The following is a 70,753-nucleotide window of genomic DNA, read 5'->3' on the forward strand; positions in this document are numbered from 1 at the left end:
GTCCTGACATCTCCTTTGCGGTGCAAACTGTTGCTCAATTTATGGGACGTCCTACCACTAACCATATGGATGCTGTTAAACGTATCTTGCGATATCTTAAAGGGACTTTGGGCATGGGAATTACGTTCACACCCTCTGCTCAACCATTTCAGCTTGCTGCCTATTCGGATGCGGATTGGGCAGGGTGTCCAGACACCCGCCGTTCTACAACTGGTTTTTGTGTTTACTTGGGGAATAATTTAATTTCTTGGTGTGCCAAGAAGCAACGGACAGTGTCTCGCTCTAGTGCTGAAGCGGAGTATAGGGCTCTTGCCTTTGCTTGTGCCGATACCATTTGAATCCTCAGTTTACTACATGAACTACGGGTGCCTGTTCGTCTTCCTGTTTTGATGCATTGTGACAACTTAAGTGCAACGTACATGGCTGCTAACCCCGTGTTTCATGCTCGCACTAAGCATATTGCCCTTGACTATCATTTCGTTCGTGAACAAGTTGCTTCTGGTACTCATCGAGTTCAGTTTCTGCCTTCCACATTGCAACTTGCAGATGTCTTTACGAAGGGGCTGTCTACGGCGCGTTTTCGATCTCTGTGTTCAAACTTTGTCTCCTCCCCGAAGTCAAGTTTGCGGGGGGATGTTGATAAGGTTGTTAGTAGTCATAAGCCGTCCTACCTACAAAGTACAAGCCGTCCTATAAGCCGTCCTACCTACAAAGTATAAGCCGTCATATAAGCCGTCCTACCCACAAAGTATAAGCCGTCCTATAAGCCGTCCTACCTACAAAGTATAAGCCGTCCTACCTACACACTTGTATCCCTTAATTTAGGGTGATTTGATCTTGATACTTGAAGTCATGTATATAAATCCTTGTAACCTTGTAGAGAAAGATAATGAGAATCCAAAAGTTTACAATCTCCTTTTGGGGAAGTAGGTGAACATCTTTGTGTAGCGGCAACTTTTATTAATAGAAGGAAGAAGTACCGATAAAAACAAGTCAAAGATGAATTAAGTTTTTTTTTTTTTTTTTTTTTTAATTTTTTTTTTTTTTTTTTTATAACTGAGAAGAGCTGTGATCAATGTTCTTTATTTTCTGTTCTCTTCAAAAGTATCTACACCTTATTTTTTTTCATGGAAAAAAAATAATTTTTAATTCAGTACTGTACCAAATACTAGACTAAAGAGTCAATACCATGAGTAAATAGTTAGTATTCCTGACTAAATAGTTAATACGCCCGACTAAAAAGTCTATACTATACGATTACATATTATTTTGTTCGACTGGGTAATCAGTATAGCCCAAGCTAACAACCGGGAGCTCTATTCTCTATCGTCAGTTGTCCCACTAAACAAGTGCTGTGATCTGGTGATCGTAGGCTGCAACCAATAGCCCAAATATTTCACCTCTTCCTTTCTTACTCACCTCAACGACAGCACCGCATTCTCCTGTCCACTTTCCTCATCAGGACAGCTTCAAAGAAGTTCCAAATCAAAAGATTATTGTAAACGCCACTCAAGAATGATATGTCGAAGCCACTATGAATTATTGCGCCAACCATGCACTTGCATTTCTCAAAAATATAATTACGAAAATATTCATTTGATTAGTTGATCAGAGCAGCTTACTCTATTTTGATCATAACCCTTCCCTGTAGACCAGATGTGGTAGCAAAAATTCGTCGTCTTCAGTCTTCACGAATTTGTACCTACAAAACAGTCAACATCTTTTGATCAAAGACCAAAGCCTCATGTACTCATGAGGTAGTTGGGGGGAGGCGGGGTGCTTGGCCAATGGATTTATGATGTTTAAGTTAGTTCTCTGTAAACAGTAAGTGTTTAGGGCTTGTATATGTAGCAAAAAACTTACCAAAATTTGGTAGAAATTGAGGTATTTATAGGAGGTGGCCGACCATAGGGTAAAGCTTTTACCTTACACATGGCAGTATCATTTGGCCAAGGTGTGTCATCCATTGGATGACTGAGGAAAAAATATTCCCAAGATTTTAATTAGGGGATAATATCTTGGAACTATAATGGAAGCATCCATGATTGATTGTGATAGAGATTCCTTGCTTGATGGGATTGATCTCCAATTATGAATGTATTAAAGATAAAATTTAGTAATTAATCATATATTTAATGTCTTTGACTTTTCCACGCCATGCTGAGCTGCACGTGGGAGTATTTGATAGCCCTGACCATTTAATGAGGGCAATCTTGTCTTTCTTGAAAAAAAAATTCACATGCTCTTCTACATTTTGGGATTAATTTTGGCTCCACACCAAAGTTAAACTATAGTCTTGAGAAAGAAAAACAAAAAACAACGCTTATTTTATAGAAAATTAAATTAAATTGACAATAAAATGAGTAGTCTTGGCCTCTCGTAGATTATGGTTTAACTTTGGCCTTCTGAGTTAAAAAAAGAAGTAATATTTAGTAATTCTAATATTCTATGGAACCTTAAGAGCATCCCACATCATAGAGCACGTTAGGCCGTTGGACTTTCACATGGGCTACATCCTTATTATGGACCATTTATGGTCGTTAAACTTGGCCACATATCATGAAGTACGTTGGAATTCTACTATAAAATCAATTGGTAATAGAAGAATAACCCAATTTCTTATAAAACATTCCCCATCCTCACAATAAGTCAAAACAATGGAGTTAGTTAAACTGATTTGTTTGATTCTAAGAGCAGATCAAACTTGTCCTCCCTATTTTCTCTCCATTTCCAGAGAGAATGGCTCTTTATTGAGACCATCAATGGTCAGACTAATTTTTTGGGTTTTGGGAAGCAAAGAACATTGGATTGTTAATTTAATATTCTGATTGAAATCTTGGCATTAGATTAATTTATCAATTGAAATCTTAATAAAGAACGCGACAAAAACATTATTAATAAAGAGTAAGTCATGTAGATCCTATAAAGACATATACAATTTTTTTTTTTTTTTATTCAAGCGATTTTATTCTTCTAAGTTACGTTAAAAAGAGAAAGAGAATTTGATTCTACGAGGCAGTGAGTTGAAAAAGAGTGCATGCCAAAGTTTTAAAGAGACAAGCAAAATAGTCTAATACCAATGTTGCTTTCTACTCAATCATATGCTAGCCCGACAAAAATGAAGTTTTATTTTAACAATCATTGGTAATATCATAAATAGAATCATATAATTATAAGTTGTAAATTATTTTTGTCAAACTCTCAATGTGTGCAAATGGTGATTACTGTATTAACAAAAAGTAATCATGTATATGTATTTTGATGCGAATTCGATCCCTACTAATTTTCTTCTTTCCTATTTAATCCACTAACAATGTCATTCTACAAACAGGGCTCAAGAGAAAACCGTCAAATGTAAACAAAGAAAATCCAAGAGAAGTTTGGTGAGTTGGTGCACATCATCTTCCAACGGCAGACCACATGGAAATATGGGTGCTCAAGAAGCAAGTGGGTCCACTTCTTGGATTTTATTTGATGGGCCTTGCCGCCTCACTCAAAGACTGTCACAAAAATGGGTCTTGACTCTTGGATGGCCTAAAAATTAGGGGATAGAGACAAGGCATGGTTTCTATGATTGCATCATAGGCTTAATGTTGAACAGTAATGTAGGATCCAAAAGTTTCGATCATATTGACTAAAAAATGGTTTTAACCGTAATGTAGGTCCTAGTTCACCGTCCAATTAGCGCCTAGTATTTTTTAAAATCTTGAATGTGTGTGAGCTAAGTGAAAACCACCTCCTATCTTTGTTTTGTTTTATGTGTGATTCTAGGGTTTTTATCATAAATGGTCATTGAAATAGACCATCACCATCAAGATGGTCCCTGAAATTGACAATCAATCAATGTAGTTCCTAAAAATAGATGTCGCAAATCAATTTGGTCATTCCGTCACAATTCTGTTAAAAAAATCTATTAAGTGCTGATGTGGCACATAAACGGGCCTCATAAGTCATTTTTTTGTACAAATGGTCCTTGAAACTAACCCGAGACATCAAAATGGTTCCCGAAATTGACCCACGACATCAAAATGGTCCATAAAATTAAAAATTGATCAATGTAGTCCCGCAAATGTCTCAAATCGACGTAGTCCTTCTGTCACAATTTTGTCAAAAATTCTGTATATACTAATGTGACACATAAATGGGTCATACAAGTCTAATTAAATTTAAAAAATTACAAATATGCTTAATAATTTAATAGTTAATAAAAAAGTTGTCAACCCAAAAACCCAATTATGCAATCACCTTTGATTCCAGTCCACATTTCTCTACCTCATTCGCTCTCTATTCTCTAAAAAAGTCTCAATGTGCCCATCTTTACACACTTCGACACTCTTCACGGAATTGAACCTGAATTGAGATCACCTTTGGTGATGGCTTGGCCGATTGACAACGACTTATGGGACATCACCGTTAACATTTAGGCAATCAACATCCTCACAACCTTAATCTTGGAGAGGTTTTTGGGCGCTTCCCTGGTGGTCTGGTGATGCAAATAACAGCGAGGTCTGCCTTGAGATAGTGAGGTTATACCTAAGGTGCATCTATTGTTGGTTGAAAACTATTTCCACACCTCCTCTTACCCTTGAGAATTTATGAAAAGGATCTCTCTTCAAAGTAGGCCCTACTATAAGAAAAAAAAAATTCCATTGTGTAGAAAGGTATTTAGACAACTATTTTAATTAATTATTAAACCCACATCAGCACATAACAAATTTTTTTACAGAATTGTAGCGGAAGGATCATATTGATTTGCGACATTTATTTTCAAGGACTACATTGATCGATTTTCAATTTCAGGAACCATCTTGATAGTGTGGCTCAATTTCAAGGACCATCTTGATGATGTGACTCAATTTCAGGGACCATTTGTGATAAAAGCCCATAAATCTTGTGGGGCCCATTTATGTGACACATTAGCACTTAACTGAATTTTTAACAAAATTGTGACGAAATGACCACGTTGATTTGTGACACGCATTTTCAAGGACTGCATTGATTGATTTTCAATTTCAGGGATTATCTTGACGGTAAGGGTTAATTTCAAAGACTATTTTTAGGCATAGTTTCTATGATTGCATCATAGGCTTAATGTTGAACAGTAATTTAAGGACCCAAAAGTTTCAACCATATTGACAAAAAAATGGTTTTAACCGTAATGTAGGTCCCAACCCACTGCCCAACTAATGTCTAGCGTCTTTTAAAACCTTGGATGTGTGTGAGAAGCTAAGTGAAAACCACCTCCAATTTTTGTTTTCTTTATGTGTGATTGTATCACTATCATGATCTGATGCTATTAATTAACATGTTATAAGGCATGTTTGCACTTTAAGGAGTGATATCCATTGTGCCATTGTTTTTCTAACATCAGTGTTTCGTTACAAAATTCTCAACATTTTCATGAAAGATTATGTTAATGAGAGTATAATTTTTTATTTTCTCACATGGTCCCCAAAATTTCAAAGATGATCATATTTTAAGTTCCCACATTACTAATTAGAAAATGATCTTCGAACCCTACTTTTAATGTTCGACGCTCTCCTTTTTAACTTTGTGCATTGATTATCCTACAACAACAACAACAACAAAGCTTTATTCCACTAATTAGGGTTGGCTAAAATGTCAATGCGCTCAATTTTGCACAAAGTCTTCTATTAGCTCCAAGTACTTCATGTCTTTTCTTAGAGTCTATTTCCAAGTCTTCCTCTACTAGTTTTGCCTAAGTCTCTGTCTTCTAATCGGAGTATCTATAGGTCTTCAGTTCACATGTCCAAACAACCTTAGTCGATTTTCACTCATCTTATCTTCAATTGCAGCCACTCCTACTTTACCTCGAATATCTTGTTCTTAATCATGTCCTTTCTTGTGTGCCCACACAGCCAACCAAGCATTTACATCTTCACTACACTCATCTTTTGCACGTGTTGATGATTGACTGCTCAACATTATGTGCCATAAAGCATTGATGGCTTTGTTGCCATCCTATAAAATTTTCTCTTGAGTTTGAACACCGGCATAATACACATGATGCACTCTTCCACTTCATCCATCCATCTTGTATTCTATTGTTGAGATCTCCATTCAATTCTTCATTCTTTTGCAAGAGTATTAAGGTATTAAATGAAGTATAAAAATCATTCTCCTATTAAGTATATATTTGTAACCAGATATGAGTCGAATGATAACACCATGAGACCACCTTCGTTAAAGCCAAACACGGAAAACTTTATTTTGAATATTCATAGCATACATTGGATTGTTGGATTGACCAAGATATCATCCCAAATTCTCCACCTTAATGCTCAATCTAAACCAACAGTAAGTGATTTGAGTATTTATCATAAATGATCAAAATTTAATACTCAATTTCATAAATGTCAATTTTTGTAAATAATTTCAAATTTAATCGAAATTACACTCGAAAAGGCTCAAATACCTTGAAAAAAAAAAAGCAGTATAAACCTAAGTCTAAACCCTCTGAGACAAAAGTATGCACTTTTGCCGATTCATTTACCAACAACAAAATATGCAACTTTTGTAAGCTGATGAATGGATATGGATTCACTGAGTAAAAATTATTATCGGTGTGTATATAAACGGTGAACCTATTAATTCTAATCATAGTTTTCCTTAATTCTAGCAAAGAAATAAAGTTTCCCTTGATCCAATACCTACCTATACCACATACAAAGCGACTGAATTTTATGGCTTATCACCGGAAAAATTGTCGGCAACTAGATTCCATGAAGATGATTCAATTTTGGTGGAAAGAAAATTAAGAAAACCCACATCAATGACAACTCATATAGCAGTTAGAATAATTAAATGAAATCATCCGTAAAACAAGCCAAAGAGCTCCAATCAAAATCCTATGGGAGTTTCTTTAGAATTCAAGGGTTTTAGTCAAATTACCCCAACCAAGTTGGGGGAATTAGAACCCATGAAATAGGCCGTGGCTATTGTTAGTATTTTAAGATATTTTCATGGTGTTGAAGCTTACTTTCCAGTATCAAGTTAGTGTTTCCTGGTGACAACCAAATAGTATGAGAACTTCAAGGATTTTTGTTGTAGTGTAATTTGATTTTAAAGTTTTGGGCATTTAAGTCTATTCAAGCACATTTTCTGTTATAATTGATAGTTTTTATAAAAATGGACATTTTTGAAATTGAAGGATAAGTTTTGGCTATATATGATAAAATCCCAAGTGATTTTGTAAGATTAAGATACGAGACAGCCCCATTGGGTTTGTTTTGGCAGAAAAGGCAACTGGTTCTGACCAGAGTCATTTCTGTTGGGGATTCCACATAGAGGCCAGACAAACGTGACCTAGCAACCCCGTGATATAAGATCACAGTTGAGAAATTCTAGGGCTTTATATTTGGCAGCAAATATCCCAGCACAACCTATCCTTCAATATATATGCTGATGTTTTGATCTAAATAAAAATTTTCATTAGCATAATTGAAAATAATTAAATTCAGTTTGTTTATTTATATGCTTGTCAAGTGGGCCACCTTCACAACTGATGTCGATTACAAGTTTTTCCTATCCTGTTTATCAAGTTTTTAACCCTAGCATTGCTGTGATGTTTATCATATATTCACTCATGTTAACAATGCATATTACTGGTTGCTTTTGTTCATCAAGCCAAATAAATGATAGCTGCGATCACTGGAGCGTCCTTCCCATGTACGATCCCAAGCCAATACAATTGCTTATCGCTTAGCATGGTACGCTCTTCATACTGGTTGCTTTTGTTGTTGGTTTAAAATCCTCCGGACCTCATCTCTGACTCGTTATTAGAGGATTGTTATAATTAAGTTGCTGCTGTTTTTTTTTTGTACGGATTCAATCTTCTACGAAAGCTATCGTTTCTCTTCTAAAACAATGCATATTACTGATCCTATAATTTAGCATAAAAGTTTTGCTATCCCGTTTTTAAGTTTTTTGGATGACTACATCATCACGTGATGTTTGTCATATTATCTTAACGGTGCATGTTACTGATCCTATATCTTAAAGTATGAGTTCGTTACCCTTATTCTTAATTAAAATTTAATCTCTTAGAGCAGCTCCAGTGGGAGCTCCTGCTCGAGGGATAGGCTTCGGAACAGGGCTGGATTGCCTGAGGGAGGAAGCCCAGCGTTGGTTGGCGAGGGAGCCTGAGCAAGCTCGAGCGCCAAGCCCGTCGATTCGTGCTGGCCCGAGCGCCCGAAGTCAGTCTGACGTGGGCTGACGTCAGGACGACATCTCCACACTTTTTGAGGGCCACGGAGACGTGGGTTCTGACGAAACCGACTGTGCCGGTGACGAGAACAGACATGCAGACGCCATATCTTGTAAAATTTCTGACCTTTTTTTCTTCTAGGTTCCTCTCTGATGTCTCTTTTTCTTTGTTTCTCCAAAACCCATAATTGACAAAATTTGGAACCCGTTTTTCAGTTGGATTGGATTTGAAAATTTGGGTTTTTGATTTTGATATGCAAAAAGAAAGAGATCGAAGAAGACAGGTAAACAAGTGCAGATTTTATTTGATTTGGGATATTAAAATATCTACCCCTTCACTCCCCTGCAAACTCATCTCCGCCGCTTCCTCCTCCTGCGACCACCATCTCCTGCTGCTACTGCAACTTCAAATTCTGGGCTTTCAAACAACCCCTCTTCCATTTCAGCAAGACCCATTGCCAGAATCTCAGGGCTTGGTTCTCCGTCAGCATCGGATTCGGTTTAACCTTGCTCTTCTTTGTCTCCCTCCTCCTCATATGGGAGCTCGGCAGAGCTCTCAATCTTTTTGTATTATTTTATAAATAAATAAAAACTATTATTTTATTGCCTATTGCCAAGGTTATTCAAGTGCAACGGTGGAGATGCAAAAGGAAGTTACTGTTCATTAAGGGCAGTTACTGTTCACTGGGTGGATTGAATAGTGAATAGCCTGGGGAGAGGGCTCCCACGCTGGAGTTGCTCTTAAGCTTAAAAGTCGGGTGGAAAAGCCTGAAAAACTCTTGTCCATGGTTCTTCGATACTAGATGCTCCGGAACCAAAAGAATCCTTAAGTAGAATGGGATCGATCTCAACTCAACACCTTTTTCTTGTTGGGACTTCAAGCTATTGGGTGAGCACAACATGATGGAATTCTATAATTAACCTAAATTTGGGGTGAAAGTTTTTGTCTATCGTTGTCAGTTATAGTAAAATTAGTTATGATTCAGAGAAATGGTTGTTTCACTTGTGACGGACGTCAGCAATTCGAGTTCACTTTAAAAATATGTAAATCAAATACACCGCATATCAATGTTACATGTAGAAACGTTGCCTACGAGTTTGCTCCATATTTCCTAGGTATAAAGAATTTAATTCGTGGGCGGCTTTTTTTTCTTTCACTATTTAAATTTCTTTCGAGCAACCACTTAGTACTATAATCTAATAATATTTTTCTTCATTTGTAAGTGAGAGGTTTTAGATTTGATTCTCGCTAAAAGCGAATTTGAACCGCATTATTACTAGTTCATTGTGAAATTAAACTCATCCCCGTCTCTTTCAGTGTTGATAATATTGTTTGTAAAAAAAATTCTTTCGAACAAACCCACTTTCTTGCTCATTGGTACAGTTACGATGTTTAATAAATAGAAACTTTTTAAGTATGGTCTTCTTATTTACTATTTATCAAGTGCAAACCGACACGAATTGCTCATGTGCATTAGATCCTCCATTTTCATTTGGATCCACCAAATAGTTTCTGCAAGTGTCTTCATATTTTACACCAATATCTTATGTAACATGTGTGATCTTAGGTAACAAGAAATATTCATAAATAAGGTTATCTTAGACGAGTGGAAAATGTTGGTGGTCTGATTATTTTATCAGAGAGTGATGCTATGTCTGTAAAATATATGTGTATGTTGGCCAAAGAAAGTGAAAGTACGTGGGAGGAGGGTGAATTGGTAAATAAAAATGAGAAAACGAAAATTGAAATTTATCTTCATGGTTAGGAAATAGTGCTGAAGACATATGTTTGACACAAACATGATGCTTCTGGAAAGTGTCAGCAACAAATATTTAGTATGAACAAGAGAAACAGGAATGACATGTATTTGACATGAATATGATACTTTTGTAAAATGCTAATAACTAGTGTTTGCTGCGAACATGATAGCTATGAAGTGTTAATTGCACGTGTTTTTTGCAACAAAACATGAGGGTTTCGTAAAATGGTAATGACACGTATTCTAAAGTAGTGGCAATGGCACATATTCAACACGAATAGACAATTCTGAAAAATGTTGACGGTACGTATTAATATAAAAGAAAACTAATGAAAATGATTTGAAAATTTTGAGTTTTAATGATAAGGTCAAAATAAATGATAAAGTAAATAGTACCAGGATTGACTTTTTAGTGTAAAAATATAATTTTTCGTTAAAGTGAACAGTACTGTGGGTTTTTCGTTAAAACTTCCTTAATATAAACCTGCTATTAAACCACGGTGAATAAGTATGATACGGCAATGTCAGATTATTATTATCTGATACAAACTTGACAGTTCTAAAAATGTGCTAATGACTAGCGTTGGACACAAACCAGACAGATCTAGAAGCATTAATCCATCATAGATCCCCACACAAACAGCTAAACAATTCAAATAAAGAACTCAAAGGATCACAAATTGAACACTTTTTACAAATTATATATAAAGAACTCAAGTGATTTCGATAGTCAAACCCCAACTCTCCCCACTTGTTCAAGTATGTATCCGACATAGCAGCGGTCTGTAATCCTGGTCTGACGGCAACACAGTAACTACATACACCCAATACAGCCAGGATGCGGTAAACCAAAAGATATCCAGCATTAAAATATAGTTAAACTCAGGTAACTAGTTCGAGTACTTTGAATGGGAGTCTACTCAAAAACTGTAAAAATGACTGCGACACCCACGTTCTTTCATCGTCACCATCCTCACACTCACAGCTCTAACTTCAGCAACCCAACGACACGAGCAGCACAGACAGGCAAGCTCACCATCGAATCACTCCATGCCACCATCACTGATTCAATTCTAAACCCAGCAAAACCATGCAAACCCAGCAAACCATTTCTGGGTTCTCTCGATCCGTACCTTCTCTGCTCCTCCTCCTGCTCTTATGTTCCACCACCGCATCTGGGTTCGGATTAATGGGACCCATCTCGGCCTCTTTCGGCAAAGACGGCTTCTTTTGCGCCATAGACGCCAGTGGCAAGCAGGACGTGGTTTGCTGGGGAAAGAACAGCTCTTCGTCGACGCTGTCTTCGGCGTCTTCATCGTCCTCAGCCTCCTTCGGAAATATTCCGGCGATGGCTGCCCTCTCCGGCGGTGAAGATTTTCTTTGTGGCATTTTAGCTAACACCTCGCTGGCGTATTGTTGGAGCCCCGTTTCTCCGGGTATAGATCTTGTTCCTCCCGTATTCAAGTCCGCTGCTTACTCTCATATTGCTGCTGGGAAGAGCCATGTCTGTGCTATTAGAGGGTCGTATTACTCTGATCACGAATTTGGAACAGTAGATTGTTGGGAAATTTTTGAAACATCGAATAAAAGTTTGAGTTCAAAACAGAGCAATCTGTTTTCTGACCAGGCAATTGCCAATCTTGTGTTCAAAACGGTTGTTTCTGGCGAAGGGTTTAGCTGTGGGGGTGTTAGAGATGGAGGGCTGATTTGTTGGGGACCGAATTCTTCGAATTTAGGCGTTTCGGGTTCGCTACAGAATTTCACAGCTTTAGCTTCAGGGAGGGCCTCAATCTGTGGAGTTTCAGATTTTGGTGAATTGAAATGTTGGGGTGACGCTGATTTGTTGGATGGTCGTCCAAATGGAACTCAGTATGTGTCTTTGGCAGCTGGTGATCACCATTTTTGTGGGATTCGACACGACAATCATAGAGTTGAGTGTTGGGGCATGTTTAACTCCTCCTTGATTCCAAAGACTTCCGGGTTTTTGGCGATTGCCTCATCGGATTATACCACTTGTGGGATCAGGGAAGATGATTTGGTGATTGATTGTTGGGATACCAATGCAACTTCATCCCCGCCGGAGTATGATCCTCCATTGGAATTGTGCAGTCCAGGTCTTTGCACTCGTGGTTCTTGTGGCCAAGGGGAGTTTGCTTTCAATGCTAGCATACTCAATGAGGTGGATTTGACAAGCTTGTGTGTTCGAAAAGATCTCACGATTTGTTCCTCGTGCGGGTCAAATTGTTCCGAAGGATTCTTCTTGTCTAGTTCATGTAGTGAACATGCTGATCGAGTGTGCACAGCTTGCTCTCTTTGCCAAAACAGCTCTTGTTGGAATGTTTGTGGGCTTCAAACTCCTCCAGAAATGAGGAAGAAGCTTTGGAATCATGTGCGTAGGTTGGTGATCGTATTCGGGTCTTCTGCTTTGGGGTTTTTGTTGATATTAACTTGTTGGTGCCTTCTTCCCCATTTAACAACTGCTCGAAAAAAAGAAGGGACAAAAAAGCAGTTTAAATCTTGCATTGGGAAAGCAGAGTTGGAAGCTGACAATAATAAGGATTCAAATCCTCCTCTATCTGTGGTTCCCTGTCCTGGGATGGCTCAAGTGTTCCGGCTCTCAGAACTAAGAGACGCCACCAACGGATTCAAGGAGTTTAATGAGCTTGGCAGGGGAAATTATGGCTTTGTTTACAAAGCTGTGCTAGCAGATGAACAGCAAGTTGCAGTCAAGAGAGCAAATGCTGCTACTATAATTCACACAAATAGTCGGGACTTTGAAATGGAATTAGAGGTCCTTTGCAAAATCCGCCACTGTAACATTGTGAACTTGTTGGGTTACTGCTCGGAGATGGGAGAAAGGTTGCTTGTGTACGAGTATATGGCCCATGGGACGCTTTATGACCATCTCCATGGTGGCCTTTCTTCCCCGAATTGGAGCCTCCGGTTGAAAATTTCAATGCAGGCGGCTAAGGGGCTTGAGCACCTTCACAAGGAATCCGTGCCTCCCATTGTTCATCGCAGTGTCAAGACCTCAAACATTCTTTTAGACGCTGAATGGAATGCGCGAATTGCAGATTTCGGACTCCTTACATCTAATGACAAGGATGTCAACGGAGATTTGGCCAGCGATGTTTACAACTTTGGAATAGTACTGCTGGAGATCCTCAGTGGAAGGAAAGCTTATGACAGAGATTACACTCTGCCAAGTATAGTCGAATGGGCACCGCCTCTAATCAAACAGAACAAGGCAGCTGCCATAATTGATCGTTATATAGCTCTTCCGAGAAATGTTGAGCCTTTGCTTAAGCTTGCTGATATAGCAGGACTGGCTGTAAAGGAAAATCCAATCGAGCGTCCTACAATGTCGGATATTGCATCTTGGTTGGAGCACATTGTGAAAGATGGTTTGACCTTGTAATTTCTGAACCAGGTCGCCGGCAATTCATCAAAGATCAATTGAGCAAAGATTGTTACACTTGTTTCAGTAAGTACTGCTCTAATCTTCCTCAATTGTACATCTATTTATGAGCTGCTTGTAAATGAAGTGATTAATCTTCTTTCTTCGTTTCTGATTATTTCCCTTAATCCACACAAAGTGAAGGGAAGACTACTTTCGTACTTTCAGTTTTCCACATGAAACTTGACTAAATAATTTGCCTTCTCAAGTAAAACATTGGAGAGCCATAAGGACCCCATTTCCCATCGTTGCGTTTTGTATTAACATCTCCCATTTCTTTTGTGTATTTTATCAAGACGATAACAATGTTCTGATTTAAATTTGTTAACTATCGTCATCATTGTACTTCGATGTTTTCGTTCATATTATTCATTGATTGCACAATATGTAGTAATTAAACCAGATGTAGTTACTAAAATCAAGCAATGTCAGCTCCATAGGTTCTACTTATGATACAATTGCACAAAAGATTTCTCTGATTTGAGGAGTATTCAGTCATTCACTGCATTATCTATTATCTCTTTCAACCGCAATATTTCGATCATCTGATATCCGCACAAAAGTTTTTACCAGGATACCTTGTGGCTTGTGCAACTCAGAAATGTGAAAACTACAGCATCTTCTGAACTGAAGCACTCATACGACGATGGGTTTCAGAAGAGAAAAACAACCTTATCTTTGTGATGCACAAAAGAATGAAAGATCTCAGAAACCTTATGGGAAAAGATTTGCAACCTCATCTGTCACTTTTGCATTGCAGCTTCTCTCAAGGCCCCGCAGCAGTGGCCGTGCAAACCATAACCAAGTTGAAGACAAAAAATAGAAGAGGTAATTGGCCTTTTAGATGAATAGTGCTTTGTTGACAAGATGAGCTTGTTTTGTGCAATTTGCCAACTCAAAAGCTTGGCATTTGACTTGATTGGTTCCTGAGCTGAGGAAATAGTGGGGAAAAAAGACACCTCCACTGCTAGTGCTTCACAGTTCTCACTTCTCATACTCTAAAAGGGCATGTTCTAGTGACTTGAGGCTCTATCTTGGCTTCGGAATTGGGGGGTCATCAAGGGGTAATGCTAGATAGACCAAATTTGTAAATCAAATAATGTGTCACCAATAAGAAATGAGTACATTAATCAACACTTAAATAATACTCCACATTATTTGGTTTATAAAATTTGGTCTACCTAGCATTACCTAGTAATGTAGACGTATATCTACCTTCCTAGTATATCCACGTATGGTGCCCCAACGCAGATATACTAAGCAGGACCACATCCTAACTCTAGGTAGTGATCACCCAAGGCGGATATACCAAGCATGATCACTTCTAGAATGCATATGGTCTCCCAACGCGGATATACCAAGCAGAACCATATGCATAGTCTAATAACGTAGGCAATGATCACCCAACGCGGATATACCAAGCATGATCACCCCTAACAGTCTCCCAATGTGGATATACCAAGTAGGACTGTTTCCTATAACTCTAGGTAGTGATCACCCAATGCGGATATACCAACCATGATCACTCTTATAATGCGTATGGTCCCCCAATGCGGATATACCAAGCAAAACCATAACATAATCATATTGTACAGGTAGTGATCACCCAACACGGATATACCAAGCAGGACCATCCATGTACCGCTACTATATGGTGCAGTAAATTCAACTCATAACCTACTCACAACTCAACCCTTATGAGTTACAACGTAGTCACCTACACCATCAACTTCTCATGGCCACCAACTAATATGTCACACAAGCATATAAGTTCTACCGAATACATCTAATAGGATTCTAGGATCACATTGTCATAACATTTATCATACTTATCATTCACATTATTAAGAAGATAACTAAACACATGTGTATATATATCACAATATGTTGTCCTATACACGTAAACCAATGTATAAATCATTTGGGATAACCACTAACCCATATAGGCCCACTAAGCCCTAGATAGACTTTAGAATTATACATTTTAATATTTAAAATCATTTCGTAGCCTATTGACCAAAAGTCAAGTCTCTATCAAGGGTGGGGTCCACAACCTTATACAAATCAATCTGGAACATCCACCCATGGATTTCCGATGCGTAACATCCCAAGGTTCTTATTAGTCTTCTAGAATAATATTCTAAAATTTCAAAATGATTTAACGGTCGGATCTCCTCCAATTGCTAGAATTAGGTTGCTATCAACTTTTGGTTTTACAAACTTAGAAATTCAATTTGGGAAGATCCGTTCTTCGGATTCCCAATCCATTAGTTCCTATTGTCCTCAAATACTATGTACTATAACGTATTAAGGTTTAGTGACTATCCAACGGTCGAATCGTCTAATCATAAAATGGTCAGATGGCCTAATATTCCATACTAGGTTCAAACTATCAAACTACGTTAAATGGTTATCAAATTTGAAATCAGAACATCGAATTTAACTTAAAAGGGCAGCGTCGACCCACTAGCCACGATCCGTTGAGGGTGGCAGTTTCCGGCGAACGAAAACCCAATTTTCCGACTAACTCTAAAAATTACTAAATTTTACAGAAGTATAGAACAAGTCAAGGAGAACAATTTTCATACTTGGGCCGAGGCCTAGTTTGGCCGGCAAGTCACCTGATTCGCTTTGATCCGTCAAAAACCCTAAAATGGGTGAACTTCGATTCAACATCAAAACGACCTCCAATGCCCTAAATTTGGCTTGGGTTTTGTTCCTGGTCTCAAGAAGGTTTAAATGATGGTGTTGGCCTCAGAAATAGCGGCTTGCCGTTGTGGGTGCCCTCAAAGTCGTCAGCTTCGATCCTTGCCAAATTGAGGCCAAGGACCCTCGGTTTTTTGGTGGAAAAGAGAGAATAGAGGTCAGGTTTGTGTACGCAGGTAAGGGTTGGGTAGAATTCGTTAGAAAAACCGACGAAAATCACTGGAATTGGCTACCCAGTACCGGGTATGCCATCCAGTCAACAAAACAGGTCATTTGGGATCCGGGTTGGCTGCTGCTCATCTTCTCTCTTTTCCCTCCTTTTTCTCCCTCATCTCTCATTTTCCCCCTCTCTTGCTGCCACCTGGCAGCTTCTAATTATTTTTTTTTATTTTTTTTTTCAACAACTAAAACGTCTCTAATTTCTTTGTTTCAACTTCGATTCGTGAACGGTTTTCGACTATACGCTCGTAGAATTGAACTCTATCCAATTATACTTAGTGTGACCCTATAAAGTCCACGAATTTTAATGATTACTGACCAAAATTCAAACTTCGTGATTAGTTCAATTAAAAGTCTAAATTCAAATAAATTAATATAAATTCTCTAAAAATAATATAGAAAATCTCAATAATACAAATACATAGATTATAACAGTGAAATCGAAGAACGGGATTTCATAGGTAGAGCCAGTTCAGATGCCGACACCTGTCACCGCTCCATTTTCTGGTCGGTTTAGATGGCCGACACATGATTTTCGCTTGAATTTTAGATTAATCACTTACATTAATGACTCAATAAGAGAATTTCTATGTTAGAGATCATTTGGATGCCGTCACTAGTGTGCCAATAGTACAACTTTTGCTAAGCTTGGTCGACCAACACATGTTTCTCGCTTAGATTTTAGTTAAATCTCACATTAATGTTCTAATAAGAGAAATTATACATGGCATACATATAATGAGACTTCTGTAAACCATTTATTCAAGTAAATAATGGGGCGTTACATTATAGGGAATGATTTATGTACACAATTTTTCACATTTTACACACCATCTTATCATTGGATTAAGCAAACAAATGAGAATCAATAGTCAGCGTACAAAGGTAAAAAAAGGTGTGCATAAATCATTTGTCAAGTTAATTTTTTTTCCTACAACAATTTATTTACACCTAAAATGAGGGAATAGATTTACCCTTTTCTATATTTAAACTTTTGTCTGGGGTGAAAATTTCTATATTTAACTTAAAATTCTTATTGGTTAAATTTATGGTAAATTACATAATACCCCTTCAGGCTTGAGGTCTATTATAACCCTATACAGCATCTTTAAAACATTTCACTTTCATACCTCACGTACTATTTTATTTCAAAATAATACCTCTATTACATTTTTCATTCATTGATCTGTTAAGCGCTGATGTGGCTACCAAATATGTGCCATGTGGCAAAAAAAGTTTGAAAAAAAACATGAATCTTCTAAATAAATAAATAAAGAGTACTTAGAAAACGCAGACGCCCCCCTGCAACCTCTCCCCACCCTTCTTCTCCCTCCCAAGCCTCCCAACCACCTCCCTCTCCTCCACTTTCTTCACCTCCCCTCCCATCCAAAAACCCACCCCACCCCCACCCCCACCTTCCCCGAGCCCTTTCTCCTCTTCACCCCCACCCCTTTCCCCCCGCACCCACCCTCCCTCCTCTACACAGCATACTCCTTAAATCCACACCCATTCCTCCCATTTTCACCTCACGAATTCGGTGATGGCAGCGTAGACGGGATCTAGGTTTTTTTTTCTTTTTCTTTTTTTTTTTTTTTTTTTTTTCCTGGGTTGAAGGTAAGGGGTTGGGTGAAGAAGATGAAGATGGGGGAGAAGAGAGGGGAGGAGGAGGGGGGATGACGAACTTAAGGGGTTTTTTTTTTTTTTTTTTTTGTTATTTTTCTGGTTTGCAGGGGAAAGAAGATGAAGATGGGGGAGAAGAGATGAGGAGGAGGAGGGGGGAAGACGAACTGAAGGGCTTTTTTTTTTTTTTTTTTTTTTGTTTCCTGGGTTGCAAGGGGAAGAAGATGAAGATGGGGGTAGAAGAGAGGAGGTGGAGGAGGGGGGGAGGGAGGTGCATCTGCGTGGGTCGTGGGGAATAAGGTTTCTTGGTTTGGGGGTTGCTGGGAGGTGTGTTTCAGCTTTTGTTTTGTTTTGTTTTTTTAAATGTTTTAGGTTTTTTTTTTTTTTTTTTTTTTTTTTATCGTGCGACACACATTTGGCAGCTACGTTAGCGTTTAACGAATCAATGGATGGAAAATGTAATGGAGGTATTATTTTGAAATAAAATAGTACGTGAGGTATGAAAGTGAAATGTTTTAAAGATGTTATATGGGGTTGTAATAGACTTCAAACCTGAGAAGATATTATGTAATTTACCCTTAAATTACTGTTATAATGTATTTTGCCTCAAGTTGGACATGCTTCATTAGTTACCACTGTCTCTGCTGCAGTTTATGTAACTGCAGTTTATGTAACTTTAGACACTGTAAATAACAGAAAAAAGCTCAACATCTATGCTGGTTTTTCACATTAATTTACTGGGAGGTAACTTTGTACACGTTTTTTGCAAAAGTACTATCAACAACAGCAAGAAGCAAAGAAAAACCACCACCCCCAAAATCCCACAAACAATTAAACAACGTAAACCCCAGAGAGAAAAAAATTGGTTGTCTGAGTACCATATACTAAAAAGACATCCAACAAAAATCAATGGCTCTGCAGGCTTCACTCACATGGTTAATAGGGCAGCATATAGTCTTCAGATTTACAATGGTTTTATGTGCTGCTAGCTGTGGAGGCCTTGGAGACTGTGGAGACTGTGGAGACTGTGGAGGCCTTGGAGAAAGTGCTCAGATCATTTGAGTTCTCTTGCCTCATTTTGATATCCATGAAATCCGAAACAAGCCCGGGTTGCGAAATATGAGAGTCCTTGATGACTTCATCTCCGGACAACATCTCAACCGCCTTTGACATCCGTGGCCGGTGGTTGGCCTTTTCTTGCACGCAAAGAAGTCCTACCTTCAAGAACCGAATGGCTTCATCCGTAGGAAAGTTCATCTGAAGCGTAGGATCAACTAGTTGTGCAAGGTTTCCATCCTTGTGCGCTTCCCATACCTGCAAGTTCACAAACAACATTGCTTCAGTTCTGAAGTTTAAATAGAAAGTGTGTTCAAGGCTACTAACTAGCTGTTTTGCTTTGCTTCAGTCTAACATTGACTGTTACTGAGGAAGTGGTCTCGCCTAATCCTCTTATATTTATATCAGAAAAATATGTCCAACTATGCCAGCAGTAATTCGATGCTCTAATTTAATTTGTTTACCTTCTGAACCAGGTACTGCTCCCCAAGTTGCAAGTCAAAATCCACAACTGCTCGGCCGCTGACAATTTCCAACAACAGCACTCCGAAGCTATAGGTATCTGATTTTCGCGTCAAACGCCCGCTAATAGCGTATTCTGGAGCAAGATAGCCTCTTTTGGATTATCGCGAGACACCCCATTAGCAATGCAGTAGCATTTCAAAGAGTAATCCAATCACAATGCCAGCATATTCAGTGATTCAAAAACAACTTACATTGTCCCGGCTACACGAGTACTAATGTGAGTATGGTTGTCCCGCAACAGCTTCGATAAACCAAAATCACCAACTTTCGGTGTCAAATTCTCATCAAGAAGAATGTTGCTGGATTTAATGTCTCTATGCAGAATGTGAGGATCAACTTCCTCGTGCAGATAGGCGAGTCCTCGAGCAACTCCTATTGAAATACCCCGCCTCGCCTCCCAACTAAATCTCATCCTGTTTTGCTCTCCACCTATTAATCAATATCACATTCTTCATTACTTCATAATTTCAATAACAATCCAGCGAAAATGTGGATTATTCAGTTAGAAATTGAAGAACTAGAAGCAGATGAATGATTATTTACCAAGTAAAGTGTGTGTGAGGCTATTGTTTTTCATGTAATCATAGACCAAATATCTTGCAGCTCCATCAACACAACACCCTTGAAGCCTAACAAGATTCTCATGTCTGATTACAGACAGAGCAGCTAATTCTGCGATGAACTCCCTCTCTCCTCTCATCGATTCGAGTTCAACGGAAAGCACTTTCACAGCCACAAGGTTCCCATCTCTAAGCTGACCCTTTAGAACTCAATCACAATTAACCCCATATCAGCAAACACGATATATATTACATACACACACACACACACATATGCAATTGTATCAACAATATGCAGAATTTGATGTTGCAGGGTGAGATAAAAACCTTATAAACGGAGCCAAAGCCGCCTTCTCCAAGCTTGTTGGAGGAATGGAAACCATTGGTGGCAGACTTCAATTCCTTGCAGGAGAAAATTCTCAAGTTGTCTGGAATTCGACCATCTGGGTTATATAAAAAAAGTACAAAAAAAGCAATTAAGACCACAGTAAATAGCTGCAAAACCCAAGAACAACAAACCCTAATAATACCTTGCATCCTTCTTTCAATGGCCTTTGTAGGTGAGGAGACGAAGCAATCTTTGCAAGGAAGTGGGAACTTCATGTTCCAGCAGCTGGATGCACTCTTTTTTGTTTGTTGGATTATTGCTATTGAATGTGCTTAATCTTAAGCCTTGGGGATAATTACAATGGATTAAAGAGAGAGCACTCCATGAAAGAAGAAGCTTTGGAGAAAGAAAATAAATGGAGACGCAACAATATATTATTGCCGCCGGCGTTTGACCTGATTTTGGCTGCGGACTTCGTAGTTTGAGCTTTTCCATTGGGATATTTTCTTGTTGGAGACTTTGCAACGTACTCAATTATATATAGTTGAACCAGCACACCAATGCTTAAGATAAATTCCAGACTCGTATTTCATACGATACGTATTGAGTTCGATTCTTAATTTTGATAAATCGCATGATGGTAGTCAAGAAAATGCGGGAAGACTCACAGCACCCGGAATGGTGGACTACCGTGGTAAAACTACCAGCTGGTCCATTGTTTAAAAAAAAATATATATATATATATATATATATATATATAGTTGAAGTTAATTTGCTTGCACGTGTTAAAAGCGGCAACAAGTCATGTTTTAACTTGTTCGCATTGTGTTATTTTAAGTTTAAACTCGACTTATTAGCTTGTTGTGCCGAATATTGCTAATCAAATTATGTTCACCCGTCAACAAATTACGAATAAATTACTTGATAATATCATATCTCTACTAATTAATAATACACTTATTATCAATCAAAATCCTATGAAATTACCAGTTTAACTTTCTAATTAAAACAGAACATTAATAAGAAATATGAGGCAAAAATGTAATTTCACACAACCAAATTTTGTTTTTTTTTTCAAAATCTCACATACATGTAATCCTAACATATCTCTAATTAAAAAAAATAAAAATAAAAAAATAAAATTTCTCACTCCCACATTCTCTATCAGTCTCTTCCTCTCACATTCTATTTCAAAAACAAAAATAAAAAAAAATTCTCACACACTTTGTGTGCGCTCATATGCTAGTATTAACATAAAGAAAACACCTTGTGGCACCGAAAAACTTAGGCCATACACATACACAACAAATGTATAAGCAAATTACCAAAAGTCGTACACAAATAAATAAGTTATAAGTTTAAAGTTAACATTCGCAAAGTAAACAAAAACATACTTCACAAAGATACCGTGTTAGTAGTTTAGTACTATGTTTTTTGAAAAAACCAATGATTGTACCATTTTCTGTATGTGACGAACCATTTTGAACCCGTCCAAATATGGCTCGACTCGAACACTTAAATTTTCACAAATGTTCGTATCATGTTATTTGTACAATTTTATCCAAATATGGCCTAACTCGATCACTTAAATTTTCACACGTGTTCGTATCATGTTGTTGTGTACAATTTTATCGAATCTAATATTTATCATGGGTTAGAAAGTTGTTGAATTTAAAAATTACAAAGCCTACGTGGTGCGCAGGCCAAGCAACTAATAAGCTAACTATGTCATTTGGTTGAATGCAGGGCGTGCCAACTTGTCGGCCAAGCTTGGCCGAGGAGTAAAATTTGTTGATGTTGCATTAAGCGCGTTGCTGACTTCTTTATCTTGTGACTGCGTCTGAGGAAGGAACAAATCTCGGCTTTTGGATTCTCGAGCCTGAAGACAAGGCTACTAGTTTTGCGAAGTTCACAAATCGTCGGCGCCGAATTCGGTCACAGTGATTATATTCGTGAGAGTATAAGCACGTCGAATCGACACCAGACTGTACAGACACAAGTATTCAAAGGTGATGTATGTCTTGATGGTAAATGTGGTTTGGCCGTCAGAATGCCAAACTCTGAAACTCACTTGTGAGTATCCAATCATAAAATCACTCATAACTCGTAACACTTTACTTCGCCGAGAAGGCTAATAAGATGACCTCTGTCAATAAGGATTCGGAAACCCTTCTCGACCAAAACTTGGATAGGTAACCAGTCAGCCTCGACGCAGTGCTATTTATCCAAACTGAAGGTGCTCCTCGGTCGACTGATTCTACGGCGACTGTGCTGTTTATCCAAACTGAAGGTGTTCGCCGGTTGCCTTCACAGTGCTGTTTATCCAAACTGAAGATGTGTCGGCGGGAAAAAGAAAATAAAAAATCTCAAGATGTTTGAGAGGTTTTGCGCAGGGCAGTTGTGTGTTGAATTGGAGCCCCTTCAATTGTTGCATGATGTCTTGTATTTATAGCACCAAATCCTTTGAGATCGAGTCAAAATCATATCTAGATTGGGACTTCTTGTTCTGTTCCAACTCTACTTTGACCAATCCTACCCCTATTAGGACTTTGAACTCACCCCCTTCTTGAGGCTATATTCATTGTTGGTCGAGAATCCAAATTGCACTAGGACTTCTTCGACCCCTTTGCTTATCCGAACTACTCCTTCTTGCGATAGGACTCGATCATCCTTGTTGAATGGCTCGGGATCACCAAGCAACCCATAGTATATTTGAAACAGCTTTGAGCCGAGCATAAACCTACACTCGGCCTAACAATATTATTTTGGGCCCAAACAAAAGCAAAAGGCATTATTAGTTTGATCAAACAAAAAATTTCCTTTTCATTCATTTTAATGTCTTATGGATGCCATTACAAATTAATTCATCAATATATAGGAAATCTTTAAGAGAAGGAATTTCCTTTATTTATTTATTTATTTTTTTAATAAAAATAAGGATTAGTTGTGGGATCCACACTACATCGAACTTTAACGATCCGAACCGTCTATTTTTTAAGTTGCACCTAATAGATTATCATTGCAAAATATTAGCCAAATCGGAAATGTTTAAGACATCTAATTGGGTTCAAAGAAATTATAGAATACTTTGTTATATCATAAACAACGAAATTTTATCTTCATAATTAAATAGGTAAATGATTTTGGATTGAATTGAATTTTTGACAATTCGGATCGTTGAAGTTCGATGTGGAGTGAGCCCCACACCAAATCCCCATTTTTTGAAAAAAAATTAGAATCTCTTTGCACAAAGGGCCCATATATATATTTTAACAAACGATATTATCTATTTTAAGGGGAGGGAGGTGAGCTTAGCATCATAATAGGCTAGCAATAATGTGGTTCAGATTCATCTTTGGTGAGAATCAAACACAAGACCTTTCACAAGTAGAGATAAATATCACTAGACCGTAATACTAAGTAACATTTATCAATATATATTGACTTGAATAAGAATTTTGTTTTTCTTATGCAAAAAAGCAATTTCATATGTACTTACGTAGGTGCAAATGAAAACACATTTGATAACTATACAAGTTTTCAAAGTGCGATTCAACACGCCTAAAAGAAGCAAAAAGGTACTTAAAACGTGCAAAGAACGGGACACGACATACCTCCCCACCCCCCCCCCCCCCCCGGGGGGGACTGCTTGGAAGCCAATTGAATTGTTCATACAGATTTATTCTTTCGAAGGTCTTTGGAGAAGACTACTCAAATAATGCCAAGGACTTGGATTGTCTACCCTCTTCATTCCATATCCTTTCTATCTCCTCTTATATTCTGTGGTTACAGTTAAGTCACATCAATATTTTATATTAATTTTTTATAGAAATAATAAGACAAAAAGCAATGAGAATATAAAATATTAATGTAGCTTAACCGTGATTATAGAAATAGAAGAGGATGAGAAGGGTATTGGATGGGGAGGGCAGACAATCTAGATCCATTTTCCAAGCCCTTTACCCTTTCTACCTACTACTCTACGAGCTTTCTACCTATTACTCTACTAGTAATTAACAATTTTTTTTCCACCTATGACATCCCATTAACAACCTTTAGAATGTATTAAGAAAAATATTCAACTCCTCATGTCATTCCTCCGTCTTAAAGAGCGATATGCGTTTGCGTAAACTTTTAATTTTTTGTTGTGTTCTAATAAGTTGTTTATGTTCATGTCTCAAACTAAAATTTACATTGCAGATAAAAAAGAATTGTTTTTCATAGCTAAGGAGCCAAGCCATGCTCATATATGAATGATATAGTTTAGATGATCATGCAGCCTGAGCCACCTGACGATCAATACTTACCACAAATGATCAAATCGTTAATTAAGAGAAAAATTTTCACTTGACGTGAATTTGTGATTAATTAAGCGCACTCATACGTAAAATGGGCTTATTGCCGCGGCAACGGGAGGTCATGGCGCCATAGGGTGAGTCTATCAATTTAATATGACAAAAACACCCTTGGTGTTGTGTTTAGACATTTGAAATTTTGAATGAATCAAAGTTTGAAAACGAGGATTGGAGTGTGGAGGATCCTAGTGCATATTCGTCCGTACTCATGAGCAGTCCAAAAGATATATGTCTGGGAGTTGTGACCAGATGGAACTTGTTTGAATTGAAATTAAGAAAAAAGTTGATTAATGATATAGTTAATTTTGTTAGGTGCTTTAGGAATCAACGAATCTGAAACACCACAAAACCTCAAAGAAGCAAGTTTATTGTGTCAAGACTCCAACTATTCCCAAGGAAAGTTTAAGAAATTATATGCGGATGCATAAATGTGCATTTTTGCGCACCCACATTAACTTGGGTGTATGCTCACCACACATCTTCAAGCTTGCCAAATGTACCATTGCCTTAACCCTGGTTAACTGTGATTTAATTACTCTTTATTAATTTAATAAAGAAATAAAAATAAACTAAAAATAGACAAATAAAAAACCGAGTCTGCAACTCACTTCCCGAAGCGTTTATTCAGTTTCAAAGAAATTGTCCTACTCACCAAATCATTCATGGCGTTTCGAATCACAGAAATTATCTCCTAATTGTAATTTTATTTATGTATAATTTTCTACTGGAAATTGCTCGAGCATTTGAAGCAGCAATGACGACCCTTTATTCATCTCACTTGTTATCTGCTTCCTCCCACCACCCCACGCCAACCACCCACAATTTGGAACAGTCTTCTGGGTACAAATTTTCTTCACTTATCTGTGCATCTTTGCTTCGGGTGAATGGAGGCAACCTGTGCTCCTTTCTTAAGATGTCGATGGACTTCACCCCGTCAAATCAATTCACCCATTCCCCTTTAGTATTAGAATTTGAGATTTTAGAATTGGGATATTCGCCCAAATAACAGAAAAGGGGGGAAAGTGACAGAGGAGAGAGATGGGAGGAGGTAGGAAGATGGGAGATGGACGGTTGGAGGAGGGAGGAAGAGGGGAGATGGACGGTTGAGATACAAATATTAATTAAAAAGTTAAAAGATGAATGTTAAGATGGTTATTAATGTATTATTATAGTAAAATTTAATAACAAATGAAAATGTTAACTAGGATTAAAGCAAGGAAACACTTGGCAAGTTTGGAGATGTGTGGTGAGCATACACCCAAGTTAACGTGGGTGAGCAAAAATGCACCCATGGATATGAATGTCACGTGGATTATCCCTTTTAATATATTTAAAATCATTGTTCTAAAAATTGGCGCTAGGTGGCTGGCTACCGCCCCAATTAATGTTTAGGTGTTTGAAAATTAAGAAGGACGCATAAACCTACTAAGGCGCTCGCCTAGATTGCCTAGCCCGTCCAGACTCACCTAGGTCATGATTTATTTAGACAGAAAATAGATAACTTTCATTTTGTATTTTATTTTTTTAATAAATTGCACGACACTTGTTGCATACTTAAATGAACAAATATTATATCCTTGTTCCTATTTATATTATGTTCCAATACTTCATAATATATATGTCATTCTATTTTGCAGTTTATGATGATATTTTATATATTTTAAGTATAAGCAGATACTTATTTACACGAAATATAATAGATTTATTTAAATTCGCCTAGTCCGCCTAGGCACTAGGCCCAACTTGCCGCTCGACTAGTGTGTAGCTTCTTTTAGAATCTTGTTGAAAATTGCATTATGTGCGTTTTAGGTGAAATTAGGTGCCTATATGTAACATGCTGGCTTGGAGTTGGACTGGATTCTTAATTATATGATTTACATTAGAATATTGTGTGTGTGTGTGTATTTTTTTTTTTTTCAAATTCAACGGTATGAGAGAAATTTTATTGATGATAAAAAAAGAAGTTATACCCCCCTTATCAAAAAAGAACAGAAAAACTACATGAAAGATAGGGGGATATAAACATTACCCTTTTAGAAACTAAAACAATAAAGATACAAAGAAATGATGGGGGACATGAAACCTAACAATTGTAAAGCCAAACCTAGCTAAAAGGTCTAAACCTACAAAAACAAGTTGAAGAATATTGTATAAGTTAAACTAACACTAAATAATTAGTATGACGTTTCTGGTATGGGTGGAGTTTGGTGAAATGGTGATGCTCATGTCTTGGATCATATATTTGATTTAGTTATGTTTTTCGAGAAGTTAATATTCTGAGATCATAAGGCTTGTATGCGTTGTATGTGACCACTAATACATGATATTTTTAACAAACGAGAATTATTTATGCATGATACAAATTGTGTATGCATAAGCAATTTCTTATTTGGACCCCCCAAAGAAAGAAATCCTCAATCATGCAATGGTCACAGGAGAATATATAGACTTTTTGGAAGTCTAAGATTCTCAGACACCAAATCAGCATTTGGATTATTAGTTTGTCTGGCTTTATATTAGCAGTTGAATTTGCCCTTTCCTAATCCTTGGACCTTAGCTGAATAGCATCGTCACAGGAGAATATATATTAATAATGCATAAATAAATAGCAATAAAAATGCATTAATTCACTTTGTCCATTATAAGCAACTTGAGCAACTTAGAAAATCAAAATCATATATGAATTGTTTACTTAGTTCTTAAGAGATTAAGTTGTTCTTGACAAATGCTCCTTGTTATTTGTTAAACCAACTCAAAACACAACACTGATCATCTCATATATTTTGTATTTGTGAATTAGCCATGAAGGAAGAACATCATCGCTTAAATTTGCTTGTAATTATTTTGCCTTATGATTGTCATGAGGATTGCTACCACTTCAGGAAGACCAGAGGAACAAGTTAGCTTGAAGATTAATGAAAATACGTTTGTTATATGATTGGAAAAATTATATCTATACAATCGGCTAAATATTTGAAGGTGGTGACTTTCAAGCTGTTAAAAAGATATTAAGATTTCTTAAGGGAATTGCTACTCATGTTTTGTGGATAACCAAAGATTCTTTACATCTTAATGCCTATTACGATGCATGACTGGTTGGAGCCCTTTTAATAGGAAATCAACTAGTGGCTATTGGGTATCTTTTAGGCCAAATCTTATTAGTTGGATTGTCAAGAAATATTCTACAGTGGCTTGATCTTCTACCGAAGCTGAATATCAACCTCTTGCCTTAACTGCAGTTGAGTTACTTGGATTGGCAAGATCTTTACTGAAATTGGGTTTTCCTTTGTCACAAAGACCTATTGTGTGTTTAGCCTCTAATCTTATTTTCCATGCTAGAACAAAGCATGTTGAAATTCATTACCACTACAGTAGAGAAGAAAGTTCTAAATCAGAATGTGCAAATTAAATTTGTTTGTAGGGCAGATCAAATTGCCGATATACATACCAAGTCTCTTTCTAAAGCTCGATTTTTGTACTTGCAATCCAAGATTTCTTTGTGTTCTCCTTTGTTCAGCTTGAGAGGGTGTGAAGAGCAACTTCATACTAGTATAGAGCAATCTCCATGTGAACAAACTTAACGAAACAGAGTTTGTTAGAATTAGTTCCTTTATTACTGTTTTACCTTTTCACTCTAGTTGTAATTAGTTTGTTAATTTGAATTTCTAACAGTTGTCTCTTTGTTGCTTCGTAACTGAATATCAAGCCCGGCCCTAGCCTAGGGCAGCAAGGACGACCGCACAGGGTCTCAAAAAATTTAATTTCTATTATTATAATGTTATGTTCAGTAAGCGTATAAAAATATAATATTGGATATTTGTCATAAGATGTAATTTTGCAGCGGTGTTTCACTGCTTTCCTGCAATGGAAAGGAACACGGGTTCGAAACTCAAATATGTTTTTTTTTTTTTTTTTTTTTTTTTTATGTATTTATTTCATCTTTGGTTTAAATAAGTAGCTATATTTCTATATGTGCCTTTGACGAAAGTGGTTTTTACAAACTCATTTTCAATTAATTACCACCATTTGGCAAATAATAATAATAATAATAATAGTCACCTAAGTTCTTTTTTCTTTTGAGAATTTTAACTAAAAACTCTCAGTACTGTTCACTTTAACGAAAAACCATATTTTTATACTAAACAATCAATCTTAGTACTATTCACTTTATTATTTTGTTAAAACTCAAAGTTTTTGAAACTCTTTTCGTTAATTTTCCTTTTTTTTTTTAGCAATGATGTTCTGTTTCAATATAATGTTAGGGCTTAGGGTTACTTTTCTTTCTTATCCAAGAAAAATGAGTTAACCCAAAATGGGAAACAGCGGAAGCAGAACAAACGGCGGCCGCCGGAGACATGGGTCCCGCCAAAACCACCCTGTTCCGCCTCCTCCGGCGCCATCTCAGCCCGAAATCTCTCAAAACCGCTACGTATTCGCAGCGGCGACTCCGTACCCCTCTCAGTACCCGAACCCCAACCCGCCCCAGTACTACCAGTACCAAGGTCACTACCCGCCACAGCCCATGCCCTTGCCTCTGCCCGCTCCGTACGATCAGCACCACCGCGTCCCCTATCCCCACATGGACCCGGCCCATCCGAATTGGGCTGGCGGGCGGTACCGGTGCGGCCCGGTAATGCAGGCTCCGACGCCATACGTGGAGCACCAGAAGGCGGTAACTATGAGGAACGATGTGAATCTGAAGAAGGAGACTCTGAAGGTCGAGCCCGATGTGGAAAACCCTGGAAGCTTCCTCCTGTCCTTTGCTTTTGATGCCACTGTTGCTGGGAGGTAAAATTTCAAGCTTAAAGCTTTTATGTTGAACTTTTTTTTCCTAACTTCTGATTTGTTACTGTATAAACTGCCTAATTGTGGTTGATATTTGCTTTTATGTGGGATTAGCTTAAATGGGCTTGCTGTCTTTGGTTTGGTTGATTCAATTTTGTTGTGTTAGGTTGAACTGGTGGACTGGTGGGATGTGGAAATTGAATTTGTGAGAGTTAGATTGTTGCAAAAGAAAGGGTTCCTTGCTAAATTGGTAATCAATTTGATAGTGGGTTGTAGATACTGAAAGAATGAGAAACAATTTTACCAGAGTCAAAGTTTTATTGAAAAATATTATGCGGTACTTGCCATTCCGAAGTATGGAATTGTGGGACTACAATAGGTTAACATGATCGATAGATGATCTGCGGTTTACCGTAGATAACTTTGTCTTTTTTTTTATGGATTATTGTTAAATCTGAAAATTTGAGCCCTTAGGATGTTACCAAATGTCTGTTCTAATACTCTCTCTAACATGTGACCGGTAAAGAGCCAAATATTTGAGATTCTAACTGTTGTTACTTGTTAATCGGATTTGAACTTATCTTATCTTATGACAAGATACATCTACTTGGTATAAGTAACTCTTTGAAACTGTGGAAAACCATGATTTCTTTCTTTTTTTTTGTCTGTGCTCTGTACTGTTTGATACAAAATCAGTCATGTTGTACAAGGATTTTCTTACTGCTAGAGAGGACTCAGAAAGAGGAAACGAGAAGCTGCTTGGGAACCTTACAAAAGTGAAAGGGCACACGTTTTGAGATGATAGAGAGGGGTTAAGAGCATAGATAGTGCACATTGAGCAGCGAGGGGTGTATCCTAAAAATGACCTTAGACTCTTTATGTCCATTTGATCATTCGGATTCGTATGTTCTTTTGTAGTTAAATTCGGCAGTACAAAGTATTTCCCTTGGCTGAGATGCACACAGAATGATATTTTATGCATCACATATCATACTCAATCAGCATGCTGTGATGGCATTTTTCATGTAGAATTATAGGAGGGCATGGCTGTAAATGCTAAAATTGTCTCTCGAAGGCACAAGGTTCCTCACATTTTCATATTTTAGTATTATTCGATTATCAGATTTTTTTTATTTTTTATGTTTTTTTAAGTTTTAATATATGGCTTTGTGAAACAGCATCACCATTATCTTCTTTGCGAAAGAAGGCGAGGCCTGTAATCTAACACCAATGAAATTTAACCTTCATCCACCTCTGACAGTACATTTTGAACAAGGTCTGGGCCAGAAGTTCAGGCAGCCCCCTGGAACTGGAATTAACTTCTCAAAGTTTGAGGATACAGAGTTACTGAAAGTAGCTGACTTGGATATCTATCCTTTAGCTGTGAAGGCTGAGGCATCACCTCCTGCCCATGATGGATCCGAGGGAAGCCCTTTGTCTGTAACAACAAACTCCCAGATAACTCAAGCTGTATTTGAAAGGGAGAAAGGTGAATTCCAAGTTAGGGTTGCCAAGCAGATTCTTTGGGTGAAGGGGATGAGGTATGAACTACAGGAGATATATGGCATTGGTAATTCAGTTGAAGGTGACGTGGACGGGAATGACCCAGGGAAAGAATGTGTAATTTGCCTATCTGAACCACAGGATACAACTGTTCTTCCATGCAGACACATGGTAATCATACTTTGTTCTTTTGCTTTTCAAATTTTGTCATAGTTGCTAGTGGAAAAAGCTGAGCTTAATCTTGAGAAAATTTTCTGATTGGTGAGACGTAGTTTGTTGCCAAAAAAAAGAAGATGCTAACCGAAATTTATGAAATGACAAAAGGAAAAACGGAAGTCTTATAAAGAGAAGCTGCTTTATTTGGATTCGAAGTTCCTTCCAATTATTTTGTAGATTTTATAGGGTTACATTAACTTGCGTCTGTCCAGTTATCACTTTTGCAAACTAATCTACTTTCGAATCAACCCGAGTGTAATTTATATTGGATTTTCGTCTTGACTGATTTTTGGTTGGATTTCTTTTCTTGCTGCAGTGCATGTGCAATGGGTGTGCCAAGGTCTTGAGATTCCAAACAAACCGCTGCCCCATTTGCAGACAACCAGTTGAGAGGCTTTTGGAGATAAAGGTCAACGATGGCCCTGAGGAATGAGTGGATGTGTTCTGCCACTAGCATTCTGTAAGTTAAAGGCACCCCACACCCACCGCGCCCGGCCCTGCCTTTTTTCTCCTCTTTCCTTCTGCCCTTCCGTTTTCCATCCTGTTTTCATTTAATCAAAAAGGCAAATTATATGTTGTATGATGTGTAACATGCTGTGTTGCACCAGAGATGCGTAACAATGCTCTTTACACGCAATAGTGTTATACATCTTCTACATTTGGCTTGGTTGTAGGGTATATACAATTTGCTTCTACACTGCTGTAATTATTTGTTTCAAGAAAGATTAATGTAGATAATGAGGTATTTTGCCATGAATTTTATGTATTTGGGCTGAGAGATTTAAGTACGTATATGCTATAGTTTTTCCTCTGTTTCTCTCGGGGCAGATGGTAAGTGAAGTTTGTGCCTTGAGGAGTTATTTTTGCATACGGGCTGGTGGCCCTCTCACAGGAGTCAGACCAACACGAGGCCACATGTAGGCCTCACCCCTGTGAGAAGACTGTCATGCAGCACCCGTACACTAGAATATCACCTCTCTACGGGATTATTAGATGGACTTGGTCACTTGTGCTTTCTTTGTAGAAGAATGGGAGCAATGGTCCTTGACTAAAATCCATGAGTATTAGTCAACTTGTCACAATGTGGGGTAATAGTCATTTAGGTAACTCCGTTATAACTTTTGTTCCTTATTTGCGTCCTCCTTTATTTTGGATGGAAGTTCTTATACTCTTGCCTAGGAAGACCATTGTTAATATTCTGACACATTCTTTAACCAACAGCCTAACTAAATGAGGTTGTTTGGCTACTCTAACACCCTAGTTAAATGAGACTTAACAAAAAAATTTGGAGAAAAATCAAGCTCCAAAATGCTAGCTAAACGATTAGTCTTAATTTTGTGAATACTAAACTAGCTTTTGTTTAATTTTTTTTTTTAACAAAAACGATATTATCTACACTTAAGGGGAGAGGGTAGGCTTAGCCTCATAATGAGTTAGCAATGATGTGGTTCAAATTCGCTTTTTGGCAAGAATCGAAACTAAGACCTCTCACTTACAAGTGAAGAGGAATATCATTAAACTGTAGTACTAAGTTGCGTAAACTAGCTAAATTTAGATAGGAGAGTCAAACTTTTGCTAAACGTAAAAATTATATCACGTTGTTTATGAGCTTTAAAAGAAAAAAAAGGGCTTGGACTGTAAAGTTTAGGAAAAAAAATAATACTAAAATATTTTTACTAAAACTAAAATAACTAGTATTGTTAGAAGCGGTGACTACCTAAATTAGCATTTGAATTATTTGGCTAGCTACTAATAATAAGAATTTAAGTAACATTGTTGGAGATGCTTAACAAACTAAAGTTTAGGACAGACAAATGCTCATTTTTCTTGTGTTTGCGATGTAGATGAAATGTTCACTTTGTTGAAATTACTTGTTTGCCGCAAGTGAAAAGATAGTTGAAAGAAACACCTTGAATAGTTGGATGTCAATTCAGCTAGACTATTATTCAATTAGACAAAAAACTCCAATAAAGTTTCACAATTAACTATTTTTGTGGGGCAAAGGCAAAGCTAAATAATTGCAAGTAATAAAACAATTTCGCGATGCCCCATCACTTACATTATTTTATTTCAATCACAATAATGTTTTTAATCAAGAGATGTAGGGCCTGTTTGGGATTGAGGTGATTAAAAAAAAAGCTACTATGAAAAAAAGCTATGAAAATTTTTGCTGTTTGGTAAACTTTGAAAAACAGCTTTTTTTCAAAGTTGAGGGTGAAAAAAAGCCCAAAATCAGGAGATGACAAGAAGCTGCAATTTGCAGCTTCCAAAAGCAGCTTATTTTCACCCACACACGGGTGAACAGTCCGATCTCGAGCGTGAAATCCTTGATTGGATTCGGACACTCGACCCCGCCGTGCTCAATAGGATTAGGAATCGTGACCCTGCCCTCCTCCATGAGATTCAGCAATTCGACCCCTCCGTTGAGATTCGCAACTTTGATCCTTCCATCGTTGATGAGATTCGGAACTTGGACCCTGCTTTCCCTGCGGAATTTTCTGAAAGCGTAGACGTTCCTCAAAATCCCCCGTCTGTTCCGTCTCCTGAGCCGTCCGTTGTTGAAATCCTTGATTGGATTGGGACACTCGGCCCCGCCGTGCTCGATGAGATTCAGCAATTCGACCCCGCCTTCCTCGATGAGGATCGGAGCTTCGATCCTTCCATTGTTGATGGGATTCGGAAATTGAGTTTGAAGGAAAAGGAGGAAAAAGAAGAAGAGAAGGAGAGAGAGACTGAAAAAGAAAAGGAAAATGAGAAGGAGAGAGAGAGCGAAAAGAGCGAAAGCAGCAGCGGCAGCGGCAGCAGAGGAGGGAATGAGAATGGTGGTGAGGTGGAGGAGGAGGTTGTTGAGGAGAGTAGCAGAAGGGATCAGTACCCATTGAGGCATGGAGACTGTTGGTACTATCTGAGGACTGGCAATTGTAAGTTCGGATCGAATTGCAAGTATAATCACCCTCGGATAACGAAAAACAAGCAGGTATATCTCCCTTGTTCCGCATTTATTTGTTAAAGATGATGTTATTCTTTCACGTGCATCTTTGTGGTGAAATGTATCCGAAACAAATCGGGACTTTGGGCCTGCATTTAGTATTTGAGACATTAATGCATCTGGCCTCGTATGATTGCAGGAAATAATTGTGTCGTTGGTGCTCACTTTGTGTTTCTTCGTGTTTTGAACTTTATCATATTGATTTGAAGGTGTCTAAGGACAAGGCAAAGCTGAGGGAAGAGTTGGAAGAGAAGCAAGACCAGACCGAAAGCAAGGTTATTATCTATCCGAAGTTCTGGTTTTTACTGCAACTGGTTGGTTTTCATGTTTTACATCATTAAGTTTTGTTTTACTTCGCATATTTGATTTCAAGTACTATGTTGTGTTTTGACGATGGGGTTTCTCGATATGGTTATCTGAAAGCTAGTAGGTTAGAATGCACTAGTGAATATACAAGCTTAAACCTTTTTCATCTTGTAGCTAACTATAGAATGATGAGGGTCTTGAACGTGATCAACTCATAGTCGATGTGTTTCGACAGTTGTATGCTGTTACATTACAATTACATTTTCCTTTTTATACAGGATTACAATTTTGTTTTTAAATGTCAATGACATTTCTTTCCCTTTGTACCCGTGTATTCAAATCTGTGCAACGTACATGGTGGCCTAGTAACAGATTCACAATCTTAATATAACAGTTAAGCTTGTGATACAAGTAGGTTGGTTTTTAAGTTCTAAGTTATTCTCTTTTGGGCCAATGAGTTGACCGTTTGCCAATGTGCATATTTTTTCACCCTTGACAGCATTAATAACTAACCACTACTTGTTATTCAAACATTTTTTTATATTTAGTAATGGAATAATATTGGAATTGAAATCTTTTTGCAAGTTTTAGTGTACATTGGATAATTAGCAATGTACCACGAAAATGTATATTACTGAGACTCATTTGACCTTGCGAAAGATAATTTGTAATGAAAGTTATGGATGTCTCTTTCAACATAGAAGGATTCTTAACTCACAGTTCCTCTCTTGCCTCTCCTATATGAAATACTCGGTTTGATCAGTTATTGTGCTTCGTTATTGCATGCCATCAATTGCACAAACTTTCATCCTAAATTTGTTTCCAATCCAGGGTCAGAAGATTTGCACAGACTACAGCCACTTTGGCGTTTGCAGTTCTGGGCCAACCTGTAGATTTGACCATCCGTCATTATCAGATTCCTTTCTGTGACTCGGAAACTGCAAATAGGGTACGATCATCTGGAAGTAGAAGTGGAACTGATGCTACAATTCCGCAACGGCCTGAGTAATGCGTTTTGCACGAAATGCCAACTAGAGCAGTGAATTCTTGTCGCCAAGGACATGAAATCGCTTTGTTATTGAGTCTTGGAAATGTATCAAACCTTCTCCCCTAACTGCCACCGGCTTTTCAGATGTGAGAACTTAATGGAAGCCGGAAATGTAAATGTTTCGTGTTTGATGTAAATTTACTGGAAAATAAACGTTGAATTCAGTGAGTATCCTCTCAACTCTGCTTTTGTGGTTATGGTCACGTCCCAATTATCTTCGATTTCCTTGTTGGATAATCCTTACCTAACAAAAGTGATTATGTTTTAACTTTTGACCTCCAAAAACAAACCCCAATTATGTTTAACTTTCTCTCAAGGGAAAACTGTTGGATGAACTTGGAACATTTTTTTAAACAAATGAGAACACACCAAGAATTAACAAGGTTTGACTGCACATGATACAAGGGTTTTTCTATCCGTGCTACGAACTTTTGGGGTATGGAAGAAAAGATGGGCAATTTTAAGGGATATGCCTAATTACCCGTTCAATAAGCAAGTGAAGATTGTCATTGCTACAATGGCTCTTCATAACTACATACGGAGGTATTCTGAACGTGATCGTCATTTTGATGACCCCAGGGACTTTTGTGAAGAAAGCGATAGTAGTGATGATGATGATGATGAATATCAAAATTATCAAGCTGAAGGATCACATGAGATAGAGGCATTAAGAAATAGAATAGCAACAAGTTTGATGAATGCATCTAATTAGACTACTTTCAAGTACATTAACAATATTGTACTAATGAATCCTAGCTATTCACTCTAAAATATTTCTATTAAAGTAGTTTGTCATACTATTTAAGATGAAGTTTATAAATATTTTTCTTCTAAAAATAAAATATATTTAGTAATTCACTTTTATTTGTTAAGAAAATTAAATTAATAGCACATCTAGTAATATAGTCTTTTTGGTCATTTCACACAGTCACAGCTGTTTTACAAAAAAGTTTACCAAACACTATGATACTGTTTTTTTTTTCCAAAAGCACTTTTACAAAAAAGTTTACCAAACACTTTGCTGGCTTTATTTCACAGCCGCTTATTCTCACAGCACAGCCGCTTATTCTCACAGCAGCTTTTTTTCAAAGCACAGCAATACCAAACCAAGCCCTAATATCTACACACCTCTTTTTACTTATCACACATCCTTTGTTAACTTGTCATTTGTTCTTCTTCAATTCATTTGATCTGACGTCAAAAATTGATAGGGATTTGTGAGAAGTAAAAATAAGTGTGGAGATAGCACATCCCTTAATCAAAGGCGTCGTTGTCTTCTCCAGTTCGCCTCAATGTCTGCATCTCCACTACTGTCTGTGATTGGCTTCCAAAAGCTCTCAAGCCGCTCGTATCTTCAATTATTCGGTGGTTGTGAGCTCATGTTCATTCATTTCCTTACCCATGATTCGGACGTTCCATCCTTTTCGGTTCAAACAAACCGAACCAAATCCTATTTCAGGCATAAGAAAATGGAGCATCCTGAAATAGATTTAACATGCGTATATTTATTATAACTTTATAAAATTGGATAAATTACACAAAATTACCTTAATTATAGGTCAAACCACAATCTCATACCTCATGTTTTAAAAATTACACTATCATACCTCATCTTACGAATTTGTTGCAATGTTGGATCTCTGTTAGTTTTTCTATTAATTTCTTTGTTAAATACTAACGTGGCTATAGGCGAGGCCCACTTCCTATTAGATTAAAAAATAATTAAATATTAAAAAAATAAAAAATAAAATTATTTAAATATTTTTATATAAAATTGTGGGATCCACCCCTACAAACCCTTCCCCACCCGTCTCCCCAACCTTCCTCCACCACCCTCTCTCTCCTCTCCCTCTCTCTCTCTGGGCAATGTAAAATGATAGAACAAGAAGCCTAACCCATGTAGATATTTCTCCTCCTACCACAATTTCTTCCCCCATCCCCATCTCTCTCTCTCTCTCTCTCTCTCTCTCTAAAATCCCTCTATGCAACCTGCAATCTGCCATGTCTTCCTGGAATCCTACTCCTTCATTGACAACGACCACTACAATCGCCTCCCCGACCCCTTCCTCCTCTTCATCCTCAATAGATTGACGACATCAAGGCCCTCTCAGTCGATGATCCGGATTCCTCCGCCTCTAACAACAATAGCCTTGACCAATCTGGCGTCACCCATCCACCACTTGCAGGATCGAGCTTCCCAGCGACGAGCTTGGCATCGACAATGAAATTTTGCTTAGGTGGAAGGCCGATTTCAGCTCCACCTTAGACAACTGTGTCATCCTCGACGCCTCATTCGTCATCCACCCGGGACCCACCTAAGCATCGCTCTTTCCAAAAATCGGGTCCGATGGGTTGTGCACCACCAACAACGCCGTCGTGACGAATGACGCTGCACATGAACAGGGACCAACTTGGTTTTGATGGATGCGGACGGGTAGGGCGTTGTACATGAACAGGACCACCTCGAGGAGCTGCAGGTGAAGCCATCGTCGGCCTCCTCGGCATCAAAGAGGGTGATTGGCAAGTGAGGGCGGCGATGGGGAAGTGTGTTCTGGTTTTGGTGGTGAAGAAAGGTTGGGGGAGATTGGTTTTGGTGATGAAGGAAGGTTGGGGAAGACTGGTTGTGGTGATGAAGGAAGGGTAAAATATTTTAATGATTTTATTTTTATTTTTTTATATTTAATTATTAAAAAATATTTAATTATTTTTTAATTCAGTTGGGGTAGGGAGTGGGTCTACCTCAAGCCACGTCAGCATTTAACAGAGAAATTAACAGAAAAAACTGACGGAGATATGACATTGTAACAAATTCGTAGATGAGATATGAAATTGTAATCTTTAAAAGATGATGTATGAAATTGTGGTTTGAGTCTTAGATGAGGTAGTTTTGTGTAATTTACCCATTAAAATTTAAAATATAAACTCGTCATTCATGATAATTTAAATGAATCAATAACATTACCTGACTGATGCAACAGGCACAAAAGTCTCGCTCGTCTCGTACCCACCAAAACCTCTAAGAGGCCTTGACGTGAGGGAAGCAATAAACCATTCATCCGTGGGGTTAAAAGATGCTGCACAAGAGATCGATGTGTAAAGCAGGGTCATCAATCTTCCATAGTCAAGTTTAATAAAAGATTAAGCTTCATTGGACCACTCTAATAAGCATAATTAAACGAGTTTCAACGAAAAGGAACCGAAAGCAAACAGAGAAACACAAATCAAACATAAGATTAATAAGTTACTAAGCTGGAAAGCTCAAGTGTCCAACCAGCCATAAAGCAACAGTTTGGATGTTTATCATCATCCTACATAACATAAACGCACCACACAAGATAATTATGGTTGTTTTATTTAGCCTAAGTGCCCAACCATAAAAGCAACATGATAGAAACAAGATGATCACAACATCACATCATGATCAACCAACAGATAGGAGAACATCACCGGGGTTGCCGTCTCCCCACCACTGATGGACAAACACACCACTGCTGCGGAGGCTTCCGAAGATGTCCATGCAGTCCACCGGCATTGCACCTCCAGCATCTACTTGGCCTGAGCAGTGAAGAAACAGCTCGTCCACAAAGCATATGGCTCCACTTTCAAACAGTTCCGTGAGGAACTTCAGTTCTACACTGCCTGCATTCATCTTGAGCACCACGAAATCTGCAAACCCCACTGTTTCTTTGAACCAAACGAGGAAATCAAACCCTTCATCTCCAACATATGGATCTGTGTCTCCATCGATTGTAACATTGACTTTTGGCTTGATTCCGGCCAGCCCTGGATGATAAACAAAGGTAATTCCCGGCTTTTTGACATAGGATAATAGAACAGAAGTGTTATGGTCAACAAAATAAACATTGAAATCTTTGTGTTCGATGGGATAAGAAGGCAGGAACCAATTTGTAACATTTGAGTTCAGATGCTGTGCTGCCCCAATATCAATATAGACCAAACGCCTCTTTGAGGAAAGATCAACAAAATTAGGCAAATAGGCGAACCTCTTTCCGTACTCCACTGGTTTTTCCTTCACCAGAGGCTCCATTTTCCCAATGAGAGGTCGATTGTTTGTGAGGGATCGGCAGTCAGCTGGAAGGCGATACTGCTCAAAGAGACCAGCATTGTCATAATTTTTCTTGAACACAACCAGTGTGAAGTTATTGACGTAATTAACGTGCACAACACTGGAACTTTTCAGCAGTGAAGAAATTGGAGTAGCAGACCTAATCAAGCTATTCGGGGAGGAAACACTGCTACCCACAAGCATAGCCCCAATTCCACCGGGGCTAAGAACACGCTCGATCTCAAGCACTAGTAGCGCAGGGACAGAAACCTTATCGAGATCCCTGGAAAGCACAAAATCGAAAGACTTGTCCACATAGTCAATTTCGTACACAAACTGTTTGTGCTTGAGCGAGAAGAACCGGTGTTTGTAAACACCACGAGCATTGGGAAATCCCAAAGCTTGCAATGCCAGCACGGCTGAGGCGGAATCCTCTCCTACGGAGAGAGCTTTTGTACCGTATTTCAACAGCTTCTGACCCATGAGCTCTCTGACCACACTGACAGTCAAATTCACATCCCGCACGCACTGCTCCGAATCGTAAGACCCCCAGAAGGGGTTCAGGAACCGACTCTGGAAATTGAACTTCTCCGTGGTCAATTCGACAGGGACGACGCGGCCCAGTTCGGCGGCGCAGTCGCCAGAGTTCACAAAAGTGAACATTGTCATGTAGGTCCCGGACAAAATGTGGATCAATGGTATGATCGACATAGCCGCGGCGATCAAGAATGCCCAGAGAAACACGCGCCGGGCCATAGACCCATGAAGGATCTGCATTCTTACGCCCTTCAAATCCATGATTTTCTTCTTTTCGACGATTCGGGCCTGAATCATATCGCGTTTAAGCAATTGGGTTTCGTTGTTTCCGATCAAAGCCGAGTTGTTTAATCAAAAAAGTTGCGAGCCTTGTAACTTTGTAAAATCAATTACAGATTTCGAGAGAGGGAAAGAGCCAAAGGGAGAAAGAGAGAGTAGATTAGCGAGTGCAAAACCTGGAGGAGGTGTGATTCCCACCCACGAGGAGCACTATCGATTTTTGAATTACTAGCAACACCCTATTCCAAATTTTCGCCGGCTTCGCTTCGAACCAGACGACCCGACCCATGTTTACGCTCCGATTGCGAATCTACATTACATGTCGGACGGGAGCGGCACCAATTTTGATTCGTTTGGGGTGGATCCGCGGAACAGAAACCCTAATTTGAAAATTGGGGAAATCAAAATTGGGGATCAGGGATTTCTGAGAGCTTTTTCAGAATGAAGGGATTCAGCAGAGGGTGTGGACTGCGGATCTTGTTTTAGTATATAAAACACCCCTAGGCTCCTACTGCTAGTGTAGTGGCAGGGATTTGATTAGGCCACCAACGGTGTAGGTAACACGTGCCGACACCCGAAGCCTCTCAGCTCGAACTCAGTTTTACCGCGAGTCCCAAATGTAAAAAGCGCCAAGGGTTTGTAATTGTGGGGACGGCTAGTGACACAGTGACACCGGCACTGAATATTACGATTTAATGAGATTTTTTTTTTCATTTGTAAGTTAGAAGTTTTAGGTTCAATTCTCATCAAAGACGAATTTGAATTACATTATTATAGAAAGTCCATTGTAAGTTGAGTCCCTTAGTGTAAATACTATCGTTTGTTTAGAAAGAAAAATCAACCGTGGGTCTATGTGGGACCCACAAGTAGATCGACAACTTGTTTTTTATCGATTAGGGAGAACGAGGATCCTTTTCGGATCTTCTTTGTGAGGATCCGAGGATTCTTATATCGTGTCCGTTTATCGTATATTATGCTGTCATATCTTATTTTAAATTTTTTTTAATTTAAAATTAAATATAAACAGTACCTGACGAAAGCTGACCGCACATTATACGATAAACGCACATAGTGTAAAGATTTCTAGAATTCTCACAAAAAAAATTCAGAGAGGATCTTCACAAATAAAATCTGGATATGATTCTCATTCGATTAGCAATGTAAGTAGTAGGCAAGGATATAGTTAAAAAAAGGATAACGGATGAGTTGGGCATTACTATGGATCTGACAAAGCGTGTGGTCACCGCTGGCATCGGTTGGGTTCATTCATGCATATGTGGCTTTGGTGATGTTTTCACAGCCGATGGATGTGATCGAACGTTTGCTGTCACGCAGTTGGATCGATTGGTTTGGTTAGATGAAGATGATGAGATTCAGTCTGACTGGGTCCGAGAGTAGTATGACAGCAGCCGGTCCTGTAATTATTTGTGTGATTTTGACGTGGAAGCTCTACAGACTTTCTTCTTTTCCATTATATAAAAGTTGAGCTTTTACCACATCATTGGGCAAAGTGATTTATGCTTAGATGTGGTTTCTGATTTGTAATATTGAATTGAGGAAGAACAAAAATAAGAATTAAGGCGGGTATAGTTCAATTAAGATTTTAAAATTTTTTTAAAAACTGTAGAATTAACGTTTAGTTAGAATTTTAAAAGATTTTGAAATTTAGTATAGTCACAATAAGATTTAACAGGTTTTAAAAGTGCATTCAGGTGTAATTGTAATGAAAATTAGATTAACCAAAATCAACCATATTAAGTTCAAATTTTAATGCTCGCAAGTGTTAGAATCGTAGTATAATATAGTATGCAAACACAAGATCGTTCCAACTAAGATTGATATAATTCTATTACCTATCCTAATTAAATTGTACTTGAATTGAAGTTGAACGATTGATAATTGTGAATAAAAAGGAAATGAGTTTAAATTAGTGATGACGAAAAACAAAGAAAACAAATTATAATTTGATTGCGAAAGACACTACAGTATCCGACTCACTATAACCAATCCAACTTAATTTTAATTATTAATGAGTAATCATCCAACTTGACGTTTAGTTCCTCTAATTCATATAGTATCCATGACATCTAGATTACTACGTATACTTATATGTGCTAACAATCTATAGCTTCTAGATTATTAAATTCATACAAATTTATATATACTAAAACCCAAACTCGGATGATACTGTTCATTAACAGTAAAATGATGAAAATGCCCCTCGGTTTTTCTTCCTCTTCTTTTTGATGGTGAGTTTCTGCTTCGACCGCATATTTTTTACTTGACCTTTCCACGTGTCAAACATCGACCCACCCTCTATCCGATTTTTCTTTTGCTTCTGTCTTGCATGCCCTCCAGCTGGATCTCTAGAATTTTCCTTCGGTTTCTATCACCCATCTAATCCATCCGACTCACCATTACATCCCCACTAATTGACTCAACCCTCACTTCTCTCTACCCTACTCAGACTTCCCCAACTCCCAACACTGTCACTCTCTCTCATCCCTCACTACTCTCTGCCTCTCCCATCTGTCCCCCCTCTGCAACTCTCCTTCTCCCTCTCAGCAAAACCGAGAACCACCACCGTAATCCCTTGTGCTTTTGCTCTGATTCCAGTTTTTAGTGATTTATAAGAAACGCAGTCTGCGATACCTGTTCCGGCTTGATTTGAAGAAGATTTCTCAAGCGACTGTAATTTCATGGGAAGTTGGCTTAAAGCAGTTCCAAAATTTGGGATTGTTTGGGATATTTTTATGTTTTTCTGATTCTTGAAAAAAACCATGGTTAAGAGTAAATTAATTATATTTTAATTTTCATTTAATTCAGGTAACCGTCTTTAGTTTTTTGGTTTGAACGCTAGAACCAGTGATCTTTGAAAAAGGTTGGTTCTTGAATATTTTTATTTATATCCTTTTGGTTGTTTGAATGGACTTCCTGCAATCTAAATGAAGCTAAATTGAATATTTGTTTTTGTATACTGTATTTTCTTTGTTAAATTAGTTCTTTTTGGTTGAAAATTTTTGTTTGGTTTTGCAGATCAAAGGGGTCAAGCGGTGGAGGAGTGGGTTAATAGTTATGTGTTCTTCTTGATAATTGTATGTGTTTATGCCCTCAAGAAATTGTGAGATATCTTGGGATTGTTTGTGATCTGATTAAATACATAGTATGCTTTTCAGCATTGTTACAGGCTTCAGTTTTTTTGGAACTCATGGATAATTAGATTTACTATATTTGTTGATGCGTTGAGTAACTTATTTGATTTTAGTTTTCCTACCCCAGTGAATATGTTATTTACTGCATTATCCGCCTTATTTTCATTTTAAAAAAGATTTTTTTTTTATGAATTAATAATAAATAAAAAAACTGAGAATAGAAATTTAGGAAAGAACAACGAGTGTAAATCTACAATCTATATTATTAATTGTATGTAAAAATTGATTAAAAATACCAAATCAATAACTCACAACTAAGAATGTGAGTAAATCTTGGTATAAGTGTTATACAAATGTTATTTTATAACAACTGTATGTAAGTCTATTCTACTTGAGATTATAACATGAAAAACTCCACAGAATAAGACTGCAGCAGCTGCAGCTCCACCATTATTTCTGAAAAATTAGGTAAAAAATCTCCTCTGCAATTTTTTATTTATTTATTTTTAACAATGAACCAATGAATGCACAAAAAAGTTTAGCATGCTCTGATTTTTGTCTCTTGATAGCACATATTTACCAAGTCAATTACCTGCTTTGCAACAGCTTCTTTCTTGCCTTCTTGATTGCCAGGTACGGATGCATGCATTATAATTATGTTTTTGTAGTTTAATTATCCTCTTTGAAATTTCTATCAAAACATTCATTTTTCCTGCGTTTTGAAGTTGAATAGTGTAGTTTTTGGAGTGAACATAATTTCATGTACAAGTCACTTGCTTTTCATTTTTCAGTTTCTGTTCTGTTAATGTCAGATGCTTCAAGAAGCACTTCTATGTTTTTTTAAGGGAGCATTTGGTCCTTGGTAGAAACTTCAGACATGTTTTAAGTAAAAACATTTCTAGCAAAAGCGCTTGAAAGTATAAGTGCTTCTTATAGAAGAGCTTTCAAACGACTAATAAGCCCTTTGTTTCATTGCAATTGAAGATTTGGTTTTGGATTTCAGGTCAAGCTCTCTAAGTACATTGGGAATAAGTGTGTGATTCTCTTTTTTTACGCATTTGACGTCACATTTGTTTGTCCTATAGGTAAGCATGTTTTCGTAATCAGCATATCTGCGTTGTGCATGTTTTCGTAATCAGCATTTCTGCATTGTAACACATTTAGTCCATTATTCTAACAGTTATATTTTGTGTAAATAGTTTTTACATATATAGGCACAAAGCTTATAACACATTTAGTCCATTATTCTAATAGTTATATACAATACTGATAATCTATTTCACATTCCCACGGCAACGTGCAAGTTATCTATATATACGAATTTAATAAGCAATGGCCATTATCTAAAATTTGGGACTGATCATAAAAAATGGTTGTTACTTTTTATAATAGGAACATAAAGGAACAAAAATCAACTTTCATTTTCCAACGACTGACTCCAACTTTGTTGTGTTGTTCTCAATTTTAATCTTCCATCTACTTGAATCTATTTTTTTAAGCCTAATTAGTTCATGCACTTATCGTTTAAATATGCTAAATCCTTTATATTTAAAATTTTGTGTGTTGAATATCAAGATAGAGAGACTTTTCTCTGAAACACCGTCTGTCCATTAACCACACATATGTTCAGTTATCTCATTGTTATCATCCATAGTTCAAACCACACATAATATAAAATTTGACATAAACTTTACATGTTTGGTTAATAATGCCTAATGTTTTCGTCAATGCAGGACCTGGTAAGCCAACAGTTTTCAACTGCGTAAGTCATTTTTCTAACTTTCCGTTAGTTCTTTTATTGTTCTGATCTTTAGCAAGAGGATCCTATTAGTCCTTTTATTGTTCTGATCTTTAGCAAGAGGATCCTTTTAATAAATCCAACCGTCATTTGTTCACATTAACTTCTATTTTTCCAATTTCTAACAGATAAATGAAAACAGCTCCATATGAGAAGAAAGGAGGAACAAACTGAAGAAACAAACTCATTTGATTAAGGAAGTTCAACTCTACTCATTGTTTCTTATTTTAGATAGGGTTGTAATTGGATTTCCACACATACACAAGTAGTACGGCTTATCATGTATATTTAAAACTTGTGACATATTTTATACAGTTTTAAAACCCGCAGCATCGCGCAGGCACTCATGCTAGTTCATTACTATTTAGGAACTAACTAAGAGACCACATGAAACCTAGTGTATGACATCTACATCAAGGAATTCATGGTACTATTTGTAAGACGCTAAAACCGAATCAATAACATGGCATTTGCGTTAACTCGGATCACATACACTCAATTCAACTCAAAAGTGGTGGCCAATCATCAAGATTAAAATCAAGCACATAAGCACACTAAAGTGATACTCAAAGTGAATGAAAATTCATTTATAATTAAACTGAGAAATTAAGAATTCATAGTTAGGCTACATTGTAATCCTAGCAAAAAGAAATTAGTTTCAAAACATAAATGAAAATTGCACATAATCCATTATCAAAATGAAAATAAACTGAGTTTAGAGTTTCAATGCATATCCTACCGTTGTTTGTTCTTTTAATGCATAACCTACCATTTTTTCCTAGCTATAGCAATTTTATGGGACGGGACAGGACGAGACGAGGCCTAAAATTCAATGTTTCACTCCACTGGGCTTCATGCTTTTGCATCTAGGAGACGATGCATTAACTTATATGCGTATGAAAAGAGTACAAGGATTGTGTTCAGGTAGGAATTTCGCTGGGAAGGGTTTCTGGCTCGAGCACACAGCTCCTCAAGGAGTTGGCACTTTGGTTGTTTGTCAGGCTCCTGCTTGTCGGGATGCTGCAAAAGGAGGACACGGTTAGTTCTGAAAGGTGCCTTTGTGGGGCCTTAGGTGTAGGCCTTGAGGCTCATAATCAAAACTAACTGAGTGCAGAGGCGTGCCACTGCCATCTCTGTATGACAGATGTAGAACACGTGTATTTAAGCCGATTACTTGCGCCCCAAGTTATTCTAACTTCTTGTTATCAAATGATTGTCGTGGATGGGTTAAGTCCACATTAAGTTCTTTTCTATACCTTGAGACCAATGACTTTTAGTTTGTTATCTTTTATGTTTAGAGGGTGAAGGTCCAGATCTGATTAAGTCACCAGTTTGGTTCCCATTTAGCCTTTTTAATGATGGTAAACCACTAAGTAAGCTAGATCTGAGCACTGATGGGACTTTGGATCGTCAAAAGACTAGAAACAACTTGAACATATATTGGGAAATACATTGTAACACCAGATCTATTGATTTAAAGGCAAAACAAAGAGAATTGGGTAAGATTTCACCTTGTCGGGCAAGGTCTAAACGTCTTGCGGTATCTTCTCCTTGTGGTTACAATGGATCGAGTACTAAAATGGGGCGAAAGATGAACAAATTTACATGAGAAAATCGATACTACAACATTTGGGAAAGGTAGCAGAGCTTTTACACTAGACAAAAGATGTCTTTCTAAGGGGAATCTATGGCGAGAAGGGTGCAGAGTCTGGACAAAGCACAGCTTTCTGGGTATTTGGTTGATTGAGAGGTAAGTTGTATATTTGCTTGTTTGATTGATTGAGTGTCCTTATCTCTGGGCCCTCTTCCTCCATTTATAGACGAATTAGGCCGACTGCCTGTAGCTTTGTTCTTGCCCAAAAGCAATTGAAGGGTAGTGACTCATCAATATTTTACTTGTATTGCCACTAAAAAGTACTTTTGGGCTGAGAGTAGGTTGATTTCCATCAGTTCTCACTTCTCTTGTAAGCACTTTGCCTTTGCATTAATGGGGAAGCACCAATTGGTCTTGACATGGACGGTTTGGGCTTAGTGCTAGGCTTTGAGCAAGCCTCCTTTCTTTAATCTTTTTGGGCCCTTCTTCCTTTCGGCCCAAAGTTCAAATGTTAACCCAAACAGTGCCCCCTTTAATCATTGCTGAGTTGGCACCTCGAGACGCTAATAATGATTAAACCGACATGCGTCTTCCTCGAAACTTTCATTAATTAAAACAATCAGTGCATTTCCAGACCCTTGTGCTAACCCGCGAATCATATCTCTAAGTTGATTGTCCACTATAAATTTCCTACTCGACTACTTGGTTAAACACCTTAATAACTTTAAGCTTTCAATTTCCTAATTTTCTCAGAATTTTCAGAACCTTCATATTTTCCAGAAAATCCTCCTTGATTTTCACAACTCTTGATGGCACCTTGAGTTTGAACTCAGCCCTTTTGTGAGATTGGTGAGGAGATTTCCACCATGTGCCACTTGTTATATGGCCCTCACCGCCTATGTACTGAGTTTTTCTTTGATAAGGGATGAGTGCTTTCTTTGGGACCTGCATGGAGTTTTTCTTTGATAAGGGATGAGTGCTTTCTTTGGGACCTTTAGTAGCTGCAAAAAGCGACATGCTTAAGGCTAATCCTAGCTTCTGCATTCTTGGTCACTTCATCATCATAGGTGTATGCTTCGGGATCAATATCAAAGTTTCTAGGAGGACCATCATCAGCCCAAGCCTCCTTCTCAAGCGTCAAAGTATCCATCAGCTTCTCATTGATTCAAATGATGGGTTCAACCATGAGATCAGTAATGGGCCTCAGCCTCAGTATCTGCCCCTAAATTTTCCATTCCACAGAGGCTTGAGTGCACACACATAGCTTTATGGGCCCTTTAAGCGTGGATGCAAAGGGATTTTGGTTCTTTTATTTCCAGATACAGGGTTTGTTTATGCATAGAAAAAACAAACATTGTATCTGATTTTTTTCTTTTTTTTCCAGAAACAGTGTTATGTTTTGGGTTCTCCAGAAACAGTTTTATGTTTTGGTTTTTTTTTTTTTTTTTGCCCCTATTTACAGACGCCTGATATGTACGTACATCATCGAGACCGTAAGTCTTTATTGGATCTGATTGGAATGAAATACTAACACTATAAATTGTTCATGGTGCAGATAAGAGGATGAGGATGAGGACGATGATGAGGAAGATGAGGATAAGGGCACAAAAAGGTACACAATAGTTTTGGATGGTTTTTTATTAAACTTTGAGCCCTTTTGGTTAAATAACATTTTAGGATGGTTTTTGGTTAAATATTTGTTGACCCAAGCCCTTTTCATTAAAGCTCCCAATATTTTACCCTATTCTTAGTTATAGTTTATTGGATATTTTGGTAGAATTTTGATATTTTGTTATATATTTTCAATGTAAGACATGCGACTTCCTCTAGAGCAAAAAGTGATCAAATGGATGAATTTTGGAGTGATTCTAATTGGAGGATGTTCGTGAATTTTTCAAGATGATTGTATCAAAGTTTCAGATTTTTCTACCAAGCTGTTTGACCGTGACGATGAAATAAAGGTCCAGCGCGTAGCTTTCCCAGAATGACGTTTCTGGACGTTTTGGGTAATTTGGAGGTCAATATGGTATATTTTGAGAAAGATTTATTCTGAGGATTTGTAGGGGACGTCTCCAGCTTTCAAAAGAGACCTTTTGGGACCAAATCGAAGTTGATTTTGCCAGTCAAAAGTCTGATTTTCTGATAAGTTTGAATTTTAGTTTAAATAGGAAACCTTTTATTTTCTGTTTTACTATTTTATTATGTTTCCTAGTTTTATTCTAAGACTTTTTAGGGTTTTATTTTGTAGTAGTATAAATAAGAAGGGGGTCGATCTTATATTACTCGGGGTGCTTCAGATCAGGTTCTTGCGGTTAGAGGGGAAGGAGAGGTGGAAATGCACACACAAGCCTTTGACAATTCAAATTCATTTTCTAGGTGTTTTCAATCCTTGTTCTTAATAATATTTTATTATGATTGTTTGTAACTAGTTCTTTTGCTAGGGCGAAACCACGAGTCCTAGCATGAATATGTGATTTTATTAATTTGCTTATGAATGGATGCATGCTTGCTTTGAATTATTAATCATTGCGATTAAAACTATCTATATATTTTAATGATTGATCACAATTAGGATATTTAGACAAGTATTTTGATGCAATTTCTGTTGGAACATCACCCTGAAATTAAGGAGGGCTTATTGTGATTAGTAATTGTAAGTTCACTTAAGGCGAACATCATGCTCTTAAGGGTTGCATGGTTTTTCAAATGGTTTTCACAAAACTTAATGAGTCTTGCATGTTTATAGTTGATTTGAACATCACAAACGGATTGCATGTTAGATTTATGTTTTCGCTTGAACACACGAGGAAAATATGCATTAGGAAAACCTAACCTTCAAAGCATGTATGTGGAAATTCATAAGTAATTGGTAAAATTGCATAGGATTGTTAAGGGGACAGCGGAACCCTAGGCTTTTACAAATTGATTTTCTTTAAATTGTTCTCTAGTTAATTTCTTTAATTGTTTTTATTTAAAATTCGTTTTTATTTAAAATTCGTTTTTATTATATTAAATTCTAAAATCAACATTTTCCAAACTTTGTTTTCAATAATTAATTAAGAGTTGGTTTAAACACAAATTATTCATTCAATCTTTGTGGAAAACGACCTTGCTTAAGTGGCTATACTACGACAACCTTGTACTCTTACAAGTATTTTTAAGTGTTTTTATCCCTACTTTTGTAGTTGGTAAAAATCCTATTAGGAGGAGGGGCAAAAGTGCTTCAATCACTCTTTTGGTACCATAGTAGTTTGTCTTCAGGCATTGTTCCGCTACCTCGTAGTTTGGTGTTGTCGATATTTCACTCCAGTTGATTTCTTCAGGCCTCTGCATCCACGAAAAAATATTGAAAAGTTAAACCCTCTTGGAAGTTTTGCATCATCAATATCCCAAGTCAACTAGTAAAGTTATATAAGAATGAAATTGTACAAGGATTGTGTTCCCAGAAACTTGTATTCCATAAGATCCTAACCTCATCTCAAATGGGGAAAGGGAAGCGATTTTCTTACTTCCTTTTCTCCCCCTGTACTCATTTCTTTCTTTTTTTCCTAGCATTTGGATTGAATAAATGTAAGAAGAGTCAAGCAACAAAAACAAGAGAGTAACGCAGCAGAAAACGAGAGCATGAAAATCGCTGCCTACAAGGAAATTGTTTTGCAGCTGATACATTTTTTGCCTAGATGTAACTTTTACAGATTCATAGGGTTACTCTTGTCAATTACCGTTGCTTCAATCCCAAAAGGAAAAATCACCTTTCCTTGATGCACATAGAACCTCACCTTACCACTTAAAGCTGAATTGAAATTTTCAGGGGTTACTATGCTTCCCACAACTGCTGCATTGTTTACCTACACGGTACAAAATTTCTAAAAATTTCATCTATCTTTGCTTCATCGGTAAGTAATTAACCAGAGATTGATCATCTTTGCTCTCTATTGCGTCATTTACTTACCAAGATATCGAGTTTCCCGAATTGGGTTTTGACAAAATCCGCCAATGTAGCAACACTGACAGAATCTGTTACATCAAGCTGATGAAAAACCACCCGGTCTGAGACTCCAAACTCTTTCAATTTTTCAAGAGCTTCAAGACCTCTCTTCTCATCTCTAGCAGTTAAAACCACTGTGATCCCATTTGAAGCCGACTGCTTAACTGTGGCAAATCCAATCCCTCTGTTAGCTCCTGTCACAACTGCATACCTGACAGAAAAAAAATGCCCAATGAAAATATATCGACAAATTCTGCAGGATGAAAGATGAAGATAATTTATAAGAATGGGGTGTTAGATATATAAAACTACCTCTTTACTGCTTCTTCTGCCATTGTTAAATAGCTTGGGTTTCAGCTTATTCTTTCTTTCTAGTTCTCAGACCAGCATATATAGATAATTGACTAGTTTTCAGGGATTCACTTGTTACAATTCCTCAGCTTTTGCAGATTGTGTATGCACTGAGGTCATATGAACCAAGTTGTATTACTTTGACTATTATTTGCCCCTTTGGGGTTTGAAATTTCAGCCACCTATTTTGGTTTCTTGGGTTCATATTTCCAAAAGAAGAGTTTTGGGCCATGTGAAATACAATTCTAGTGGATCCATTAACTTACTTCCGAAGTTTGAACTAATATGTTTTGTGTTTTGTCTTAAGATGTCATTTGAGTCATTTTATGATTTTTAGGTTTCAAAAAAGTGAAAAATAAGAATTGAAAACTAAAAACGAAATAGTTATAAAACGTGTTTTAAAAGTACAGTGTTGTCTATGATAATACAAGGATCATTATCTCATCATTGCATAGAGAAAATATAATCATCTTTATCCCATGAATTTGAAAGGGTTTGTTGTACTGAAAAGGGTGAGACTTCTTGAGATGGAAGTAATGGCCAGAAGGACATTACAAAAAAAAAGGATGAGACTTCAGGTACTTCTCGGTCCCAATTCGCGTAACGCATTTGTAGATGTCTTCGAGAGAATATAGCCAGAGAGGGAAGTAGGCCAGCTTTTGGTTTCCAGCATATCTTCTTTCAAGTCTTTTAGAAACTCACCCAGAACATCTTGTATTCTCTCTTTTGTGAGTTCCTAACATCCTCGGCATCACTTAAAATCCCATTGGCCCATTCATTTTGTAGATGCTGTAACAACACGCATGACAGGAGAAGTTGGGTTTGCTTATGATGTAAAATAAGAAAATTTTGATTTGAAACTGTAAACCTATGAGAATGCCAAAATATTGAAAACTCTTTGAACCGTTAATGCTGCCACGGTAGCAGTACATAATCATAGTCAAGAAGATTCTCAAAAATAGTAAGTTCAGATGTACACTTTTTGGGCTGATGGGTTGTGAACCTTCCTAAGTTCTCTCATAAACCCCAACATTTATGGAGTAACAACCTAGGATCCAAGCGAAATACATTCAATCAGAAAATTTTATGCACATAAGCTGATAAAGAAATCTAAAAGATCATGTCCTTCAAATCGATAACCCATTATGATAAACCGGTCCATAAAATTCTAACTGAAAAATAAACAGTGATTTAAGAGGAAAAATAAAAATCACAGATTCATACCTTTCTTGGAGCTGTGAGAGTCCCACATCAAACAAGGCAATCACACCAGGCTTCCTAACATCCATATACATTCGATCTAGTTTTCCTGCCAACAATCACACAATACCACAATGCACATTTAACAATTTGATCTCTTGAATTTATGTGACCATCTGTAAATCCAGCAAGCTTGCCGGAAAAAGCAAAACATAAATTACCTGGATGTTAATTAAAAAGCATTAAGACCCAAAACCTAATAATTATTTACTTCAAAGTACAATAATTTGAAAAAGCAATTGACTGAACGGCCTAAATTGTTACCTAAAGTACCAAAAAGTGATTAAAGACTGATAAGGGGGCCAAAATTATGTGCACCCAAGAAAGATGAAAACTTTAAGATTTAGGGGCAGTGCTGTTTCCAGATGATGAGCACTAATCAATGGAAAATGGCGACTGAAAAGTAAATTACCGATGAAAGGAAAACGAAAACAGAGGATGTACCTTGTAATTGGGTTTATGAGAGAAAGTGCAGGTTAAAGAATGAGAGCTGTGAAATGAAATAGCATGTCCTCTGCAGTTAACGCTACATAGTCTTCTCACATTGTGAATCCAAAAGCTTGTACATAAACTATCAAGCCTTATTCTTCATTAAACACAGAGAGGACCTCTGTAAGCACCTTGTTGGTACCATATTTGTTGTTTCCATGTATTAGTCTGCAACCTCCTAGTTTTCAGACTTCTTCATGCTTTTGCATCCAGTAAAAAAAATTCATCAACTTGGAAGTTTTTCAACATTACTGCAGAATCATCATATAAATAAATGTTGACATAACATAACTCCATCAACTTTATATCTTACATTTTACATAAACATTCCACAATCATTGTTCACATTTTACGTTGAACATAAACTACACATGTTCAAAAAGGTGTCACTTCTTTCCGAACAAAGTAGAGGCCAGTAGGACCACCACTGGGGAGTAGTGCCAACCTGACAATGCTCTCAGCTCCTTCGTCAATGGTTAAGATGCCAAAATTGAAGGTCATATCTGTTTTGACTGATCCAGGGCTGCCACAGTTGATGCAGAATTTTGGATACTTCTTGGCCAGAGTCCTAGTGTACGCATTCAGGGCTGCTTTCGAGACCTTATAAGCTGGGAAGATAAGAGGCCAGCTTTTGGTTTCTAGCAAGCCTTGTTTATAGTCTTCCAAAAACTCACTCAAAACAGCATCTATTCTCTCTTCTGTAAGGCTTTCAGCATCACTAAGTACCTCTTTAGCCCATCCATTTGGAAAATTCTAAAGCGACACAAAAGATGGGAGAGTTTTAACTTGATTCAGAAACATAAAAATTGCATCAACATATAATTAAAAACATGGATTTTGCATGACTTAACATTCCACTAAACCTTTATGGTGGATCAACAGCTCAATAAATGGGGCGTGAGAAACATCCTGAAGAGTGCTTGGAAAGAGTTTGGAGAGATTCAAGTCAACTGGGTACAAGATAACTTGTATGTCATTCTGGTTTGTGACGAGAATATTACAACTTGTATCTTGGAACAAGTGCCTTGGGCTGTGATGAAACAAAACCTTTCTGTCAAAAGGTGGACCGAGGATCTTGCAATGGAAGAAGTCCCGATGCATATGGTTCCTTTTTGGGTGTAGATGAAGGGAATTCCACCGGGTTTGTGCTCTGAAGGAAACATAGGTCGCCTGGCAAATAAATGTGGGGAGCTACTAGAGGTCGAGGATATAACCAAAGCTAGGGAATTCCTTAGGATTCGAGTCATGGTGGACACCACAAACCTCTAGCAACCGGGTGCTGGGTTACAAGGCAAGGAACAAGGAGTCCTGGGTTGAGTTTCAGTACGAACGGCTTCAGGATTTCTGCTATAATTGTGGAAAAATTGGTCATGCTAGTCTTGAGTACTCTACACCTGTTGGTAGTGGAGAGGTGGCAGGCTACGGAGATTGGACTAGAACAAGAATGATTAGAGATGTTCTGGAGACTCCGAGGATTATAAATATTAAAGGAAGGAGGAGGCAGGCGGGGCTTAGTAGAGAAAGAGGGACTTCGACCCAACTTGGGAGGGGGAACAACAATGGAGAAGGTGGTAGTGCGGCATAAGGTAAGGGAAGATTGGGGCCATTAATGGTAACGAGTGATCTAATTGCTCCATATAGTTTGAGGGAGGCCCATAATTCAACTATGGTAACACCGGCCACAATAAGTGCTCATGTTCATAGTTCCAGTGGAGGGTCGGGTGAGTCTAACACTAAAGGGTGGCATCTCAGGAGGAGGGGAGTTGAAGGTGAAGGGGGACAAACGGGAATGACTGATAGGAGCATATTCATGCGACTTAAATGGCTTGTTCTCGTGCATTTACGTTATGTTTCTTTAGTTATTTTAGTACTTTAAGCTATTTTCGTGTGTTTGTAGGTTCTAAGGGCAAAGTATGCAAAAGGATGCCTTTTGGAGCCTTTTGGAGCAAATTAGAGATTGGAATGGATATCATATGCTTGGAGCCAAGAGGATGGACGAAATTGAAGAATTCCTAATCCATTGCAGCCACATGCACATTCAATCATTCACACCAAAACCTTGCACATGCTTTCCCATTTCATTATTCATTCACTTTGCAGCCACCATTCCCCCTTTAATCCACATGCTCTCCCATTTCAGATTGCATTTTCACTCACCACAAACAAGTCACATGCATTCATCAACATATCTAGCTGTCATTCACATGCATTTCATTCATCATTTCCACCCCCACATGTCCCTTTAATCATTCAAACATGCAGCCACACCTTCACCCACATGCACCATTCAAACATACACCCAAACACCACCAGAAATCATCATTGCCGTGGGTACCTATCCCATTTCAGATTGTCATTCCACTTCATTGCACATGCATCTTCATAATTCAACACATGCATTCATTATTTATTTACTTTGCATCCTTTAATTTAATCACATGCACATTCAAACAAACACAATCATTCCAGCCATACCTTGCATTTTCAGATTGTTCCTCCATCATTGCACCACAATGCAGCCACATGCACTTGTTCCTCTAACATTTCAGCCACTTGCACTCCCATTCTCTCCCAAAACCGTGCACATGCATTCTCCTTGCATTTCCAGCCATTCCACATGCTATTTCAGCCACATGCACTCATAATCATTCAACCAACTTTGCACATGCATTCATCATCATAACCTAGCTGTCATGTTCCCCCCATTTCACCTATAAATAAGCATCCATTGCATTCATTCTCATAGACACTTCCATTTCAGAAACACTTCTTCCATTTCAGAACGTAGACATTCAAACCACCCTTGTCGTGCTTTCCCTACTAATCCAAACACCGCCCCTTCCATTTTCACCACTTCCCAAACCATTCACACCATAAAACTATCCTTAGACCTTGTGCTACAACGAAGAGGAAGAGAAGAGTGCCTAAACGTTCATACAATTCAAGTTTGAGTTGTTGGAATGTTTAGGTGTTTCTTTGATTTCAATGTTTAAATTCAATTCTCTTTGTTTTGTACGTATGAGGAATGGAAGAGAAGAGTGCCTAAACGTTCATACAATTCAAGTTTGAGTTGTTGGAATGTTTAGGTGTTTCTTTGATTTCAAAGTTATGAGGAAATTCGAAATATATGTTTATGCTTACATTTTGATTTGATTACTTCTAATTGCGTTTCATAAGTTGTGATTCAATTTGTTTAACCGTTTGATTGATAACTTATTTATGTATGTTTATTGAGAGTGCACGCTTAATTTTCATGCATGAATATGACGCTAGAATATAAGTGAGTTTCACCTAATAGTTACGAACTTATTTTCACAAGTAGTGGAGGTTGCTTATAAACAATCACGTTAAACGAATTCTTGGCATAAGTTTCATGCGTATTCCATAGTAACGAATGCCTCGTCAACACTTATAATTTTCATAGAGCGTAATGATTCTTGCTTGTATCTCTTCTATGCATTCATGTTGAGGACTTGTGGGGAATGTTTTGAATTGTTGTATGCGCTAACCCATCCAATTCAATAACGTTAGGAAGATTTGAAGGTTAATTAGTGCATCACGGTTAACTTGGGGTGTTGAGAATTCATGGTTTATTGAAATGCAATTGGAAATCGTTTTATCATGCAAGTGTAACATGTGTGGAGATGAACCCCTTAGCTAGGTTCCCATCCATTCTATTCTATCACAATTTCATATTTACTATCTGTTTTTACTTACAATCTGTTTTAATTTCAAATTCGTCAATTTAAACCCCCCCCTTTACTTTCTTGTTCTTTAGTGCTTAGAATTTGTTTAGTTTATGTTTTAAAGTGTTTTGATTCAATTTATTTCCCAAAATTCGTCCAAATTCACCAAAGTGCTCAAAACTGCCCAGAAAGTGATTTTAAGGCAGTTTTGAGTGTTTTGGGTGATGTTTGAGTCTTTTGGTTTGTTTTAATGTTTTAAGTGTTTAGTTTTACATTCTTTGAGTCTAGTATAGTGTTTCATATTGTTATTTTACGTTTTTGAGTCAAATCCAAGTGGTTAACATTCCCTCCTAATCCCCGGTCCAGAACGATCCCTACTTATACTTATACTACAATTGTCAAAAAGAGGGTTTAATTTGTGTGCGTATAAATCCCGCATCAATGACTATTGGTAATAAACAGGTAGGTGTTAGAAGAGGGGGGATTGAGATGGAGTCTGAGGGGAGGGAAAGCGAGTGTGGGAACTACCTCTCAAAACCTGAGGTTAGAACTAGGGAGACAGCAAGGTCAAGCAGAGCAGGTGATGAGCCAGAATCTGATAAGTGGAGGGTGCGGGCCTTTTTCATAGGATGGGCCTGAAGAGGAATGCGAGTAAGGGGAGTAGTAGTAGAGCCCAAATGCCGACTAAAAGGATAAGAAAACAATCAGGGCCCAGTGGACGAACTAAGAAGAGCGGGCGTAAAAGACTTACAGCTGGGATTAGTGGGGCAATTGATGAATAGGGGGGAGATACTTGTGCTCTTTAGGAGGAAAATTTGTTGGAGGTCCCAGTACACGAAGAAAACTTATGGCCTCACCTAGAGGACATTGTGGAAGATGAGGCAACTACACGGAGGCAGAGTTTAGGGAACAATCAAAGTGGTGGTGGCGACTGGCCCCGAGACAGCCACAAATCAGCCATGATACATTTGATTTGGAACTGCCATGGTCTTGGGTCGGACACGGTAGTTCGAGCCTTACATAGGTTCATTAGAAAATATAAACCCTTTTGTGGTTTTTTATCTGAGACAAAAATGCAAAACCACATAATAACTAGAGTCCATAGGAGGATGGGTTTTGCAAATAGGTGTGATGTACCTTCGGTTGGCTTAACGGGAAGTTTGAGTTTGTGGTGGGATGACAGTTTGGAGGTTAAAGTGATATCATCTAACAGGAATCTGATCCATATCGAGATGCGTATATCAAGAGACGAATGGTTTCATGCCTCATGGATATATGGTACACCATACAGAAATAAGAAAAATGATTTTTGACAGTGGATTGCGGAGGATCTGAGACCGACGGAAGCCCCATGGATTTGTGTTGGTGACTTTAATGAGATAATATCAGAGGATGAGAAATCTGGTGGGAGCCAATGGCATCGAACGGTAATTCCTTTTTACAATCTTTTTTTAATAATATGGAACTGTTGGATCTAGGATTTTCGGGACCTAAATTTACTTGGAGGGGAACCAGAAATGGTAGTCTGGTGCAGGAAAGATTGGACCGGGGGTTGATTAATGGAAGTTGGCAAATTCGATGGCCAAATTTGGTGATTCTCCATGAAAATGTCAGGGCGTTGGATCACTATCCTCTAGTACTTAATATTGATCCACTAGTTCCTAAATGTAAACCGATGTTCCGTTTCAAGGCCTTTTGGTGTAAAGAGGAAGGATGTAGAGAGACGATTGCTAGATGTTGAAATGTGGGAAATGTTGGTGGAGCTGTGGAAACTTGGAAAACAAAGATTAATGCCACAAGAAGAGGTTTGAGAATGTGGAGTTCTAATAAGTTCAAAGCAAGAAAATTCGAGCTCCAAATGTTGAACTCTCATCTTGGGCATCTCCAACGGAAATGGGAGGAGAATGGTGCAAAAATTGGTGAGGTCATGGAAACTATTAACTCGCTTGAGGCTTAAGAGGAAGCTTACTGGGCAACTAGATCTAGAATCCGGTGGTTGCAGGCAGGTGACTCAAACACTGCTTTTTTTCATCAGTCTACAGTACTAAGGCGTTGTCGGAACAAATTAGCACTAATTCGGAATGAGGAGGGCAATTGGCCGGAGGATCCTTATGAGGTTGGGCTGACGGTGGAAGATCACTTTAAAAGATTATTTAGGTCTGATAGCAATCAAGACTGGGGGGATATCCTTAGTTGCTTGGACCCGGTGGTAACGGTTGAAATGAACGAGACGTTATGTAGTCCTTCTTCTGATGAGGAGATAAAGATGCAGTGTTCAACATGGGAGAATCTAAAGCACCTGGACCTGATGGTTTCCAAGGTTTGTTATTCCAATCCTAGTAGGACATTATTGCGGCTGAGGTCAATGGTATTGTTGCCAATTGTCTAAGGGGTGATGGATGTCCCTCTATTATCAACTCCACCAATATTGCTTTGATTCCTAAGGTCCCCAACTCGGAAGGGGTTAATCAATTTAGGCCAATAAGTCTGTGTAATTATTCTTATAAGGTTCTGCCTAAGATTTTGGCGAATCGTTTGAAACCAATGTTGAATTAAATAATTTCGCCAAATCAAAATGCATTCATACAAGGCTGACAAATACAAGATAATATCATCTTGGCCCATGAAAATTTTCATTTCCTTAAGTTAAGGAAAACAAAGACCAAGTTTGAAATGGGGATCTGTCACATCCCGGCCCAAGGCGGATCACTTCCCAGGCCCGTTCCACCACCGTAGCATGATATTGTCCGCTTTGGGCTTACCATTCCCTCACGGTTTTGTTTTTGGGAACTCATGAGCAACTTCCCAGTGGGTCACCCATCATGGGATTGCTCTAGCCCCCTTCTCGCTTAACTTCGAAGTTCCTACTGAACCCGAAGCCAGTGAGCTCCCAAAAGGCCTTGTGCTTGGTAGAAATGGGAATATACATTTAAGGACACTCCCCTGGGTGATGTGGGATGTCACAATCCACACCCCTTAGGGGCCCGACGTCCCCGTCGGCACACCACGGCCAGGTTAGGCTCTGATACCAAATTGTCACATCCCGGCCCGGGGCGGATCACTTCCCGGGCCCGCTCCACTACCGTAGCACGATATTGTCCGCTTTGGGCCCCGACCACACCCTCACGGTTTTGTTTTTGGGAACTCACACAAGAACTTCCCGATGGGTCACCCATCCTGGGAATGCTCTCGCGCGCTACTCGCTTAACTTCGAAGTTCCTACAGAACCCGAAGCCAGTGAGCTCCCAAAAGGCCTCGTGCTAGGTAGAAATGGGAATATACATTTAAGGATCACTCTCCTGGGTGATGTGGGATGTCACAGGATCAAACTTGATATGAACAAGGCTTATGATCGGGTTGAATGGGACTTCCTGGAGGCAGTTATGGTGGATCTCAGTTTCCAGCGAAGGTGGATTGATATGGTTATGCAGTGCGTATAAAATGTGGAGTTTTCTATTCTAATCAATGGGAGGCTGGGAAGAGCTTTTAAACCAACAAGGGGTCTTCGCCAAGGGGATCCCCTATCCCTCTACTTGTTTCTCATTATCAGTGAGGTTCTTTCCTTGGTAATTAGTAGGGTGGTGCAACAGGGATATTTGGAAGGTGTCAGGATATCTGCTTCAGGACTAGTGCTATCACATTTATTGTTTGCGGATGATACTCTAATATTTCTTTTGGCTACCAAGCAGAATTGCAGAAATTTATCTTCCCTTCTTCATGTGTATTGTAGAGCTTCTGAGCAACAGATTAACCTTCAGAAATCGATGGTTTATTTTGGGGTTAATACCTTGGCCCAACTGGCTTCGGAACTTTGTAACATCTTAGAAATGCCAAAGGTGGATGACTCAAGAAAGTATTTGGGTTTACCAACAATTTGGGGGACATCAAAGCGGGAGACCTTACAGTTTATCAAGGATCAGATATTGGCAAAGATTGCAGGTTGGAAGTAGCGGTTTCTCTCTTAAGCGAGGAAGGAAGTTCTCATTAAACTGGTGGTCCGAGCTATTCCTATGTACCCAATGTGCGTCTTCCGATTGCCAGTGAGCTTGTGCAACAAAATTGATGCGGTAGTGGCGAGGTTTTGGTGGGCGAGGGCAGACAAGGATGGTGGGATACATTGGGTAAATTAGAAGGACTTGGGTGGGACAAAAAAGAAGGGTGGTATGGGTTTCCGTAATCTTAATGATTTTAATATTGCCCTACTAGAGAAGCAATGTTGGCATTTGATCCATGATCCTGACTCCCTATGGGATTGTGTATTGAAAAAGCGATACTTCCCAAATGTTTCTTTCCTGAAGGCTAAGAAAGACGGAAGGGCCTCTTAGGAGTGGGTGAGCCTGTTAGAACAGAGGGATCTCATTCTAAAGGGTTCTAGATGGCAAATTATGGGAGGGCATGAAGTTCAGTTTTGGGAGGACAATTGGGTCCCAGGCATCTCAGTTGGGCACCCCACCTCTCTTAGTCACTCGGGTATCAATAGGGAGAGCAAGGTTGTGGAGTTCATAGATCCAGTCTCGACAGAATGGAAATTTGATCTTCTTTCCAACCTTATCTCGAAGAATGAGTGTGGTGTCATCTCTCAAATTTATGTAGGGCCGCTTATGAGACCAGATAAACTTGTATGGCCATTTGAATGAAATGGCTCTTTTTCAGTCAAGTCAGGATATTGAAGGTGTCACAATTGTCACCCCACTATGAGCTGTGATCGCCCTTCCTCTTACTGAAGTGTTGATCCTCGGGTTTGGACTTGGATTTGGAGTTGTAAAGTGCCCCCCCCCCCCCACACCAAAGATGAGAAACTTCCTTTAGAGGGTTTTCCAAGACGTTCGCACCACTGAATTCAATCTTTTTCGACGTAGGTGTGCCGCATCCCCCCTCTGCCCCATTTGTGCTGAAAGTGAGAAGACCATATATTCTCCTTCTGTGCCCATAGGCTTCCAGGGTGTGGAATGGGGATCCGTTGTGTATTCAAATTAATCGAAATTCAATCACTACTCTGGCAGATTGGTTGTGTTTGGTTGTCAATCAAAATCTGGGTTGCAAGGAAGACCTCGATCGAACTATGATGTAATTGGTTTTTTCGTGTTGGTTTATCTGGAGGGCCCGTTGTGATGCCATTTTAAATGGAGTTAATCCCTCTCCCTTCAGAGCTATTCGGGCTATCACCACTGCCTTGGATTCTTTTAAGTTGGCCTCATCTCCTTTGTGTATGTCACCTGCTATCCGAAGCAGTCTTTCTCGAGGTATGCATCGCCTCGCTCTGTGGTTTCCTCCCCCAATTAATTGGGTTAAGGTTAATTTAGATGCTTGTTGGAAAAGAGACTCTCACTACAGTCATATAGGGATTGTGGTTAGAGATTGTTTCTCGGGTTGCATGACGATGAGAAGTGTCTGGGTGCATGCATCTTCGGTTGTGATGGTATAAGCTTTAGCTATTCTGGAAGGATGCTTATTGGCAAAAAGTTTACAAGTACAGGAGGTGGTAATTGAGTCGAAAGCACAAGTTATTATACGGTCCCTCAATTCTCCTTCTCTGAGTTGTGTTGGGACCTACTCCCAATCCTTAGCCGTGTTTTGGAGGTTGGGAGGAGTTTTCAATCATGCTCCTGGTCGTGGACTTCACGACCAGCAAATATGGCGATGGATTTTGTCGCAAGGTATATTTCTCCGAAGATATGCGAGTTCAGTTGGGTTGTAAGACCACCATCTTCGTTAGTGGGCATTTTGAACAAAGACAGTATTCCATGTCCTCCTTTGTAAGGGTGGGGTGTTCTTTGCACTAATAGGTAGGACGACACTTCCGGAGTGGTGGTGTCTATTGGTGTCCTAATTATCCTTGTCTTTGTATATCTGATCTTGCAGGGATGCTCTCTGCTTGTTGTTTGGCCTTGTGCCTTTCTGTTTTCTATGAAGTAATCCTTTAACCAAAATAAAAAAACATTTCACTAATATAGTTCATAAAAAATTCTTAAACTCCAGCATTTCCAGAAAATTGATTATTGTTCTAATGTAAACCCAGAGCACCATTATACTTAACTAAGCAAAGAAAACAAAGATTTATTGTTTGTACATTTGAAGAAGCATATTTTTGAAGTTGCTCATACCATTAGCTTAGCAGCACCGGAAGAAACATTAATGATTCTTGGCGAATCAGATAGCTTGAGGAGGGGTAAAAGCGCCTCAGTCACACTTTTGGGACCATAGTAGTTTGTTTTCAGGCATTCTTCTGCTAACTCATAGTTTGGTGTTATCGATATTTCACTCCAATTGATTTCATCAGGCATCTGCATCCAAAATCATTACTCTCATCAATTACGATCGCATATAAGTCTAAAATTACCTTCACTCTATGATGATGATATATATACACACTATACATAACCTCACCTTACCAATTACAGCTGATCTAAAACTTTCAGGGTTTACTATGCTACCATTAATTCCTGCATTGTTTACCTACACAGTAGAAAAGCTCCAACTTTTCATCTTTGTTATGTTTATTCTAACTTGAAAAAGTAGATTATAACAAGCATCATCAGTATAAAACAGACATTATATTGCAGTATGATCTGTGGAGTAAAACCCAACTCAAAATTTCAAGGATTACCAAGATATCGAGTTTTCCGAATTGGGTTTTCACAAAATCTGCAAGGGAAGCAATGCTAGCAGAATTTGTTACATCAAGCTGATGAAAAACCACCCGGTCGGAGATGCCAAACTCTTTCAATTTTTCAAGAGCTTCAAGACCCCTCTTCTCATCTCTAGCAGTTAACACCACCATGATCCCATTTGAAGCCAACTGCTTAACTGTGCCAAATCCAACCCCTTTGTTAGCCCCTGTCACAACAGCATACCTGACCAAAATACAGAAACCCAAAAAAAAAAAAAAAATGGGAAAAAATAAGAAAGGGTTTTTTTTATTTGATCAAAAGATACATAAGAACTAAAACACTACTACCTCTTTGTTGCCTCTGCCATTGTTCTTGTTTCTGCCGAGTGGCTACAATGAGGGGACTATAATGCAGGGGTTAGTTTCCACGATCCCAGTCCCATCGATCAAACGGTTAAAGTTGATCGTTACAACCCGGTTTCCAATCATCCGTTTCTGAAAGCCAAACTCACGGGATTCACGTGGGTGCGAAATGAGGACAAATGTATGCGGTTTCAGAATGGTGGATGTATGTGGGATTATGTGGCGAAGATTGTGAGGAAGTAGCAGACTTTGTGGAGTCGTCTTGAGTTGTTTTTTTATTGTTGTGGCAATTGATGGAGCAGGTGGGTGGGGGGTGGTGGTGGGGGAGAGGGCGCCGCGGTTTGGTGGGGTGAGTGGTTCTGCATACTAGACAGCTCAGGGGGGAACGTGTTGAAGTGCATGTAACTGAGAAGCCGGGAATTGGAATTGGGTTGGTGGACGCCCATCCGTCATGTGAATAGCGACATGCATAGCTTTAGTGCTGAAAGAAATAGCCGAGAGGTGCTCTGCGGAAGTGGTGGTGAAGATCCTTAAGCTGCAAGCGAACACAAAGCCTCGTGCCAAAGCTCGTTGGTAGATATTGTTAATATGACATCAGTATATGAAATATAATGCTGATACAACGTTAAATATTATGTGACAGTACGTGAATACAAAGTTTTGTATATAGGAGATCTCGGATTAGTCAATTCATATGATTAATATACAGATAAGTCAATTCATATGATTAATATAAATACAAATATATAACATGTATATGTAAGCAAGCTAAGTAAGCCATCTGGACCTTTATCACATTTGACTAGAGGACGGTACCTCCTTAACCAACCGTCCAAACGACTCAATTATATTACCCCTTTTCTTTATTTTCAAAATCAAACAAAATAATGACAGATGCATATACTTGATTGATTCTTAAATGAATATCTGTTCTAGCTGGTACTAGTAATATGCTCACGCGTTGGTGCGGGACTTGAGGTACCGTTTGGTACGTGGGACGGAACGGAACGCAGTGGGATGAGGCGTTCCGTCTCACGTTTGGTGCGCGAAAAACAGTGGAACACGCTGTTCCACGGAACGAAATTTGGCTGAATTTTCATTCCTCCTCTACCCCCTGGAACGACTTGTTCCACATCCGTGGAACACAAAATTATGAAATTTTAAGACAAAAATGCCCCTCATCTTTTTCAATATTTACACCACCCCAATCACAAAACAAACCCTAAAATTCTATCATCTTCTTTCCATCTTCTCTGTCGTTGCCTTGTTTCTCACAGGTCTCTCCAACCTTCGTCCTCATCCTCTCCCATAGCCTCTCTTTTCTCTTGCCCACAGAGTGGAACTCAAAGCTGTGCATCTCCAGGTTCGGTCTCTGCATCTCCAGGTTTGATCTCTGAATCCAATTCCAATCTCTCTTCTTATTTTTCACAATATTTTCTGATTCAATTGAAACCATGAGGTAGACTATGTGTTCAAGGTGGTACTGATAGGTGACTTTGCGGTGGGCAAGTTTCAGATTCTGGCCAGATATTATCGAAACGAGTTTAGCTTGGACTCCATGGCCACCATCAGTGTCAAGTTTCAGACTCGGACCCTCCTCATCGAGCACAAGAACAGTCTCTCTCTCTCTCTCTCTCTCTCTCTCTCTCTCTCTCTCTCTCTCTCTCTCTCTCTCTTCAACTGTAGCATACAACCCTTTTCTTTCAATTTGCTACTTGGGTTCTTTGGATTGATAGATTGCAGCGATTCCATTAAACTTTATGCTTTTTTGCTTTTTCCTGTTTTAGTGAAAGTTCTGAGTTGCTTTTTTGGTGAGCTGTATGCATAGATTTTTTCCTTCTTTCTGGGTTGATTTCTTCAAGTAAAATTTTAATGATGGTAACTGAATTACTTCTCTCTATGCTACATTAGATAATCACAGTGAGAAAAATTTGTACAGAAAGTTTGGGTAAGATTAGTAGTTTTCTATTTATCTGAGAGTTATATATCCATGTTTTTGAACCTGATAGTGTACTTAATATGTTGTGATAATGATTTGGATATCCACTCGAATGATTAGAAATGTTAAATACCGAGAATTAAATTAGTTATCGGTTTGCATACATTTGATGGCTTTGCATATTGTGCAATATACATGTATCTTACAATATACATTTGATGGCTTTGCATATTCAACTCCAAGGTGATTAGCGCAAGACCGTACTGCAGTTTCTCATTCAGGCCAAGATTGCAAGAAGGATTAGATCAAGATTCATGGGTTCTGAGGACATGGAGTCGTAGTCGAGTTTGTTACCGTTGTATTAAGTTTGCTACTACCTCCCAGAACCTCTTGGCTTGTTTGGATGTTCTGGGGTTGTAATAACAGAATTGTCTATATAATGTGGAATTTTAATGGACTTCTGATGCATGATGCTGGTCTTTGTTAATTTGCTTTAGGCCTGGCAAACGGGTCGTGTCTATCGTGTTCGTGTCGTTTTCGTGTAACACCTGTTATCTTAACGGGTCGTGTCGTGTCACACCCGTTATCTTAACGGGTCCTTAACAGGCGGGTAAAGTGTCACGACCCATTATGACCCGTTATGACCCGTTAAGAAAAAAAAATAAAAATTTAAAATTTGCACATACCACACATTGCCACATAAATATTACTTCAAAACATTAAAACATTTCTCGTTCAAGTACTATATCTACACTCGAAAATAAAAGCCTAATAAAAAAATAATACATACACTACTAATCTATTACAAATATTAAATGTGCAAGGATAAAGAGTTTTTGTTTTTAAGATTGTAAGTCTTTCTCAAAAGTTTACACCTCCATTTACAAAATCTTCAATTTACATCGAACTTAATGAGAGAGAACTTCTGTTTTTGAGTAATAGCCTACACAATGGACGGCTGAGATTAAATCTCAGCCGATCCAATGGTTATCAATTTTTTAAATTTAATAAAATATATATATAATTATGTGAAATGGACGGCTGAGATTTAATCTCAGCCGATCCAATGGTCATCAATTTTTAAATTTAATTTAATATATATAATTATTATAGTTTTTACTTTTTAGGGATATAAAATTATTAAATTAATGTATATAATTATTAATATTATAGTTGATTCATACTTTTATTAAGTATATAAATTATAACATAAGATTTTGTGATATCCACATCCACTAGTGTAAATATTTTAAATTGAAGATCAAATTCATTCTTTGTATTCATATAGGGTCAAGGAGTGTAGCTGTAAAAATTCATCAAAATTAGAGTTAAAATAATCGTTAAATCTTGATTTTTCGTTTATAACCGTCGAAAAGCTTTGTCCCGTTACTTGATCTCTGAATGTTTTTTTTTTTTGTGATTTTTTGCTGATGTGATCTCCAAGCATATACAAACAATTTTGATGGTTTGGATCGTTGAAATTAGTTTTGGAGAATTCGTAAAATGATAGATTGACTAACACTTAGAGTTTATTTATACTTTCATTAAGTATAACATAAGATTTTGTGGTATCCACTTGTGTAAATATTTTAAATTGAAGATCGAATTCATTCATTGTATTCATATAGGGTCAAGGAGTGTAGTTATAAAAAATCATCAAAATCGGAGTTAAAATAACCGTTAAATCGTGATTTTTCGTTTATAACCGTTGAAAAGCTTTGTCCCGTTACTTGATCTCTGAATGTTTTTTTTTTTGTGATTTTTTGCTGATGTGATCTCCAAGCATATACAAATAATTTTGACGGTTTGGATCGTTGAAATTAGTTTTGGAGAATTCGTAAAACGATAGATTGACTAACACTTAGAGTTTATTTATACTTTTATTAAGTATAACATAAGATTTTGTATCCACTTGTGTAAATATTTTAAATTGAAGATCGAATTCATTCATTGTATTCATATAGGGTCAAGGAGTGTAGTTATAAAAAATCATCAAAATCGGAGTTAAAATAACCGTTAAATCGTGATTTTTCGTTTATAACCGTTGAAAAGCTTTGTCCCGTTACTTGATCTTTGAATTTTTTTTTTTGTGATTTTTTGTTGATGTGATCTACAAGCATATACAAACAATTTTGACGGTTTGGATCGTTGAAATTAGTTTTGGAGAATTCGTAAAACGATAGATTGACTAACACTTACACTATGTTTGGATGAGGGAAATAAACATAGAATTTTGGTAAAAATTAGAATTTATAAATTGACAGACACCAATTCTCTTGTTTGGATTCATAAACATAGAAATTTAGAATTTCCGCGTGGAAAAAAAACTTGGAATTTGGGACCTCCAAATCCCAAGTTCAAATTCCATGTAAATAGGTGTCATTTCTCAATTTCTATGACTGACAGTTTAAAAATAACAAATTCCGTATTCAATTCCATTGTTCTTTTAGGTTAACCAAACAAGAAAATTTACAAATTCTAAAAAATAAAATCTCGTCATTTCAATTTCCGTCATTTTTAAATTCCTTAATAATTTTAAATTTCTTCACCCAAACATAGTGTTAGAGTTTATTTATACTTTCATTAAGTATAACATAAGATTTTGTGGTATCCACTTGTGTAAATATTTTAAATTGAAGATCGAATTCATTTATTGTATTCATATAGGGTCAAGGAGTGTAGTTATAAAAAATCATCAAAATCGGAGTTAAAATAACCGTTAAATCGTGATTTTTCGTTTATAACCGTTGAAAAGTTTTGTCCCGTTACTTGATCTCTGAATGTTTTTTTTTTTGTGATTTTTTGCTGATGTGATCGCCAAGCATATACAAACAATTTTGACGGTTTGGATCGTTGAAATTAGTTTTGGAGAATTCGTAAAACGATAGATTGACTAACACTTAGAGTTTATTTATACTTTTATTAAGTATAACATAAGATTTGTGGTATCCACTTGTGTAAATATTTAAATTGAAGATCGAATTCATTCATTGTATTCATATAGGGTCAAGGAGTGTAGTTATAAAAAATCATCAAAATCGGAGTTAAAATAACCGTTAAATCGTGATTTTTCGTTTATAACCGTTGAAAAGCTTTGTCCCGTTACTTGATCTTTGAATGTTTTTTTTGTTTGTGATTTTTTGCTGATGTGATCACCAAGCATATACAAACAATTTTGACGGTTTGGATCGTTGAAATTAGTTTTGGAGAATTCGTAAAACGATAGATTTACTAGCACTTAGAGTTTATTTATACTTTCATTAAGTATAACATAAGATTTTGAGGTATACACTTGTGTAAATATTTTAAATTGAAGATCGAATTTATTCATTGTATTCATATAGGGTCAAGGAGTGTAGTTATAAAAAATCATCAAAATCGGAGTTAAAATAACCGTTAAATCGTGATTTTTCGTTTATAACCGTTGAGAAGCTTTGTCCCGTTACTTGATCTCTGAATGTTTTTCTTTTGTGATTTTTTGCTGATGTGATCTCCAAGCATATACAAACAATTTTGACGTTTGGATCGTTGAAATTAGTTTTGGAGAATTCGTAAAATGATAGATTGACTAACACTTAGAGTTTATTTATACTTTTATTAAGTATAACATAAAATTTTGTGGTATCCACTTGTGTAAATATTTTAAATTGAATATCGAATTCATTCATTGTATTCATATAGGGTCAAGGAGTGTAGTTATAAAAAATCATCAAAATTGGAGTTAAAATAACCGTAAAATCGTGATTTTTCGTTTATAACCGTTGAAAAGCTTTGTCCCGTTACTTGATCTTTGAATGTTTTTTTTTTGTGATTTTTTGCTGATGTGATCTCCAAGCATATACAAACAATTTTGACGGTTTGGATCGTTGCAATTAGTTTTGGAGAATTCGTAAAACGATAGATTGACTAACACTTAGAGTTTATTTATACTTTCATTAAGTATAACATAAGATTTGTGGTATCCACTTGTGTAAATATTTTAAATTGAAGATCGAATTCATTCATTGTATTCATATAGGGTCAAGGAGTGTAGTTATAAAAAATCATCAAAATCGGAGTTAAAATAACCGTTAAATCGTGATTTTTCGTTTATAACCGTTGAAGAGCTTTGTCCCGTTACTTGATCTTTGAATGTTTATTTTTTGTGATTTTTTGTTGATGTGATCTCAAAGCATATACAAACAAGTTTGACGGTTGGGATCGTTGAAATTAGTTTTGGAGAATTCGTATGCCATCAATCAAGTTCCGTGTGTGTGTGTGTGTGTATATATATTTATTAAGTAGATTTATATCTATTTATTTTGTACGTATAAATTATAATTGACTGACTGGTACACGGAATAGTACATACATCACGTGTCACGTGTGTCATTATAAAAATAGCGAGATATGTCATGACAGTCATGTGTGTGATAAAAAATTAATAATTTAAAAAAAAAAAAAAATTTCTCACCACTTCTAAATTTTTCCCTTTCATTTTTGTTTCCTTTTCAACTTTTTCTTATCATTTTCACTTTTCCCTCCAACATCTTTTCCTAATTTCCTCACTTTTTTGTTTCATTTTCAACTTTTCTTAACATTTTCATTTTCCCTCCATTTGTTTTTTTCAAAAAGTGCGGCAAGTTGGCAACGGCAAGAAATTGATTATTGAAATTTGAATGGAAACAAATCACATCAAATTTCAATGGATGCAAAATCATGCAATGCATCATCCATATTAAATTATTAATTAATAATTATTATAGTTTTTATAAAATTTAATATATATATATATATATAATTATTATAGATAGACTTAATATTTTGGGGGTATAATTATTATAGTATATATAATTATTATAATTATTATAAATTTTATAGTTAATTTAATATATATATATATATATATATATTTATTATAATTTTTAGGGGTATAAAATTGTAAAATTAATGTATATAATTATTACAGTATTTTTTTAGGGTTATAAAATTATAAAAATAAT

The 70,753-nt window shown here is 37.6% G+C and overlaps 6 protein-coding genes, 2 long non-coding RNA genes and 2 pseudogenes across 9 annotated transcripts; 5 read left to right on the top strand and 5 right to left on the bottom strand.

Annotated features, from left to right (window-relative positions):
• The first annotated feature begins 10,898 nt into the window (after positions 1-10,898).
• LOC137722323 (serine/threonine-protein kinase-like protein CCR1 pseudogene) lies at positions 10,899-13,688 on the top strand (annotated as a pseudogene). The gene has a single exon (XR_015961604.1). The product of XR_015961604.1 is annotated as a serine/threonine-protein kinase-like protein CCR1 pseudogene (transcript).
• Positions 13,689-18,678: 4,990 nt separating this feature from the next.
• LOC137721991 (putative serine/threonine-protein kinase) lies at positions 18,679-20,985 on the bottom strand. Its single transcript, XM_088692537.1, has 6 exons — positions 20,660-20,985; positions 20,457-20,572; positions 20,113-20,329; positions 19,761-19,998; positions 19,509-19,659; positions 18,679-19,302 (listed from the first exon to the last, which is right to left on the bottom strand). The coding sequence occupies exons 1-6, from the start codon at positions 20,730-20,732 to the stop codon at positions 18,964-18,966; spliced, it is 1,134 nt and encodes a 377-aa protein (XP_088548663.1). The 5' UTR covers positions 20,733-20,985; the 3' UTR covers positions 18,679-18,963.
• Positions 20,986-28,890: 7,905 nt separating this feature from the next.
• On the top strand, positions 28,891-32,073 carry LOC137722324 (putative E3 ubiquitin-protein ligase LUL2). Its single transcript, XM_068461292.2, has 3 exons — positions 28,891-29,600; positions 30,776-31,271; positions 31,633-32,073. Exons 1-3 carry the CDS (start codon positions 29,125-29,127, stop codon positions 31,747-31,749), a joined length of 1,089 nt encoding a protein of 362 aa, XP_068317393.2. The 5' UTR covers positions 28,891-29,124; the 3' UTR covers positions 31,750-32,073.
• Positions 32,074-33,541: 1,468 nt separating this feature from the next.
• On the top strand, positions 33,542-35,748 carry LOC148697496 (uncharacterized). The gene is made up of 3 exons (XM_088692538.1): positions 33,542-34,293; positions 34,515-34,580; positions 35,443-35,748. Exons 1-3 carry the CDS (start codon positions 33,556-33,558, stop codon positions 35,539-35,541), a joined length of 903 nt encoding a protein of 300 aa, XP_088548664.1. The 5' UTR covers positions 33,542-33,555; the 3' UTR covers positions 35,542-35,748.
• A 3,124-nt stretch (positions 35,749-38,872) lies between these two features.
• LOC137723096 (uncharacterized) lies at positions 38,873-40,549 on the bottom strand. Its single transcript, XM_068462254.2, has one exon. The coding sequence runs from the start codon at positions 40,521-40,523 to the stop codon at positions 39,081-39,083; it is 1,443 nt and encodes a 480-aa protein (XP_068318355.2). The 5' UTR covers positions 40,524-40,549; the 3' UTR covers positions 38,873-39,080.
• Positions 40,550-42,919: 2,370 nt separating this feature from the next.
• Positions 42,920-45,845, top strand: LOC137723468 (uncharacterized). Its single transcript, XR_015961605.1, has 5 exons — positions 42,920-43,422; positions 43,578-44,326; positions 44,697-44,778; positions 45,427-45,455; positions 45,620-45,845. It is a non-coding gene; the product is annotated as an uncharacterized LOC137723468 (long non-coding RNA).
• A 4,366-nt stretch (positions 45,846-50,211) lies between these two features.
• LOC137721992 ((+)-neomenthol dehydrogenase-like) lies at positions 50,212-51,408 on the bottom strand. The gene is made up of 4 exons (XM_088691937.1): positions 51,386-51,408; positions 51,038-51,284; positions 50,865-50,933; positions 50,212-50,412 (listed from the first exon to the last, which is right to left on the bottom strand). The coding sequence occupies exons 1-4, from the start codon at positions 51,406-51,408 to the stop codon at positions 50,212-50,214; spliced, it is 540 nt and encodes a 179-aa protein (XP_088548063.1).
• Positions 51,409-53,548: 2,140 nt separating this feature from the next.
• On the bottom strand, positions 53,549-54,545 carry LOC148697497 ((+)-neomenthol dehydrogenase pseudogene; annotated as a pseudogene).
• Positions 54,546-62,879: 8,334 nt separating this feature from the next.
• On the bottom strand, positions 62,880-64,060 carry LOC137723668 ((+)-neomenthol dehydrogenase-like). The gene is made up of 4 exons (XM_088692540.1): positions 63,818-64,060; positions 63,467-63,713; positions 63,247-63,315; positions 62,880-63,143 (listed from the first exon to the last, which is right to left on the bottom strand). The coding sequence occupies exons 1-4, from the start codon at positions 63,835-63,837 to the stop codon at positions 62,958-62,960; spliced, it is 522 nt and encodes a 173-aa protein (XP_088548666.1). The 5' UTR covers positions 63,838-64,060; the 3' UTR covers positions 62,880-62,957.
• Positions 64,061-64,948: 888 nt separating this feature from the next.
• LOC148697498 (uncharacterized) lies at positions 64,949-66,242 on the top strand. The gene is made up of 2 exons (XR_015961606.1): positions 64,949-65,448; positions 66,015-66,242. It is a non-coding gene; the product is annotated as an uncharacterized LOC148697498 (long non-coding RNA).
• Positions 66,243-70,753: the final 4,511 nt, after the last annotated feature.

This window comes from Pyrus communis, chromosome 4 (assembly GCF_041283825.1).
Source record: "Pyrus communis isolate YQ-2024b chromosome 4, ASM4128382v1, whole genome shotgun sequence".
NCBI lineage: Eukaryota > Viridiplantae > Streptophyta > Magnoliopsida > Rosales > Rosaceae > Pyrus > Pyrus communis.

What these genes read in the sequence shown, in the direction of transcription:
- LOC137721991 (XM_088692537.1), bottom strand. Translation starts at nt 20,732, where the DNA reads ATGAAGTTCCCACTTCCTTGCAAAGATTGCTTCGTCTCCTCACCTACA. An exon ending in GCTTTGGCTCCGTTTATAAG is followed by an intron (nt 20,330 to 20,456) that starts GTTTTTATCTCA and finishes TGAGTTCTAAAG; the next exon opens with GGTCAGCTTAGAGATGGGAA. An exon ending in AGCAGTACCTGGTTCAGAAG is followed by an intron (nt 19,303 to 19,508) that starts GTAAACAAATTA and finishes GTGAACTTGCAG; the next exon opens with GTATGGGAAGCGCACAAGGA.
- LOC137722324 (XM_068461292.2), top strand. Translation starts at nt 29,125, where the DNA reads ATGGGAAACAGCGGAAGCAGAACAAACGGCGGCCGCCGGAGACATGGG. An exon ending in GATGCCACTGTTGCTGGGAG is followed by an intron (nt 29,601 to 30,775) that starts GTAAAATTTCAA and finishes TTTGTGAAACAG; the next exon opens with CATCACCATTATCTTCTTTG. An exon ending in TTCTTCCATGCAGACACATG is followed by an intron (nt 31,272 to 31,632) that starts GTAATCATACTT and finishes TTCTTGCTGCAG; the next exon opens with TGCATGTGCAATGGGTGTGC.
- LOC148697496 (XM_088692538.1), top strand. Translation starts at nt 33,556, where the DNA reads ATGACAAGAAGCTGCAATTTGCAGCTTCCAAAAGCAGCTTATTTTCAC. An exon ending in GGATAACGAAAAACAAGCAG is followed by an intron (nt 34,294 to 34,514) that starts GTATATCTCCCT and finishes ATTGATTTGAAG; the next exon opens with GTGTCTAAGGACAAGGCAAA. An exon ending in AAGACCAGACCGAAAGCAAG is followed by an intron (nt 34,581 to 35,442) that starts GTTATTATCTAT and finishes TTTCCAATCCAG; the next exon opens with GGTCAGAAGATTTGCACAGA.
- LOC137723096 (XM_068462254.2), bottom strand. Translation starts at nt 40,523, where the DNA reads ATGGATTTGAAGGGCGTAAGAATGCAGATCCTTCATGGGTCTATGGCC.
- LOC137721992 (XM_088691937.1), bottom strand. Translation starts at nt 51,408, where the DNA reads ATGGCAGAAGAAGCAGTAAAGAG. An exon ending in GCAGAAGAAGCAGTAAAGAG is followed by an intron (nt 51,285 to 51,385) that starts GTAGTTTTATAT and finishes TTTTTCTGTCAG; the next exon opens with GTATGCAGTTGTGACAGGAG. An exon ending in TCGGGAAACTCGATATCTTG is followed by an intron (nt 50,934 to 51,037) that starts GTAAGTAAATGA and finishes TGTACCGTGTAG; the next exon opens with GTAAACAATGCAGCAGTTGT.
- LOC137723668 (XM_088692540.1), bottom strand. Translation starts at nt 63,837, where the DNA reads ATGGCAGAGGCAACAAAGAG. An exon ending in ATGGCAGAGGCAACAAAGAG is followed by an intron (nt 63,714 to 63,817) that starts GTAGTAGTGTTT and finishes TATTTTGGTCAG; the next exon opens with GTATGCTGTTGTGACAGGGG. An exon ending in GATCAGCTGTAATTGGTAAG is followed by an intron (nt 63,144 to 63,246) that starts GTGAGGTTATGT and finishes TTTTGGATGCAG; the next exon opens with ATGCCTGATGAAATCAATTG.